Genomic DNA, 58,048 nt, shown 5'->3' on the forward strand with positions numbered 1-58,048 from the left:
CTAATGGTAAAAAGATTGGCTAGCTGTAATTATGACTACATCCCTCAAAATATCTAGTACTGAGTATTAGAGCAATTTTTAATGTGTTTTTGAAAAATGGAAACTTAACTTACACATGAAGGCAGTGGTGAAAGATACATCGTGGCCAGTAACAGTCATGTAGTCATAGACTTGGTTGCTAAATGATTCCAGTGTCGACAATATTGTTAGAATGCCATCAGCACCCTTCGCCTACAAAATACATAAATACTTAATACATACAAAAAACCACATAGCTTAAACCAACAAATTCAGTCTTTCTTTCTGTAGAGGATGATCAGTCATCCCTTCTATTCTGTAAAGATGTGAACTGAGTGTGTGGAAAGATTTGACAATCCACAGTCAGAATTGTTGTACCAAATTTATCCTAATGGCGATATTTTGATAACAAATATATCAGCATCTAAACAGTATGTGTAAGCCTTTTTTTGATACTTTCCATTGACAGTATTACGAACTTTTACATTTGAAAAGACAAAATTGGCATATCACGTCACTTTCATTTGTGAATGCATATGAGCTGTGATGTGATGATATTAAAAAATGTATTTATTCAACTTATAGGAATTGACTGACTTTCTCAACATAGGAAATTAATTCCATGCTTTCTTTGTCAGCATTTTTTCTCAGTCTATTTCTTAGCCTGAAGTAATATTATATATTTACCTATTAAGTTACAAATTGATGTTTGATATCCAGCAATATTGACAATCGTGAATATGAAAATTTATATAATAGTAAATGTCACACCTCATAAATTTGTCTCCATTTCTCCTCCAGCTCAGGTTCAAGAAATTGTGACATGACATCAGTGAAGGCCTGAAATGTACATGATATTTTAAAGAACTGCTTAGAGTTTCTGTTGAAGACACAGTTTATGTGCTGTGAAATTGAAATGCTGAAAAATGTATATCAGTCGGTCGGTAAATTGGTGTCATATGGGGAACTTATCACTAAGGTGTACTAACCTGTATGCTATCACCAACTCACCTTGGCTATCAATGCCATAGGAGAACCTAAGGTATACTAACCTGTATGCTATCACCAACTCACCTTGGCTATCAATGCCATAGGAGAACCTAAGGTATACTAACCTGTATGCTATCACCAACTCACCTTGGCTATCAATGCCATAGGAGAACTGAAGGTATACTAACCTGTATGCTATCACCAACTCACCTTGGCTATCATACCATAGGAGAACTGAAGGTATACTAACCTGTATGCTATCACCAACTCACCTTGGCTATCATACCATAGGAGAACTGAAGGTATACTAACCTGTATGCTATCACCAACTCACCTTGGCTATCATACCATAGGAGAACCTAAGGTATACTAACCTGCATGTTATCACCAACTCACCTTGGCTATCATACCATAGGAGAACCTAAGGTATACTAACCTGTATGCTATCACCAACTCACCTTGGCTGTCATGCCATAGGATAACTGAAGGTATACTAACCAGTGTATGCTATCACCAACTCACCTTGGCTATCATACCATAGGAGAACTTATCACTTTACCTGCATGCTATCACCAACTCACCTTGGCTGTCATGCCATAGGAGAACTTATCACTTTACCTGCATGCTATCACCAACTCACCTTGGCTGTCATACCATAGGAGAACTGAAGGTATACTAACCTGCATGCTATCACCAACCGTTGATAAGTTGGCGTCAGGTGTGATACGTAAATTAGCCATGTTCTGGACTATATCAGCAATAATCAGAATGTCACCTCCAAGTGGGTTTCCGTTATCAATTATGTCCTGGATGTTTTTCAGCATTTCAGTTACTTCACCTGGGTCAGTTACATTTGTCATCTGGTAGAAGAAATAATATATAAAAATATAATATATAAAAAATACTGATGGTAAAATGATAGATAGCTGAATTTAATGAATTAATAGAATTTAACTATCCCTTACAGAAAGGGTCTATACTATTCCTAAAAGATTATTCCTATAAGATCTTATAGTATTTTGGCCCCTTTCTTAAAGGAATACTTTATAATTCCTATAGGAATTATAATTCCTATAAGGAATCTTTTAGGACAGTCCTATAGGAACGATCAGTCCTATAGGAATCCTATAGGAATATTATAGGTCTTATAGGAATCCTATAAGAATACTATAGACCATTTCCGTAAGGGATAGTAATATATGAATGGAATTATTTTGAATTGCTGTATTCTTTTGACAGAGATGAACTCATTACCATCTTCGAGAATTTGATTAAATCTTCTCTCTTACAGTCTGTGGTATCAGCTTGATTCCATTCACCATTGCCATTGCACAGTCTTCTCATGAATCCTGTATTTAAAAATAATAAAATTATCAATTTTATGCATTACAATTGGCATCATTGTTTGTTTTGATATGCAGTATGTAAGTTAGGAATATTGACACTGCAGCATTTCTGTTAGATTAAGTTGAAGAGTGAATTAAACTTGAATCCTTATTTTAAGTATCTGTTTCCATTTTTGTTTTCATTCAGCCAAGGACAAAAAGGATGGAGTGATCAACTACATGTAAATACAATATTGGAAAACTGTTTTCACTGATATTCTGAGTACCAGTGCAGAACTAATGATGTAAGCATGCACACATTGTCATGATGTACAACAACTAGGGTATAAATTCCATATTTTGTGTTTGAATGCATATATCTTCAATATCTTGTTCTGTTAGCATTATAACCAGTTTGGGAGTTGTTTCAGTCACCATTCTAGTTTCTGCCAAATGATATTTAGTCTGTTTTCTGCTTACCGTTACAAAACTGACAAACTGGTAATGATTTTTAGGACTTTATAATTAACCTATACATGTTACACAAAAACAGTTTGCTTGACCCATGCAGGGTTCAACAAGCAAGGTAAACATGTAGGTCACATGAGCTGAATAGCTGGTCAATCTGTTCAAAAGGAGTGATTCAGAATTGTGCAGTTGAAAATTTCAAGTTCGATTTTCAAGTTTTGTGTTTAGAACAAAAGTTCACTTCGATACTACAGATATAGGATAGTAATTTTCAACAATTTGATGATCCAATGTTACCATCTTGAGTCACATCCCTTACCTATAGATCCACTTGGACAATCCATCCATGGTGTGAACTTGAAAGCCGTCGTCTCTTCCCATGTAATGCCAAGGTGTCGGTCGTCACTGCAAATGACGTCACTGTCGACACCTGCTAAAGTAAAGAATTGAACATGAAACATACTCGTATCATGAGTTTCACATATTAATGAAACATAGCATGTACTTCACATGAAACATACTAGTATCATGTGTTTCATATGTTAATGAAACATAGCATGTTACTCAACATGAAACATATGTTTCATATATTAATGAAACAACATGTACTTCACGTGATGAAACCTAAAACTTCTGTCTTGTTTTAATCATTATACTACATGTTTTATATGTTTGTATTCTTTTGTTTGATCTAGTTTTGTTTTGTTTTTCTCTCGTTTTGTTTTAATGTCTCATTTTGTGTCATCTTTTATGTTGTACATTAATTCTTTCACCTCGTTTAGATTTCTCATTATATGCGACTAGTCCGACACCAGTCTACATTCCTTTGGGAGATTATTTTTGTCTCATAATCCTAAAATATTTTGAATTTGTTATTCATTTCAAAATTTGTGAAAGAAAATGTCGTCAACTTTTTTTCTTTTTCCCCCAGTAAGTCTCCCAAGATTTCGCAATCACATCAGGTCACTATTTCACACAACAGCTAGGACACAATTGCGCTTGAGTTATTATTTCTAAAAAATTAACCTGTGGGAGGCTTTATGTTAAGAACGTTGCCGTAAAACAGGCCATGGTTTGCGACGATGATAAACACTTTCCTTCAATAAAGAGTGAAAACAGCCTAGAGACGTGATGATGTGTAATTACTCTGTGAATATACATATCAGGGGTGAACAAATCCACTGGTCCTGGGTCCGGGACTAGCGATTTTTTTTTGGCGGACCACACAAATTTTACCTTGTCTGGTCTGTCGGACCAGTACCTTACTGTTAATAACTATGCTGAAAAGTCGTCTGAATATACAGATTCATAGGTAACTTGAGATTTAATGTTTCACTTGGACCACTAATTCTTTCAGCAGGGCCACTGGATTTTTTTAGGCAAGTGGTCTGGGGACCACCAGTTCACAAATATGATTTGATCACCCCTGCATATAATTCATTTCTTTATAATGTAATGTATTTTTAGAAGACAGCAATAAAGTACAATTTCCTAACCTCCTACATCACCATTTACATTGTCCTCTTCTAGCGATGTAATACTAGGAACACAACGTTGTTGGTCTCTTACATAGTCTGCTGTACATTTACATGTATATCTGTCTTCAGTATAGTCACATTTCTCATTAACACCACAGTTGTCACTTGCAGGGTCACACTCATCGCTGCCTGCAAAATAAAACAATTGATGTGAATTAAGTCACATGAAAAGTGTATGAAAAACACAGTACATCTTAACTCAGACATTTGATTTCACTTCATTTCTTTGTCTACTCCAAGTTCACTACATTGAATTTTTGACTCAGGTTCACTACATTGAATTGTCTTAATTCAGAAGTTAATTCAGATATAGCTGTTGTAGAGTTTTAGTTTCTTTGCATAGTAAGCGTACAAGGTTTTAGTTCCTCTAAAGAAATTGAAGATGTTGAATGTGTTAACAAATCTACTTTATCTGAGAGTGACTGGAAGGATAACACTCCTTCTAGGTCTGGAATACTACACCTATTTTATTTTTTGACACAAACTGATGTACACAATGACACAGATCATGCATAGAATGTTTTTAAATACGTGTATTATTCATAAAAATGATCTTGTTTCTAAACAATATTTATATGAATCAAACTACTCTGACCTTTGACTGTCATAGAGATAGTACAGGTAGCACTATGTCCATCAACACCATATGCCGTACACTTCATATTAGTTCCAGTGGTAGATTTAGAATCTATTGGTAGATCACAGTCTATGTAGGGTTCGCCCTTAGGGTAATCCAAGGTAGTTATTGGAAAATATGTACTAGTATCTGTAGTATCTGTCATTGCATTGCCCAGTGTTGTGACGACTTGAAATTGTTCATACCAGTTAGTGTTGTCACAGGGATACGTTGACAGGGCATGATCTGGCGAAAAAATATGTTTCTTATAATATGGCTTAAGAAAATATGGTAGGTAGGTTGGGATTTTATCTTTTTAATTGTTTTTATTTTTGAAAAATACTGCTTCGACCCAAACCCAAACGAAATATTACTTCAGTGAAAATTTGGTGGAATATGTACATACATCACTGGGGAAAGAAAACAGACCTGCAATGAGGTCAAAAAAATTATCTTTTTGTTTTAAACATTTTTTTTAAAATTAGGGTCGGGTCATCGCAAACAGTTTTTTATTTTGCCTGATGAATTTTGAAAGTGCACATGAAAATGAAATAAACATTGCATTGGACCAGGTATATATTTCCAGGTTATAATCTGCAGTCGATAAGTCTGGATGTTTGCATTCAGCATTATGCTAACTTTAGTTGAAAAACTAATTGAGCGAAAGTTCTGTACAATTTTTGTTCGTGAAATGACTCTATTAATAGCGTGTTGAAATAGGTGATTAGGTTGAACAAATACTTTAATTCATGTTAATTAGAAAGGGTGCAAATCTTGTTAAAGCAACTGCAACATTTTTCAATGTGACGCTACGAATATATTAAATATATCAACATTGATAACATTAATTATTACCTTCAATTGGTGCTAGCAATTGGAAAGTACAACTAGCAATATAGGTATAGCTGTTGGGGTTTGACACTGCTGCGCAAACTAGAGTTCCTGTAGTTCCGAGATTTTCCAAATGGAATGAACAGTATTCTTCCCAACACAGTGTTCTGGTTTTCATGCTATAGACTGTACAGGTTAGGCTGTCATCCGTGTACTGGTCTACTGGCCAATACTCCAGAAATATGTCATTTAGGCTGACATGAACAGCAACTTTATCTTCACACTTGTAAGTTGTCAGATTCTCCGGGCAGGACAACACATTGTCCTGTGTATAATTTTGATCTAATTAAGGACAAACAGATGTTGGTGATTGCATTGAATTGAATTTTATTTCCGACAAAGAGATAAACATACAAATATTGAAATAAGAAGTAAACATTAACATCCAAAAAACAAATGATTCAAAGTTGTTGGTGGTCTAGAAAATTGGAGAAACTAATCGAGCTAGCCACTCGATTACAAAAGTGTCAATTGCATATCAAACTGTGGTGACTGTAGTTGTTCAAATTAAATAACACGCATACTACTTACAAAATGAGAAACATCAAAAGAAAAAAGTAGTACTATAATAATAACGATAAGTTCGTTACTCTGCTCAAAGCTATCCACAATTACTACACATGGCATTAAACATACAACGACACATTGACCCATTTATACATCCTCAACTCCCAGGCGACATATAAAATATTGCTCCTTCTATAAGCGCCATGGCGGTGATTAAACCATTCATATAGAAACCTATATCCTACCAGGTTCCCAATTGGGAATCACCAACTATACAGTTTGGTTGACTGGGACACAATTGTGGTTCGAATCTAGCCTAAGGACTATAGCCATTTAGAAACAAAAGTTTGGACTGACAACTCAGATTCAAAGCTAGCACCTGTAACATTTTACCATCATGACATTTATTAAATTATCTTGAATTGTTCATTGAAATGCGAGATTGAATTGAACCTTTTATTCGCTGCAGTATAATTAATGCCAATGACATTGTATTGCAACTACATAATTTGAGTAAGGATTGCTGTGGTATAAGGTTTATTTGAGAGTTTGATGGGACATCATTTAATCTTGGTTAGTTTCTTGTCATAAATAGTAGTTGCTTCAAAGTCCATAATTTGATAATATACATTTTCTATTCTGATAACCAGATTGACTATTTCAATTGTCAATTCTGCATTATTATTGTACCTTACTACTGTCGTGAGAGCTGTTGGGAGAGTGCATTAAACAGACCTGAGAAATCAATTAGGCATTATTTTACAGGGAGGGAGTTCACCACAAACAAAATACTACACTGTGAAAGGGAATCCTCTGCGTCCCTTTGGTAAATGAAAGTGGAATAGGGTGTTACACATATTTTATTCTCTTAAGGAACGCTTTTTATTAACTACCTTTCATTAAATGTTATCTTTGTAGGAGATGGCGGAATTCGGATGTTGCCATGAGTGTCCTTGGTTGCTTGCTCACTTGCGTTTAAGTGCTTTGTACTAATTCACTTGACGTACCCATCGGATATTTAACTGTGAGCATGTTATTTGTTGCTAGGCATATGCTTTTTGTTGCTAGGCATATGTTATTTGTTGCTAGGCATACTTTGGTTTATTTGTTAAATTGTTATTAACTTGGCTGTCCATCATAGTCGATATAAATACAATGGCATTGGCTATTGATTGCAGCGAATAGTTGTTCCATTATTGATTTGAAATACACAGCTAGACACCTACATAAACACCACAACCAAACGTCAGATCCAGTAATTTTGGATTTGAAATCGCATTTACATATCAACGATACGATCTACTTATGCGCATATGTTCAGACCATTATTCTCTTTAGAATGAATGTATGTATGTATGTATGTATGTATGTATGTATGTATGTATGTATGTATGTATGTATGTATGTATGTATGTATGCACTTGTATACATTGATACATTGTCTACACACCTTCACATATAAACTGAAACATTCCAGTGGGACAGGATTGACCATACCAAGCACACGATGATTTGCTACACCTGTAAACACAGAATGTAATAAATAGAGAATTAAATTGCGACCTAATTCCAGTTTGTAAACATTTAGGTATGTCTAAAATCATCAATCCATGATTTTCAATCTGTAAATTCTTAACAGAACATTGTTTAGTATACATTAATTTTGTAAATTGTGGTAGAGTTTTCATATCAGGCGTACAGAACACACATAATTCAGAATTACTCCTGAAATCGTAAAGACATCATTGGTTTTTGCTAGAGGCGTAGTCACAGTTGCTAGACATGGTGTTTCCAATATGTGTTGATCTATGTCTTTGTCTATATACTTACTGAAATATCCAAACCAAATAACATAGTCACTAATTGACCAAGTTATAGCCTTGCTGCATTCATTTCATCCCCTTAGATTCACTCACAACCCCCCCCCCCAAAAAAAAAAAAAACCCCAAAAACAAACAAACAAAACCCACAACATTGTTTCAATTGGAAAATTTGTGATACAGTACCTAAGAACTCTTAATTAAACGTATGTGTACAATATATTACTTACCTGATAGTCACACAGTCTCGCCCTTTTCTATATTCTTGACCCCTTGCAAATTGTGTATCTGATACGGATAAGCCATTGAGGGTTGTAACAGATATGTTGTCACCCCCACACTCATTTCTTAGGCGGTTTATCTTTGCGTTGATCCAGTAATGGCCGATTTTTGAGACTCCTGTTATCATGTAGGCTTTTATCTCTTGATGTTTTACGTTATCGATATCCTTGACTAAAGTCATTCCCTGGCTCTGACAACTACCAGCTGCATTAGATTGGTTCATTCTTGTATTGATGAGTTGTAGCCTTAACGAATCTATTTGGAACATGAATTGGTACTCAACGTAAATTACATTATATTGTGAGTACAATTCAAACACAATGTATAAAATGAGAGAGAGAGAGAGAGAGAGAGAGAGAGAGAGAGAGAGAGAGAGAGAGAGAGAGAGAGAGAGAGAGAGAAAGAGAGAGAGAGAGAGAGAAAGAGAGAGAGAGAGAGAGTGAGTGACGACGACGACAAGCGAGTGAGTTGGTTGGTTGGTTGGTTGATTGGTAGGTCGGTGGGGCGGTAGGTTAGTACTATAGGTGGATGGATGTATTGATGGATAGATAGATAGATAGATAGATAGATAGATAGATAGATAGATAGATAGATAGATACTAAGATAGATAGATAGATAGATAGATAGATAGATACTAAGATAGATAGATAGATAGATAGATAGATAGATACTAAGATAGATAGATAGATAGATAGATAGATAGATAGATAGATAGATAGATAGATAGATAGATAGATAGATAGATAGATAGATAGATAGATAGATAGATATTGACATGGATTTATTGTTAAGCACAGTCTCAGCGTTGAATCGTCTACTTCATACAATTACGCTACTATTAACAGCGAATGTCAATACTACTGTTACAGGAAAGCAAAACGTCCTGTGACAAATTGTCCGATATTAAAATCCGCCGTTCCCTGCACTAGCACCACGGCAATTGTTTATCATGGAGTTGTTACTTACCTGTTAAAATGAACATACAGAGGTGTAGAATCGGACATATTTTGATTTGAAACTTCATTTTTCAAAATTTCGTCTAGGAATTATTTCTTCCCGATTCGATCACACGGAGACTTGCTTGACCAATTCTGTGAACTAAAAAAAATGTATACGTATATTGCACAGTTCAGTGACGTCATTGGATCTATGCACTATTATAGCAGGTGATGCTGGGTCTGAATACGTTGCAACTACTAAAGTATACGCAGCTCAAGAAACATAAATAATATGTAATACCTTTTTTATAACCATTTTTATTAATTCCTTTATAAAAACGGGACAATTAAATTAGGTCGCCTTTCTGCCAGTGTTGTTACCTTGAGTGACTTTTCAGGTCTGTGCATGTAACTTAAATTTCTCAGTTATTTTCCATTGTCAGAATTAATTCAGTCCTACTCTTAAGACTGTTATCATAAATAAATATGTAAGTTCGTAGCGGTCGAAAGATATAAACTCAGACCGTCATCAGTCTTGAAAAGCACGTCACTTAGTCAAACGACGCCCTCTTCCCTCAAAAAATGAATTACTTCGTCTACGATACTGTACACTTTCTGAAATGAAGATTTGTATCAGAAAAGTATGGTTTCCGTCCTGCGAATAATTTATATGACGCACTCTCTCATCCGTTACCCCTCCCCTACCACACATACACAGAAACACACAGATAATAAAGCACAATGTTTTGTTTGTTTGTTTGTTTGTTTGTTTGTTTGTTTGTTTGTTTGTTTGCTTTTTTAATAATAACTTCAGAGATAAATGCAGCTGTTCAAAAGTGTGACTCGTTGATTTGGAATAATACATGAATATTCAATCTGATTCAAAACCAGTAGTGTTTGGCTAATTACTCATTAAATTCTTGTGTTTTGTCTAAATTGTCCGTTGTTTTATATGTTCACGATTTAGTCTTTATCGTAGTGGTAGCATCAAGGCAGAAAAAACGTCAAAATATAAAATCTACAAGGGTAAAAATAACTTGACAAGTCGAATGTTAGAGATGAAAATTAACAACTCTCCGACCCCGACATCGGATTTTTATCAGACTGGTCAAAACTGGTCATCTCTCTTTACTGGTATTCTAGATATTCTACCGCCTTCTATTCATACACCATATCTATTTATTCTTTAACAAAGGCAATGTGTGTGTGCGTGATTGGAGAGAGATTGGGTCGATTGGGTCATTAGTTTCTTATCCTGTCGTAGAGATCGTCGGTTAGCAGAATGGAGAGATTGGGTCGGGTGACATGATTGCATTGTTTGAGATTTGATAGAACTTCATTCCCTCCATCCAGAAAACAAAATATACTCGGCTTGAGGTTATCCTGACCTAGCAGCCCCATCCCAAGTCCACCTCTTGGCTAAAGTGGCCACATCGTGTACATCGCACACGCATTATGGCAGGTATGATCGGTTCCTGGTATCGGGTCAATTATTCGAAATAGTTCGAAACAGAAACTCGTGATTTTTTTTAGAGGATGCGGGACACTTAATGAACGGTCTCATAGCTGATACGCCCCCAAATCCTAATAACTTTGTTCACGGATACATTTTGATCATGTATTTCACCAGGTTGTAGAATTTGGTGTTGTCGTTATTTACATAAAAATGCCATATTTTCAGACTTGGTCAAACAAATGTTGACTGTTCGAACCAAAATACGCATATCTCGTAGGCAGAGCCCCCAGCGGCGAGAGTCTGGGTAACCGAGACTATACTTACCTGGTCATCAAAACAGTCCATAGTTCATCGTAGAAATTCCATGACAGAGACCGCCAAGTTATGACATTTTCAGCAGCTGGGCTTAATGACAAAATATAGAGGCTGTAGGAGTACTTAAACATAAGAATGGGTCAACAGTACAGTACAGAAGCTGAAGCAAAGTCTACAGGTACGTTAACAACATTATCATCATGGGCATTGCGATTCAAAATCTGTATTTCCGCTCCGCCAAAAATTATTGAAGTTGTTTAAACCTTTCATGACATATTGAATGTATTCAAAAATCATACATTAGAAAATAAAGCATGCGATATGTACTTTCACTTTTAAACAAAGGGATACTCTTCTCGAGAATTCAAAGAAATTGACGTCAGTTCTCGGTTTAGCAAAGCATTTACCCATATAGATGAAAGGTACAGTTCAAGTAATTTGACCTTTGCCAATTGAATACGGCATACATTTGTAATCTAAAATATTTTTGTATTTCGATTCTTTTAAAGTATTTTCTCAATATATTTAATTTTATCGACAACTTGAACACAAACTAATTTGCATATCGCCAAAATCTCAATAGGATGTAAACTTAATGTTTTGAACGCGCTGAACAAGGACAATAGTAGATGAAAGTAAAAGTTAGAAGGCTAAATGACTTACATAATTAGCATTGAGAATGATGCAATATTTGTAGTAGTGTTAACTGTAGATACTGTGTAAGTGATTGCTGAAAGTGGTGTATGATCATTTACAAAACTAAGGTGCGATTAAAATGAAAGCAAATGTTGTGAAGGTGGGTGAAGTTGTACATATACGGGAACAACATTTGTGTTACTTTATTTCTCTGCTTGCCTGCTTTGTTTTTCTGTATCTATGGTGATAAATGTGACTGATAATTTTTTTTAGTTTGATTCAGTACTTGATTGGTTGTAGGATTGTATTACAGAAAACGACGTTGAGCTGACTTTGTCTGAGACGTGTAGTCCCGTATATCACAAACGTACAATAGGACGTTCACAAAAGAAACCGAAACTTACACTTCCGTCTATAAATTGTAATTTGTGCTATAAGCAGTGCTCTAGGATATTTAACAATGGCTGTAAGTCCGAAAACACGAACTGTCTCGCAGTTTTGCTATTTAGAGATACTCTGACTTCAAAGATTAGTACCATAATAAGCATTAGGTAACAGTTTACTGAGTGTAAAAGTAATAACAATAAATACATAATGATATATATGAAAGCCAGTAAGGGACATTTTGTAAAATAAAAAATAAAAAATTATCTTGTGAGCACAACATAATATATTGTGCGCACGACTTACTATCTTGTGAGCACGACATACTATCTTGTGAGCACAACATACTATCTTGTGAGCACAAGATGCTATCTTGTGAGCACAACATACTATCTTGTGAGCACAACATACTAAGTCGTGCTCACAACATAGTTTCTCGTGCGCACGACATAATTTTTGAAACACTTTAACACATCCTAAGGAGTCCTAATTTCTGATTGGACAATACCTTGCATTCAATGGCCACATAATTAATCAATTTTGTTTCTCCTATATTCAAGTGAATGATGACTCAATCATCGAATACCAATGTCCAACTGTTGCCATTTGTCATTTCGCTTAGCTTGTGACTGAAAACAGTAATAGAATAGTGATACTGTGAACCCTGAAATTATTCGCGCATTTTGAATTTCGCGCTTGATCGAGAACACGAAATTAAAACTGCATGGATGTATTTTATTTTGAGACGTAAGTCAGCCTTGTGACATCATTTTCATACGATGTTACTACTGTTACTATGAATATTGTGAGTATGTCAGTCATCTCAAGTAAATTCATCTCAGTGAAAACTTGTCGCCAACAGTTTCGTCAAATCCATTGTTTTGTAGCCAACTCGAGTTTCTATTCTATTCGCATTTGGCGACTTGGCGAATGGGTAGCTGTAACCCTGTTTTGAACTTCATTCCAAAAAGATGCATAACAGAGACACTGACGTGATTTGATTATCGTTTCACCAAACGTGTGACTGTAGCACATTGACGCCTGTTTGTTAACGGCTCCTGCTTTGAGAGTGAGCTTTGACTGCTTCCAGACTTTCGTATTTTTTGATCTGGTAACTTGTCTACTTAATTGTACTATAATTAACACCAACAATACATTTGTCACAAATCACCACTGTTACAGTGTGTTAAATTCGCAGCTGTAACAATAGAGGACTGCAATTGACGGATGCCCACAAAGCCATACTGCCCATCAATCCAAAGGGTGCTCAGGCTCATTTAGTTCTGTTTACAAATATAAACAAAACAAAATAAACATACATGTAAACAAACAAACAAAAACAAACAAAAAACAAACAAACAAAATAAACTGACAAATGAGTAGATACATACATGAGTAAACGACAACAAACCAACGAACAACCAAACACTGCCCCCCCCCCCCCCCCCGAATGGTCACATATGGAAATAACCGGTGGGGTTTTTTTGCTTCACAAGAATTATTTTTTTGCTTCACAAGAATTTTTTTTTTTTTGCTTCACAAGAATTTTTTTTTTTGCTTCACAAGAATTTTTTTTTTTTGCTTCACAAGAATTTTTTTTTTTGCTTCACAAGAATTTTTTTTTTTTTGCTTCACAAGATTTTTTTTTTTTGCTTCACAAGAATTTTTTTTTTTTTGCTTCACAAGAATTTTTTTTTTTTGCTTCACAAGAATTTTTTTTTTTGCTTCACAAGAATTTTTTTTTTGCTTCACAAGATAGTATGTCCTGCGCACGAGAGTGTAGCACCCTCTACAGGTCATACTCGTTTAGGGAGGAAGGACAACCTTCGATCGTCACTATATATCCTCGAGATCTGAGTAAGTTTATACCTTCTTTGTCCTACTTTTAGGAAGTATCATTGTTCGAATATCTTTTTATTGTCACCACACGTTAGTGTGAAGCTAGGGCTGGCCAGATCTAACTTTGTCTACATCAGCTCTTGGTTTGTTCACAATCCGGAAGTGAATCGTGAAAAAACAGCATACGCATTTGCCCCGCTTCGCTTCTGCACCCTGAAACCATGGAAGTATAACCCACTGCTGAAACCAACCGACATTTTCATGTAATTGACAAGTTTATCGTGATTACGTATTTTACTGATTATGCTACAAAAAAAATGGGTATTTGTCAGTATGTACTGTTATTTCCGAATTTCTTACGGATCACCAACATCATTGGGCTGTTGCTGTTTGTCGTACTCAGTACATACGGATGCGTCATCATGCTGCAAAGTTCATAATTGCCCGTAAATACACACACACACACACACACGCATATATATATATATGTATATAACTATAGACTCTGTGAAATATTCAATGAAGCTTCCTGTATGGTATGTTAGAACATTTGAAAGTTGGTGCCATTGAATGGGAAAACCCGCTACTGACATGACCATTGTGATAAACAGTAAACATACATTGCACGAGTTATCTATAAATGCCTGTGACCAGGACGTCGTTTTATCAGTAGATGACAATGAAATTGGCTTTGAAGGTGCCGAAAAAAACTCTAATCAATATCAAACTGGCTAAAATTGATACAAAAACATCACCGGTCCCTCTGATGTAGGTTCATGATCACGCAACTCTCTTGTCTGCATATCACATGTATAAACTTACACTCGAACAGTATGTTAAAACTTGACTTTTGTTACATGTAACAGAGTCGCGCAAACCTACATCAGAGGGACGCGGTCTTGTTTTTATATCAATGTTTGCTGGTTTGATAGAAGTAGACCTTTTTCGGCACCCTCAAAGCCAAACTCATTGTCCACTACTGATAAAACGACGAACTGGTCACAAACATTTCTAAATAACTCCTGCAATGCATGGTAGTATATCCACGCGTCAAGCAACTTCGATGTGAACTGAAAGACACAATTGTATCTTACATGTATTTTACAACAGTAGTAAAGAGAATAGGCCATGAAAACATAATTTTTGTTCATTTGTAAATGAAAGGAGGGTATAAGCGAGTTGGCTGGAAGAAGAAAATTATTTTCCACACCATGCAGATAGATATCACTTTTGTTTCAAATAAGCTGTTTGGTTGAGCTGCTAGACTCATGTAACTCAAAAGTCTCACCGTGGTATACAACAACAGTGAGCATGCGCACCTACAGCTATTGTCTCTTCCTTCGCAGTTACCATGATGCTATGTCTTAGCAACAGCTTGGGTTGTTTTCTTTTGCCTGTTTCTCTCATTATAGTAATGACTTGTCCAACACTTTGCCACAAACCCCATGACACCCTCATTACACATAAATCACCATTATATGTCAAAGTTTAAAAGGGCACACGCTGATTTTAAACATATTTGGGCATAGCCTTTGCGGAATATTTTAAAGGTGCTCACAATAATGTATGAACTGAAGCATATTTAACCACCACTTGCAATCCACTTAATTCAAACCTGATATTCAGATATCATCAATAAACTATCTCATGATGTAATTTATGGTACGTATCAAAAAATGTCAGGATATTCCTGCTATGCTGTCAACTATTTTAACAATGCCAGAAGACAATTGTAATGTTATAGAAGACATGCAGTGACATTAACATTATACTGGAATGGGGTTTTATTTAGCTATTTTCTAAAATCATTAAAAAATGTATGCACATATATCTAACAACATGACCACGCCCATAGCAACAGCCAAATGAGCGCGTATATCGCAAAGATAGCAACATTGTTGGATGGGCAACTGGATAGTCATTCAGCAAATGAACACTATTGTTAGCATGGACTAGCATATGGATAAACATTTTTAAAAACTGTAAAGTTGTGCACTGGCGGTATTTTTTTTTATTTCAGGTTGCCGTGGTTTTGATCGCTTTGGCGGCAGTCTTTTTAGAGTTTCAATTATCACTGTGTTGTCTGAAGTTACAAACTTGTGTTCTGTGTTTCCTCGTCATTACAGGCACTTCTGCAATCGCAACCAAGTCATGGCCGATCGTTTTTATGATTTTTTAAGACGCCGGGGCATGTCTTCCGAACAAATCGATAAGATGGAAAGTGACAAGGTTAGTTTTAAGACAGGTGCTGTGTTCCATGTGGGCTAATGTGTATTACCTCTCTGTTCATGCGTCTGACTGTCCGTCCGTATGTCCGTATGTATGTATGTATGTATGTATGTATGTATGTATGTATGTATGTATGTATGTATGTATGTATGTATGTATGTATGTATGTATGTATGTATGTATGTATGTATGTGTGTGTGTGTGTGTGTGTCTGTCTGTCTGTCTGTCTGTCTGTCTGTCTGTCTGTCTGTATGTCTGTCTGTCTGTATGTATGTATGTATGTATGTATGTATATATGTGTGTCTATATGTGTGTATTTGTTTATTTGTGAATGCGCGCATGTATTTTGCGTGCATCCCAGAACTCGTGACAAGATGGCGCTATTGTGTTTGGCAGCAGCCCATGTTGATACTTTTGCTTGGCATATGCACATCATGTGAACTTTTTTCCGTTTATTAATCTGGTCAAATAGGTGCTATCCAGTATCGACATTTTATTGAAATTGAGACTATTTGGTTTCTTATTTCAGATCGAACCATCAGTTATTGCGCTAATGGGTCCGGAAGAGGAACTGCTTTCGAGGTACATCCCTTCTCCTGGTGATCGAATTGCTGTGATTGACTTTTGTAAACGTACGTTACAATTTAAGACAACGGGCGCAAAAAGAAAAACGGCATTACTCGATAAAATAAGAAGTAGATTTCGTATCCGAAATAGAAATAGACCCGACTCAGAATCATCAGATGATTCAACGGGCAGTCTGAACCAGCGTTCTCGCCATGGGCACTTATTGGGAAATAAACATGCAAGAAAGCTGCGTAGGCGCATCGAATTGGGATGGTTGGATTATGACCAAGCGACCAAATCATACAAGCAAGTGCGTAGCAAAAAGGGAGGCGGCACAAGGAGTTTGTCAGTCAACAAGACATACAGAAAACGTGACCTACTAGAGCTTGGCAAGCCGTTATTTTTCCCAAATGGTAGATCACCTAAGGGAATCATTGATGACTTCGAATTTGATGTAAAAGACATAACAGAAAACAGCCTCGATGAAGTAAGCACAGTTGAGCAGTTTTACGAGAGAACGGGTTTTCGCATGTTGCGTTTTTACCTCACAACAAAGAAACGCATTTGTAGCAATGAAGAGGTAGCCCAGCAGTCCGATGGACAAACGTCCGTTACTCAGGATAATAGAAGCCAAACATCTCCGGAAAATTCAGATGTTCCTGAAGATGGTCGCGAAAATACTAGAGATGGGGAAGGCGACAGTGTCGATACCTCTGGCATGCCAAGAAGTGAAGATGTTGGAAATCCAATAGCAGCGCAAAACTATGAAGACTATGATTCTGCTGTGAATATTCTGTCAACCATGGATGCAAGTATGCAAGAAACTGATTCAAGCGCGTGCATGGTTCAGCTCGGTGCTATGGAAGGCAGTTTTGGGGACTTAGACAACACTATACCACTACCAGGTGATTTTTATCAAATCACTGCACCTGAAGATATCGTGGAGGAACAAGTTACTCGAAAGTTGCTGATACACCGAAGCAACTTTCTGGTGGACATGCTGAATGCATTCAGCGATCAAAGTATTCTGGATGATTACATTGATGCAAAGTTAATATTGCCGAATGGAGACTTGGAGCAGGCTGATGGAAGCGGAGTTTTCCGAGATTGCTTGACGGGCTTTTGGAGTGATTTTTATGAACGATGCACGATGGGAAACACATACAAAGTACCTTTGCTGAGACACGATTACTCCCGTAATAAGTGGGAGGCGGTTGCGCGAATTATTGTAAAGGGTTGGCAGCAAGCCAGTTATTTTCCAATTGCGTTGGCCCCGTCCTTCATCCAAAGTGTGCTTTTCGATGACCCACGCGACCTGCTTGATACATACCTACTTTTTGTATCAGAAAGTGAACGGGAGTTAATAGAAGAAGCCATCGATAGCTTTCAGGGAGTAGACGAAGACGAACTTGTCGATTTCCTTGACAACCATCAATGTAGACAGATACCAAGGGCTGACAACATTCGAGAGATAATCTTGGAAATCGCACATAAAGAGCTCGTGCAGGAGCCGGCGTTTATAGCCGATTCATGGAAACCCATACTCCGATCTGTTGCCAACGGAATGGATGCTGTGGCTATCGCAAGAATCTACGATGAGAAAAAGCCTACGACGAGGAAAGTGATTAAAAAATTACTCTTCCCAGATCCCATGAGTAGCGAGGACAAGACCGTCGCGAACCACCTTCAACGGTATCTCAGAGAAGTAAATGACCAAACCCTGAAGTATTTCCTACGGTTCTGTACGGGGGCCGATATCATGCCCGATGACCCAATAAGAGTTTGCTTCGTAAAGCTTGATGGTATCCAACGTCGTCCAGTCTCACACACTTGCTCAAATTTGTTGGAATTGCCACTGGTGTATGAAAATTACCCAGAATTCCGTGCAGAATTCAATGCTGTACTACATAGTGGAGTGTGGGTTATGGACATTATTTAGAATATTGAAAGTCCGGTTCGTAACCATGTTAGGCCTTGTTTTCAAGAAAATTAAGAATAGCAAGGAAGAAAGAAACTCAGATTATTGTTTCTACCATTCACAACTGCCCACTATTGTTTGTTTCACGTCACTCATTTCAAAGTCACACGTTTTAATAGCACCTGAAAAAAGTTATGCTATGTTAATGTTTTCACAAACCATACGCTGAGAAAACTTTGTTTTTGACGCCAGGATAGAGTTAATTAACAGCAATTTACTTTGTTTTAATGCTTTAGTACGAAGTCATTAGCAGAGATCAAAGAAACCAGACAGTGTATTAACACCATTTTTGTCCAATATTCCCAATAGACCAGACTGCCTTGTCATGTCTTTCTAAAGAATGTGGACACATTTCAGATACCCTGTGATGTGCATATTTAGTTTTTTATGATTGAATTTATGTCCAGACAAATTCAATTATAATCAATAATTAAATTATGCTCATTGTTCATGTGCCACCAGCTGAAAAAATATAGAAATAAACCTTAAACGTTACAGCTACTTGGGGTTTCGAAGACGAATATGCCACACTTTGCCTGTCAAATCGTTTTCTTCTGTATTTGTAAGTACACTTGTACGAAAGTAATATTTATTTGTGTTGATTTGAGTTTGATGTACGCGGTTGAGTTAAATTGCACAGTGGGTTGCTACATCATGTTCACATAACTAGCATTGTATTCTTGATGTTTTCAAGCAGCAAAACAGTGACATGTCGTTAATTGGCTGCATTTTGACTGTCAAATACACAATGTCACTTTGTTATATATTGTGGTTTAATCACCACCGTTTCTGTGAAATTAAACTTCATGTGTTTTAATTGGTTAAGTACTGTAGTGTGTCTGTTTCTTGCCTAGGCCGCACAAATTAAATACTGTGTTTGGCATCACCCTGAGATGGGAAAACCAAAGAGGGAGTTAACAAACTAATTATATATTCTAAAATATGCAAATTAATGAAATCTTGAGTGGTTAACAGTGTCTTACCTACACGCATTAAATGTCTTACCTACATTCATTAAATGCTATAAAAACTAACAAAATGACGTAATCGCACTAATTTATGACTGAATCTCTCTATATGGTATGTCAATCAAGTAGGGTTACAGAATCAACCAGTGTTCAATAAGTGGCGCTGAACTATTAAACGAAATAGTTCCCTTTTCTCAGAGTGAAACCTAACAACTTACAGTCACATTCGCTAAATGTTGACTGCACTCACTACATTAAATGTACAATTCCTGAATGAAGTTAACTTAAGTGTTAGACTAACCAGGTAAATATGGAAAATGAAATGATACACGAAGAACAATTTCATTCAACGAACATTTTTATACAATATTGTCATATCAGCAAAGTTACCTAAATACGTGTATCAGTAGCTATATTGATATCACAGTAAATGGGTGATAACAAATTTGAAGTCATTCTCCAACTAGTTTCCATGACTATCAGTGTAACTGGAAACAACACAGTTTAAATTACAGTCTGCTGAAACAGACTGATGCACGTTGAAAACAACCAGTTAAAGCCTTCTCAGAAATGTATCAAAGTACAGTTACTTGAAGCAGTTTAAAAGTGTTTTGGTCTTGTTCCGGACACGTGTTTTCATGCTATCTCCTTTACAGCTGACACATACTGGATGGACTCTTTGGTAAATAGCTGTAGATTTTTTTTAAATTAAAAAAAGTTCATGTGCGAGTCTCCAGTTCATGTAGTTTAATATGTTTTCCGTTGTTATTGTCCTGTACGTACAATGAAAGCAATCAACGACTGTTAGGTCCCCGGGTATGGGTGATCAAAGCTAACTTACGCATGTTATTTTTGTGTTTGCCTGGTGTGCATCGGGAAAACGTGGTATTGACTGAATTGTCATTGTTCATTTTGTGACCAGCTATGGCCAATGAATTCCGTTTTCTGCAGAAAAGTTAGTGTTGTCTGCCTTCAAAGATTTTTGTTTATTGTTACAAAAATTGACGAATGCGAATCCTTTTGACCCCGCTTGATCTCATTTGCATTTTTGTTTTGTTTTCTCATCGACCAAGGCGCGCAGTGACGTCAAACGGAATATTTTTAAGGTTTAAGTCGTGTAAACACACACACACAGACATAGAGACACACATACACACACACACACACACATACACACACACACACACACACACATACACACAATCAGTCAGTCAAGAAAGAAGGTCAAATCGGCTGACGCCACATGGACCAATAGTTCGCTTCACTCAAAGAAAGATCTCTCCATAAAAGACTGTACAGGAATTCCATGCCACAAAAGTATATTTAAAATTAGAAAAGAGGCATGGGGCATGTATGTACTGATAGAAAATAAAGTTCGTTCTGCTGTGCAAATGATAGGAAATATTACTTTATTGACTCTTGTAACTGTGAGACTCAAATATTTAACACAAAGGAATCTGTTATTAGAACAAGTGTCACAAACAAAAAAGCTATTACAGTTTGCATGAATTACTTTCCAAAAAATCAAAGTAAAGTCATCAAACGTAAAAATGAATTTACTTTGTTTACATTTTACATTTAAAAGTCTTAATTTTGTGTTAGTTTAGATCTTTTGCATCGGGAACAAGGTTGACTGCAAAAATATTTCTTGTGAGCAGAAATTTTTGTTTTTCATTTGCTTTACAAAATGTCCCCCGCTGGCTTTCATGAAATTGTCAATTGTTTAAAAAGGTATTCGATAGCAGAAACTATACGGTTACCCATATTGATAGTCAGCATTGAGCCGAGGTGGTCTAAATTCCGTTACCCTCTTGGTTTATTATTACCATTATTATAAATTCCATTCCACTCTTATTGTTATTATTCTGTACAGGTAGGAAGTCATGTGTTACGGATCTCATTTCTCAGTAACACATACAAATCTACTGCCGCGTAAGGTTCTGATGGAAGAGTAATATTATTTTCTTCAATGTGCAAGCAACAAAATTCGAACACCTCCTTTGCACATGGGTAGCGGCCCTTAAAAGAACATTCCTCCATGCAGACGTTAATCTCCTCCTCAGGAACAGCCGATAGGTAATCTTGACTTCCATAAATCTCTGGCACTGTGAACATGATATGCGGTCGTCCAATTGGTGAAACTGCATTCCTCGATCGACTGATCCTATGGCAGTTCCATTCAATAACAACACTGTCAATTTCATCCTGTATTAAATATAAGTGGTAGACTAAGTACTTTGCGAGTAATGGTTATATGGTATGGCCTGGTTGGATGGAATTCCCGGGGTGGAATTGCCGGAAAGAATAAAATACGGAACCCTTTGGACATTGAAACAGCAGATATAGGGTAACAAAACAAAAACAAGTAGTAGTCTGTACCGACCTGTCAGACATTTTTACTAGTACATCGGCCAAATGTGATTTGCTGCTGCTGTAGCCCTACTATAAACTTCGTGAATAACCGCACAGTGACAATCACAATCCAAGTTGCCATATTGACATCCTCACAACAAGAGGGCGCCATGATTTTGACAAAACACTGCAGCAATGAGCTCAGTCCGGTAATGTGTTTAGGGTTTCAATAATAATAATATTGGAAACCAAGAACCCCGGAACCTCAGAATCCCACAACCACCCGCCTAAAACATGGAAACATGGAAACAGAATATTAAGGTCATCAAAGGAACATTCGGAAATTGTAAAATTATTAGTGCGTATCTCCAATTTATCCTGTAAATCACGATTCGATCTCGTGCGCACAATATAATTAGCCTGTGATCACGAGATAATAAAAAATCATGAAAGTTAGAAAGATGTGTGAAATTATCATCAAAGAAACCTCTGTTTGTCATTGGTGGCGTACCCTCAGATAACAATAAGATTGCCCCTTCTGACAATTGTTGATTGCACTATCATAGCTTTGAACTAAGAGTCGAACGTAAATACGCGGACTCTCATTCGGATGTTTACATTAATTTAAAGGGTTCGATGTCCTCTTCCCGAATCAAAGGGACAAAAAAGCCTGAAAAGCGCAAAGTTCGAATAAAATACATTTTAAGTTGCTAATTATATATCCATAGAATCAGTGAAAGAAACTGCACGAAATTCAAAAGGCTGTAACTTAGCCAGGAGTTGCTTGATTTTGACTCAGTGGTCCGAGGCGTAACAGGACCCTGAATTCAACTCAATGTAGCCCAGAGGCCAAATTAACGAAGTTATGGAAATTTGGGGTAATTTGTAGAGTTTTAGACACGTTTTATGTACAAATACATAAGATTTATCTAAATGACCAAATTTAAACCATAACAATAACACGTAATGATAGCGACTTTCGTCCCCAGGACATACCATGTTCTTTGTGATCACGATCTCATAAACGTCTACTCTTCGATCTCCGGTTTATATCTAATGTATTTGTATTTCTTACCTCATAAAAGACACATTTTGTCGGTACAGGGTTTCCTTACCGAAATAAATAAAAATGCAGTGTATGTTTAAAGTTTTACTGCCACACCACGTAGTTTCTGCATTGCGGAGTATAGACTACAGCCTTGCTTTTCAAATGAGCTTACAAACCTAGGAAATTTTAGTCTAAAAGTTTCTTTCCGAGTCTTTTCTCTATTCTCTTTCTCACACATAAGACCCCGTTCTGACCATTTTTTCTCATTTGCACATAGACACTCTAAAATGCTTTAGACATTCATTGAAGTGTGACGTTTTTTGTCAACGATCTGGGTGCTAATGATTATTTCTACATTTTACTGCACTATCTTGGCGACGACACGTAAGTATGAATTTTTCGTTCCCGAGCTCTGAATCAAATATCATCACAGTAGTACTAGTAGTAGTGACTCTGCGACTTCGGTTGTTTACGCAAGTAATTGATAGTTGCTAGGTAATGACTTAATTACATCTCATTGTGATTGTTGGTTGCTTTCATTCGACCATGACCTAAATTTGAACCCACGGGCAGCGCTTTCAATGACAATAGCATTCAATTTTCACTGCTATAAAGCATCATGCTTCATTGATCCATTTTTTGAGAAGGAGAAAAAGAGAAAGACCTTTCATTACATCATCAAACATACCTCGATTTTTACTCTTGTTAATTGATTGAAAGAGTTGACACGACTAGTCTAGAGCTATGTGGAGAAGGATAAGAAACACTACCTACTCTTATGATGAATTCTTTCGCTACATCAGCTTTGACGTTGACGTGATTTTAGGATATTGACTGTGTGATGTTCTGAACAAATGTGGCTATAACTTAACTACATAAATATATCTTTATCAAGTGAGAAACATTAGAGTCTTTGTGACGATGGCAAAACAGGGTACCTCTTGTTCCTACCACTGTATTTCTTTCCATACTGTCTTATTGAAGTGTATAAGTGGCGTCATGCTACTATACTTTTGTTAATCTTTAATGACTGAATGGTGAGAAATAACGGTTCAGCCATATGTATCAAGAAGTAAATATCACATACTAAGAAATAGGATAATTGAAAATCTACAATTGTGCGTGGCTTCATCTCACAAGACATAGTTACCTGTATCATTTTCAGGAAGCAGAAGCGAATAAGATTTTTATCAAGTTCGTCACCACAAAAGTAACCATCGTTTTTTAGACGATGGAAAAGATCCATCCAAAACTGGCCGCAATGGGTACGAACAATACCCCACCATCGTTCGATTCGCTCATTCATTTGACTTGATCCATAGTAAAAGCAGTTTTCATCATTTTGCAGGAACCGTTGTATTTGTTCAACACCTACGTTTTCAGTGCCCCTGTCAGCACGAATTTTCCGAGGACATCCACCCAAACGATGTACTGCCTGAATATAATATCCTGCAACTATTTTGGGGTCACTGTTGGTGTGATACGCCTCAGCCCAAATGACATTTCTCGAATATCCATCGATACAACCGTTGATTGCGATTCCGTAGGGAGTAAGTTTATCATATCCGTCTAGATGCCACATGAAATTTGGGCCTGGCGACCCGTACTTCCTGCGACGGAGACGGTATCGTTTTCTAGCTGCTACTCCCTCGGGATCTAAGACACGCAGAAGAAACCGGACGCTCTCTCTATCGATCACAATACCATGTTGAACACACTTTAAATGCATCCATCTGTATCCATGTAGTCTGCCTGATCGGTCGACTTGATCTCTCAGGAAGGAGATGACATCATTGATGTCTGATTGACGTTTCCGTCTATACAATCCATTCATGTGTAATATTCTTTTTAGATGACGCAAGCTCAGAATAAAACCGTGATTTTTAGCTAACAAAGCCAAAATTTCACAGTAGTTAAAACCCATGTTAAAGTACAATCGTACAGCTTCCTTTCTTTCCATAATGAAGATAAAAAAAGCAACAAGCTACCACAACAAGGCGTCGAACACTAACAACATAGTTTGTTATGCGCATAACAGGCTATCTTGTGAATTGCGCACAGGATAGTATGTTGTGCTCACAAGATAGTATGTTGTGCTCACAAGATACTATCTTGTGAGCACAAGATAGTATGTTGTGCTCACAAGATAGTATGTTGTGAGCACAACATACTATCTTGTGCTCACAAGATAGTATGTTGTGCTCACAAGATATTATCTTGTGAGCACAAGATAGTATGTTGTGCTCACAACATACTATCTTGTGCTCACAACATACTATCTTGTGCTCACAACATACTATCTTGTGCGCACAACATACTATCTTGTGCTCACAAGATACTATCTTGTGCGCACAACATACTATCTTGTGCTCACAACATACTATCTTGTGCGCACAACATACTATCTTGTGCTCACAACATACTATCTTGTGCTCACAACATACTATCTTGTGCTCACAACATACTATATTGTGCTCACAACATACTATCTTGTGAGCACAACATACTATCTTGTGCTCACAACATACTATCTTGTGCTCACAAGATAATATCTGGTGCTCACAAGAATTTTTTTTTGCTTCACAAGAATTTTTTTTTTTGCTTCACAAGAATTTTTTTTTGCTTCACAAGATAGTATGTCATGCTCACAAGATAGTATCTGGTGCTCACAAGAATAATTTATATAAACCTCAAACCACTATAAGTGACATTATTATCTGAGTATAAACAGAGTGAATTCAGCCTTTCAGTGAGTCTACTTCATGTTTAGTTCATCAAAAGGAAAGTTTAGAATGGAGACTAGACTTTGCGTGGTCTATATCGAATACAAGTTATATCTGAGTGGACAGGAAAAGCAGACTTTGAGTGGTCTGCTTGAGTTATATCTTACATTGACAAGATAGTATCTTGGTTTATACTCAGATAACATTGTCACTTATAGTGTTTATATAGGATTTACCTAATTTGCATATCAATAGCCTTAGTATGAAAATTTTCGAGGAACTACTGAAGTCTCAGACTATAATAAGATTTTATTTTAGTCTGAGCTAAAGTTGACGACATTTTGCTCGGCGGTCAAAATTTGTGGTCAAAAAGAATTGTCAATCATAATTAAAGGTCACTTGACCCATCCATGAAAGTATCACGTACGCGTACGCCGGGCCTGACTTGGACGCTGGCAAAGTTCAGGGACCGTAGCCAATCAAATTACGAAAACCTACGGACATTGCCATAAAGGTCAAGAAACTTCACTACTCTAAATAACTCGAATTTCAAATAGCTATACTAATACATGGAGAGGTGGATTAGATCGCTTAGTCAGGGTCAAATCGAAATAGAAATCTGTGTCTGCTTGTACCTTCACGCTATACTCCACTAAGCTAAATGTATCTAGTCTAAACAGTAACAATAAACATGGCGTGCTATATAAACCGCATAAGCGTGTTCTTTATCAACAGTAATGTAAACAATCTAATTACGTAGAAAACGGTAAACATGGCGTGCTATATGGAATATCATAAGCGTGTACGCTATCAATAGTAATGTAAACAATCTAAGTAAGTGTTAACTACGGGGCGTTTCGGCACACACGCGTAAAGCGTATTGATTTCAAACCCCTGCCCATTAATGACGGGATAATATTTCTCGCGAGCCTCTCTTTATGACCGACGGCTCTCTACGTTCTTTTGTTCATAAATAATAAATTGGGACAAATACAGTCATGACCTTAACTGGCAAGGCATCTGATTGTAATGTCCTATTGTTTTGTATGCATTTTCATACTTAATAAGATTCTTGGAAGAGGGTTAAAATAATGAAATGTCTTTGCATTTAGCAATATTTATTGTAAACATCGCCATGGTGTACATCTTTCAAAATGAAACAAGCAACATTCCTGGTGCATGTGCTAGTTTAAGCAAACTACTGTTATCCCATTATTATCATCATCATCATCATCATCATCATCATCATCATCATCATCATCATCATCATCATCATTTGTTTCAATGTCATATATGCCAAATCATATTTGAAAGAATTGGTCTCATGTAATGGAAACATAGCGAAATCGGTCAAAGTGAAAACAAATCAGAAGGCAGAATTCGGCAAGCTAGAGAATGCCCGGTTGAAAAATTAAGCAAAGTTGAACTTTGGCTTTGAAGCGTGTTCTTGTGAGTGAAAGAAAACATTTGTAAAGCGCAATACAAGTATTACCTCGGAAAAAAATCTTGAATTCTCAACAGATTGTAGACAAATTAAGCATATTGTATTTTTAATGATTTCGAGATGATTGAAAATTGCAAAATGCTCACAATATACTACTTCTTTTGTTCATTACTCAGATAAAAAAAGCGGGTCTTTCTTTATTTCAGACAATTTAAAACTAAATTGAGTACCTCAAAGTCTTATTTTTCGGGAATGGTAAATCATCGAGGGAGATATTTTCCAAACACAATGTTTCACTCATCAAGTCAAACATTTAATCACCATGGCAAAAGCTTTGCCACTATAATTATCCAAATATATGAAATCTCATAACTAATGATTGTATTCAGATTCAATGCGATGATCTCTATAATATAGTAAGGTTCCATTTGTCAAAATTTGGCAAAATACTTGTGTGAGTCACTTAGTATTAACTAATGTTCTAAACCATGCCCATGGCCCACACTTCACTGTGTAGTACAGCATTGAATTCTGCACGGAATTCTGGGTAATTTTCATACACCAGTGGCAATTCCAACAAATTTGAGCAAGTGTGTGAGACTGGACGACGTTGGATACCATCAAGCTTTACGAAGCAAACTCTTATTGGGTCATCGGGCATGATATCGGCCCCCGTACAGAACCGTAGGAAATACTCCAAAGTTTGGCCATTTACTTCTCTGAGATACCGTTGAAGGTGGTTCGCGACGGTCTTGCCCTCCCTACTCATGTGATCAGGGAAGAGTAATTTTTTAATTACTTTCCTCGTCGTAGGCTTTTTCTCATCGTAGATTCTTGCGATAGCCACAGCATCCATTCCGTTGGCAACAGATCGGAGTATGGGTTTCCATGAATCGACTACAAACGCCGGCTCCTGCACGAGCTCTTTATGTGCGATTTCCAAGATTATCTCTCGAATGTTGTCAGCCCTTGGTATCTGTCTACATTGATGGTTGTCAAGGAAATCGACAAGTTCGTCTTCGTCTACTCCCTGAAAGCTATCGATGGCTTCTACTATTAACCCCCGTTCACTTTCTGATACAAAAAGTAGGTATGTATCAAGCAGGTCGCGTGGGTCATCGAAAAGCACACTTTGGATGAAGGATGGGGCCAAAACAATTGGAAAATAACTGGCTTGCTGCCAACCCTTTACAATAATTCGCGCAACCGCCTCCCACATATTACGGGAGTAATCTTTTCGGGGAAATGGCACCTTAACGTCCTGTCCGACTGTACATCGTTCATAAAAATCACTCCAAAAGCCCGTCAAGCAATCTCGGAAAACTCCGCTTCCATCAGCCTCCTCCAAGTCTCCATTTGGCAATATTAACTTTGCATCAATGTAATCATCCAGAATACTTTGATCGCTGAATGCATTCAGCATGTCCACCAGAAAGTTGCTTCGGTGTATCAGCAACTTTCGAGTAGCAGGTTGCCCCATGATATCTTCAGGTGCAACGATTTGATAAAAATCACCTGGTGGAGGTATAGTATCATCTAAATCCTCAAATCTGTCTTCTCTCCTCAAAACAGTTTTTTCAGTGCTATGGGCGATTATTTCTTTTTCACCTGTTTTAGACATATCAGTATTAATACCAGGACAATTGAAAGTGTCCTTCTGTTGATGGTTGGTTGTATCCATGATTCTTTCCTCGTGTGCGGTCGTTGACCCATTAGTGTCTGCTAGTAACGTTGCAGAGTTGAGTTTCTTCTTTGTGGCAACAAAAAATCCCAAAGTCCGAAACCGGCTCCTGTCGTACAGCTGACCAACATCACACTCGTCATCCACCGACTTCCCTTCTCTGTCTCTCAAATCAAAATCAAATTCACTCACTGCACCTTTCTCTGACAAACCCTGCGGGAAAAAATGTTCTTTTCCCAAATGCAGCAGGTCAGACCTCCGACTGGTATTTTTCACAGACAGCCTCTTAGTCACGTCACTTTTCTTGCTCCATACTCGTCGATATGAGTTAGTGGACTGCTCAAAGTTCAGCCATCTCAGTTGCACCCTTTTTCTATCTCTTACGTCGTACAATTGATGAGCCATGAAATATGAAATAACTCTGAAATATGCAAAACATGTGTATAAGTTAAATTTCTACTCAAGCGATATCACTTTCATTTTCAATGTTAACATGTATGGAACAAACATTAATGTCAATGTTTCCATGACTTTTGAAAGCCCAGCAGACTTCCTTGATGTCATTTGGCATTTGTAACTGTTGTTGTGAAAAGGAACGGCATGCTGGGAACATTTTGTAAAGCGGGTAAGCGACATTTTGCATAGCAAATTTAGAATCATATGTGGTGCAAACGACATACTATCTGATACTCATGAGATAATTATTTGTTCTTTTGCTTTACGCTCGGGTACATTTGGCCTGTGACTCAACATTAATTTATTCAAGATGGCGTCGATCATGAATAATTCATATATTGATATATATAACTTCATAATTTCAAAAACGCTGAAAAGTTGATAATCAGATCACATTTACAGACGATTTATTTGGCTACGTAACTTTAAGCAATTTAATGTAAACTTCACTTCACATTATTCTCAACTACACAAGAACTGGGGTCAACGAATTTTTCTCAATTACTGATTTTTGCATTTCAAATTTATTTTCAAGCATAAAATCGAATATTCCCGTCTATTTTTTTGTATCAAGTATTTTGTAACATTCTGTGCTTAAATATTAACGGGAAGGAATAGGTTGCTTTAACCGTTTTCGGCGTATGAACAATTATCTTTATTTTTACCGATATTGGCATAAACCTTAACAATATCTTCCTAGCTAGATATTATAGCATAACAATCGAAAATAATGTATAACGTCTCAAGTCGGCGATTTTTGGAGTCTTTGTCCATGTAATTTCAATAGTTCCAAAACTTGCAATTTTTTATATTTAAATGATGACATCATCACCAGATTTTGCATTCGAAAAAAAATCGCATGAGCAATCAAAAGAACATTATGTGCTGAAGGACTGGTGCTAATTTCATAGTGTTTGGAAGACGTTATCTTGACTTTGAACTATATCATTGATTGTATACACAATCACAGACCATAATGTATCCGAGCAAAGTGTCCCTTTCTGACGTTCATACATGGCCTTCGTACATCAAGTGTCAGCGATCGCCATTTTTATATTTTGTAATACCGATATGTAAATCTCGACTTACTTTCTTGTGCGCACAACTCTTTTGCTTTACAAAATGTCCCTTACTAGCTTTCATATCTACGGATATTTTCTTTGAATTTCTCCTGATAATTAACTATCGGTCAACTGTATATTAAACATTTACAAAAGTATGAGGTTGTACTTAATCACCTAATTCACGGACAGTTTTGCCGGTTATTGAATAGCTGAAATAGCATCAATGCTGTATGCGACCTGTAAGCTGTCCAGTCTTTTAATTACCTGACCCGGGAGTACATATTGTTTACATATGACGTTGTAAATCTCACACTAGAGTAGATATAAGTAGCCAACGGAAACCACCCGAATGGTGCGGGATGTATGTGATGTTTGTACCCATCATCGTCTAGAAATATTTTATCTAGCAGTATATTGATAGATGGCTGGTAAGGGTTACTAGTGTAAGGGAACTATCGGTATGGCGATTGCATGCCATCGAAGACGAACATGCCTAAATTAGAACACATAAGTAAACCTCTAAACAATTATACAGAAACCACAAACACGGGCTTCAATGTTCAACAGGACACTAGCTGATGGTGAAGTAATCATGTCTCTTTTCTGAAATCAGGTAATCTGAGGTCAGAAGTTTCGAGGTCTGGGATTCTGTAGTATAATGTCTGAAGTTCTCAGGCAAGAGATTCTAAATAGGCAACACTACCCTCATATCATGGGTACAAACATGCCTACGATTGAAAGTGAAGGCCAATTCATGCAATTAATGTAATACTCACTTGTTTCCAGGAGACGATTTTAAATACTAATGACTTCACAAAGTCCGCATCCACCACTAAGACCACACTTGAATCAACTGACACAATGACTTGTGACAAGTCCTTGCTTTCATAAAAAAAATGTGACCACAAGACTATCTTGTGCTCACAAGATAGTATGTTGTGAGCACAAGATAGTATCTTGTGAGCACAAGATAGTATGTTGTGAGCACAAGATAGTATGTTGTGCGCACAAGATAGTATCTTGTGAGCACAAGATAATATGTTGTGAGCACAAGATAGTATGTTGTGAGCACAAGATAGTATGTTGTGAGCACAAGATAGTATGTTGTGAGCACAAGATAGTATGTTGTGAGCACAAGATAGTATGTTGTGCTCACAAGATAGTATGTTGTGAGCACAAGATAGTATGTTGTGAGCACAAGATAGTATGTTGTGCTCACAAGATAGTATGTTGTGAGCACAAGATAGTATGTTGTGAGCACAAGATAGTATGTTGTGAGCACAAGATAGTATGTTGTGCGCACAAGATAGTATCTTGTGAGCACAAGATAATATGTTGTGAGCACAAGATAGTATGTTGTGAGCACAAGATAGTATGTTGTGAGCACAAGATAGTATGTTGTGAGCACAAGATAGTATGTTGTGAGCACAAGATAGTATGTTGTGCTCACAACATACTATCTTGTGCGCACAATATCGTATCTTGTGAGCACAAGATAGTATGTTGTGAGCACAAGATAGTATGTTGTGAGCACAAGATATTATGTTGTGAGCACAACATACTATCTTGTGCGCACAAGATAGTATAAAAAAATTCTTGTGAAGCAAAAAAAAAAAATTCTTGTGAAGCAAAAAAAAAAATTCTTGTGAAGCAAAAAAAAAAAATTCTTGTGAAGCAAAAAAAAAAAAATTTCTTGTGAAGCAAAAAAAAAAAATTATTGAGGCAAAAAAAAAAAATTTCTTGTGAAGCAAAAAAAAAAATTCTTGTGAAGCAAAAAAAAAAATTCTTCTGAAGCAAAAAAAAAAATTCTTGTGAAGCAAAAAAAAAAAATTCTTGTGAAGCAAAAAAAAAAACCACCGGTTATTTCCATATGTGACCATTCGGGGGGGGGGCAGTGTTTGGTTGTTCGTTGGTTTGTTGTCGTTTACTCATGTATGTATCTACTCTGTCAGTTTATTTTGTTTGTTTGTTTGTTTGTTTGTTTGTTTGTTTGTTTGTTTGTTTGTTTATTTGTTTGGTTTTGTTTGTTTGTTTGTTTGTTTGTTTGTTTACATGTATGTTTATTTTGTTTTGTTTATATTTGTTAACAGAACTAAATGAGCCTGAGCACCCTGTGGATTGATGGGCAGTATGGCTTTGTGGGCATCCGTCAATTGCAGTCCTCTATTGTTACAGCTGCGAATTTAACACACTGTAACAGTGGTGATTTGTGACAAATGTATTGTTGGTGTTAATTATAGTACAATTAAGTAGACAAGTTACCAGATCAAAAAATACGAAAGTCTGGAAGCAGTCAAAGCTCACTCTCAAAGCAGGAGCCGTCAACAAACAGGCGTCAATGTGCTACAGTCACACGTTTGGTGAAACGATAATCAAATCACGTCAGTGTCTCTGTTATGCATCTTTTTGGAATGAAGTTCAAAACAGGGTTACAGCTACCCATTCGCCAAGTCGCCAAATGCGAATAGAATAGAAACTCGAGTTGGCTACAAAACAATGGATTTGACGAAACTGTTGGCGACAAGTTTTCACTGAGATGAATTTACTTGAGATGACTGACATACTCATAGTAACAGTAGTAACATCGTATGAAAATGATGTCACAAGGCTGACTTACGTCTCAAAATAAAATACATCCATGCAGTTTTAATTTCGTGTTCTCGATCAAGCGCGAAATTCAAAATGCGCGAATAATTTCAGGATTCACAGTATCACTATTCTATTACTGTTTTCAGTCACAAGCTAAGCGAAATGACAAATGGCAACAGTTGGACATTGGTATTCGATGATTGAGTCATCATTCACTTGAATATAGGAGAAACAAAATTGATTAATTATGTGGCCATTGAATGCAAGGTATTGTCCAATCAGAAATTAGGACTCCTTAGGATGTGTTAAAGTGTTTCAAAAATTATGTCGTGCGCACGAGAAACTATGTTGTGAGCACGACTTATAGTATGTTGTGCTCACAAGATAGTATGTTGTGCTCACAAGATAGCATCTTGTGCTCACAAGATAGTATGTTGTGCTCACAAGATAGTATGTCGTGCTCACAAGATAGTAAGTCGTGCGCACAAGATATTATGTTGTGCTCACAAGATTATTTTTTATTTTTTATTTTACAAAATGTCCCTTACTGGCTTTCATAGATATACGTCTACGTACTACACCATTATAGTAAACAGTCAATAAAGACAGTGATTGAAATAATAACAATGAATACAATAGCGGTGGTATTTGTGATGTGGTTGTTGTTGTTGTTGTTGTGGTGGTGGTATATGTTATGTGATGGGGTGGTGGTGGTGGTGGTGGTATTTGTGATGTGGTGGTAGTGGTGGTGGTGGTATTTGTGATGTGGTAGTGGTGGTGGTATTTGTGATATGGTTGTTGTTGTGGTGGTATATGTTATGTGATGGGGTGGTGGTGGTGGTATTTGTGATGTGGTGGTGGTGGTATTTGTGATGTGGTGGTGGTGGTATTTGTGATGTGGTGGTGGTAGTGGTGGTGGTGGTAGTATTTGTGATGTAGTGGTGGTGGTATTTGTGATGTGGTGGTGGTGTGGTGGTGGTATCTGTTATGTGGTGGTGGTGGTATCTGTTATGTGATGGGGTGGCGGTGGTGGTGGTGGTATTTGTGATGTGGTGGTGGTGGTGGTATCTGTTATCTGATGGGGTGGTGGTATCTGTTATGTGATGGGCTGGTGCTGGTGCTGGTGGTGGTGGTATCTGTTATGTGATGGGCTGGTGGTGGTGGTGGTATCTGTTATGTGATGGGGTGGTGGTGGTGGTATCTGTGATGTGGTGGTATCTGTTATGTGATGGGGTGGTGGTGGTATTTGTGATGTGGTGGTGGTATCTGTTATGTGATGGGTGGTGGTGGTGGTGGTGATGGTGGTGGTGGTGGTGGTGGTGGTGGTGGACCAATTATGAATCAGATGGTAGGTGTGATATTTGATGTTATATGCCATGTAGCACCTATCTACTGGTAGCGACATAGCTGTGGTGTTGTACTGGGATCTTCTCACATAGCATTGAATGCATTGAAACTGCAAGCAGGAAAATAACAGGAAAGAATCGAATTACCACCTTTTGTGCAATCTCGCCCAGATCATTGACACAAGTAACACACAATGTCATACAGATAAAAAATATCATGGATCTTTTTTTCGGAAGGGGAATGCAAATTTGTGAATAGAACTAACATGGCATGGTCGAAAAACATTATATACAAGATACAATAAAACTGTATTGTCTCTCGTAAGGGGATTATGGCAATGGTGTTCACATTAAATACTTACATATAAAGAAATGTAAAAGTATACATAGGATTAATATTTTAAAAACAAATAACAATCCACAAAACTCTAAAATACACAGTTATAATGCATACAGTATAAACTCTAAAATACACAGTTATAATGCATACAGTATCAACTCTAAAATACACAGTTATAATGCATACAGTATAAACTCTAAAATACACAGTTATAATGCATACAGTATCAACTCTAAAATACACAGTTATAATGCATACAGTATCAACTCTAAAATACACAGTTATGATGCATACAGTATAAACTCTAAAATACACAGTTATAATGCATACAGTATAAACTCTAAAATACACAGTTATAATGCATACAGTATAAACTCTAAAATACACAGTTATAATGCATACAGTATAAACTCTAAAATACACAGTTATAATGCATACAGTATAAACTCTAAAATACACAGTTATAATGCATACAGTATAAACTCTAAAATACACAGTTATGATGCATACAGTATCAACTCTAAAATACACAGTTATAATGCATACAGTATAAACTCTAAAATACACAGTTATAATGCATACAGTATCAACTCTAAAATACACAGTTATAATGCATACAGTATAAACTCTAAAATACACAGTTATAATGCATACAGTATCAACTCTAAAATACACAGTTATAATGCATACAGTATCAACTCTAAAATACACAGTTATGATGCATACAGTATAAACTCTAAAATACACAGTTATAATGCATACAGTATAAACTCTAAAATACACAGTTATAATGCATACAGTATAAACTCTAAAATACACAGTTATAATGCATACAGTATAAACTCTAAAATACACAGTTATAATGCATACAGTATAAACTCTAAAATACACAGTTATAATGCATACAGTATAAACTCTAAAATACACAGTTATGATGCATACAGTATAAACTCTAAAATACACAGTTATAATGCATACAGTATAAACTCTAAAATACACAGTTATAATGCATACAGTATAAACTCTAAAATACACAGTTATAATGCATACAGTATAAACTCTAAAATACACAGTTATAATGCATACAGTATAAACTCTAAAATACACAGTTATAATGCATACAGTATAAACTCTAAAATACACAGTTATAATGCATACAGTATAAACTTTGAAGACAAAAGAGTGCCACTGAAATCTGATAAAAATTGCATTTCTGAAAACTACAAAGATGCATAAAATGAATGACCAATGTTTCTAATTGGAGTGGATTTTATAATACAAGTTATACCAATTTGACTCAGTGTACATGGTCTACACACCACTTTAAGTGTACATGCTGCTGTAGTCACGATATGCATAGATCAATGTGACATGTTTATAACTAATAATGATACATTCCTCATGATAGGGGTCATAGCGTGACAACTACCACTAAGCTTTGTCAGCCATTGTGTTCGCACACCTAAACGTAGTCAAAACTTTGGATAAAACGGACGAGGGATTTGTTATCAAACGAAGATAAAATATTACAGACGAGAGCGTCAGTCTGAGGTACGTAAGAAGTAGTGGGCGACCCAGTTCGGTCGGACCCCGTCAGATCACCCTGTGTTGGCGACATACACACACACACACAATGAACCCGGATATGTCGCAATGATCCCGGATATATCATATATTAGAAGTTATAAAATGTCACTACAGGTTGTTTTTCTTTTTGTTTATGTTTTTTCTTTATTAAAGTACAAATTATTCTTTGTCAATTTCTATGACTTTGTCAGCCTTTAGATATATACATTATGAGATATGGCATCATATACGTGTATACATGACATTGAAATGTCAAAGTTGCTCAACCCAATAATTAACAACAACAGCAAAGATATCATTGTGCACACACCTACATTTGTACCCATATATCTAGTTACATACTTACACACCACCCAACAACACATACATACATATACATACATACATACATACATACATACATACATACATACATACATACATACATACATACATACATACATACATACATACATACATACATACACACATACACACATACACACATACACACATACATACATACATACATACATACATACATACATACATACATACATACATACATACATACATACATACATACATACATACATACATACGCACACATGAGAAAAATTTCAATTACATTATAAAGCGTTAAATGAATTTTTTATCACGTCATGGGGGGGGGGATATATTCATGACTTTTCCATTTTCATCTCATGACCGGATTTCGACAAACAAATTTGAACAGCCAATCACCATGAATGGATGCTGTTGAATATGTAACGAGTTCTTGGAAGGAGACACGATAATAACAGTGTACAACAAGATGGAGTTATACGTGACGTCACTGCTGTTAAAATGAAACTTTTCAAAACAACACTGAGACGTTCCTAGTACCGAAAACTTTATTTTTACTTTGATTCCATTTCAATTCAATTTCTACCCAACGATGTACTTGATCGCTGAGACATTCGATTTAAGGTCGCAAGAATGTTTTGATTGCCAGTGTTAGATCACGTGATTGCTTAACATATAAATATCCAAAACGGGGATTCCCCTCTTGGTAACATTTCAGGTATTAAGATTACGTGTTTGGTGGAAACGACTGTCAAATTCATGAATTTTGAGGACTGTAATGCTTCTTGATTGTTGTCGATAAAAGCCTGGCAATGTAAGGTAACACAAATCTTATTTATATATGAAAGTTCAGGGTTAAAATTTACATATATAAGTGATTGGGTAGGTGGGTGGTGGTGGTGTTGTGTTATACCTATCTAGTGTTGTACATAGGCTTAATTTTGGTCGGTCAAAATAGCAGTCGATGTGCCTAGGCCTGATAGACACCATAATTCAACATACGACATACCCGGACCATACATAACAAGATTGCCATGACATAGCAAGACAGGGAAGAAAGCCTCAAATGCTTATACATATATAATCTTTTGCAGTTTTCGGTTCCGTCTAATTAGTCAATTACGATATCGAAAGTTTCATCGAGTGCACGATGTGTCCTCTTGTTCCTTTGATTTGGTGCCCGGGGGTGGGGCATTAATTGGGTATACGTATACGTGCCGCCCTTTGGGGTAGGGTTTTTTGCCCTTTGGTCTAAAATGGGTACTGTCATTTTAGAGCTAATTAGTCTAAAATGGGGTCCCCATTTTCACATTTGTTGGGTCTAGTCTAAAATGGGGTATTGGTTTTGGGTCAAAATCGGTCTAAAATGGGGTCTGGGGTTGACAGCATTGGCCACACACCCCTACCAGATCTGACCAGTGGTACCCCCCCCCCCCGGGGATTTGGTGTTGAGTGAATAGCAATCCTTGGTTCACATTGTCACTCTTTCTTTGCATGTCTTGATATTCATCTTTCATGTTTCTTTCCTTTGGTCGCTAATTCAACGGATTCTTAATTCAACAGGTTCTTAATTCAACAGGTGGTTCTTTCACGTCATTCTTGTTGATATCGCTGTATACAATATTCAAAATCAAACCTGGCCATGAATTCATAACGATGACATAAAATAAAGCACAGCAATAGTAAATTTGTATTGTGTCGGATAAGATGATAACACGTTACGTATTAAGAAACAACTTTCTTTACAGAGGAACCCACAAGTAGATCACTGCCTACCATTTCATCTACAATGTCCTTCAAGACACCAGAAGGAAAGGTCATCAAACTAATAAAAGGTGATCTTTCGAAAGAAAAGGTTGGTTTTCTACTTCACTGTGTGTTTGTGTGTTGTTCTATATATGTATGTATGTATGTATGTATGTATGTATGTATGTATGTATGTATGTATGTATGTATGTATGTGTATGTATGTATGTATGTATGTATGTATGTATGTATGTATGTACGTACGTACGTATGTATGTATTTATGTATGTATGTATGTATGTATGTATGTATGTATGTATGCATGTATGTATGTATGTATGTATGTATGTATGTATGTATGTATGTATACATTTATTTTATTTATTTATTTATTTATTTATTCATTTATTTATTTATTTATTTATTTATTTATTTATTTATTTATTTATTCAGCTTATTTGTTTTACACTACAGGTTGACGTGATTGTAAATACTACAGGCGATGCTTGCAATTTAACTGAGGGTGTAGTGTCCACATCAGTACAAACTGTTGCAGGTAAAGCCCTCCAAGAAGAAATTGATGAGAAGAAACCTTCATCTATAACAGCTGGACTCGTTATCGTCACAAGTGGTGCAAACCTTAGCTGTAAACACGTTTACCATGTGTGTATCCTTGGAACTAGATGGGATGGTGGTAAAACTGTTGAACCAGTGAGTTGACAGATATTTCACAAATATGGACTTTTCAGGACTATGTGATTTAGCATACACAATTACGAATATTTTCTCTTCGTGGTATTTTTTGCCTTTAATACCAGATCTAACAGTTGAATTATGTTGAATAGCAGTACTTCATAGATATTTAGAATCTTGAATATTGTCAAAAAAAATATGTGATGGGCATTTAGGCCTAAAGACAAATGTGTCAATCGTTGTAGGAAAAAGATGTTAGGTATTTGTAACTTGTACTGAGCTCAGAAAGCAACTGTTTCTCCCTTACAGGTCAAACTTAAAGAGTAATTTTCCTCTTTCTCAATTAATACAGCTTTTACGGAAAGTGGTTCAGACGTGTTTTCAGAATGCCCACCAATCAGGTATGACATCTATATCCATCCCTGCTATCGGTACTGGTCAACTAAACTATCCAAGAGATATTGTCGCCAAAGTTTTCTACGAAGAAGCTATCTCATTTAGCAGTAAGAACCCAGGCAGTAGTCTAAATGACATCAGAGTTGTGGTATATGATAAGGATACAAAGACAAGCACAGTAAGGATTCTACTAATATCAAATTTATGATTTTTGTGTGACAAAATACAATAATATAGTTTTATTTATTCTTAGAACAAGTTAGAATACTTCTTAAGTAAGTGACTAAAATAAGGAGAGTTAAACTGTAACATTTTTCCACTATTAATCGTACATTATCATTAATAATGTAATTATCATACGTTTTTCCCCTAGAGTTTTGAAGAGGAGATGAAACGGTTCCAGGGGACATCAACAACATCACTAGGTAATTTGCATGATACAATGTACAACTTTCTAGACAGTTACTTTACATACAAATTTTACTTTTTACTTCCCTACCTCTACAGAAAATAGACCTCGTATTGACATGTATACTTATTGATAATACACAATTTTCAGTAAAGATATTGCTGGTTGTCTGATTTAAAAATATACACAGTAACAGCCAGTGTGGGTTTTAAAAGTATAGCTTTTGTTTACAGTTTTTGGTTATTTATGGATCTTTAATTTTCATATCATAAACAGAAAGGTGTAGATAGATTATTTGACACGAAATCTAATACATGTGATAAACATTTTGTACAGTTACTGTGGCTGTAAAGAGTATTACATGTAGATATTTGGAATATTGATTTCTTTCACGTCTTCTCACTATAGGGTCGACAACATCGTTGAAGGAAGAGGAGAGCAGTGTTAGTGGGAAATACAACACTGCAGAGGGGAAGATAGTAGAACTAGTAAAAGGAAACATAGTAGATGAAAAGGTTGGTTTACAACTTAGACGATACGGTTAAAAAGTAACCTGAATACCTAGAAGGAATAAGAACACATTCTGGAAAGGTTTGAAAAGGGACCAGTGTGCTTTGTAAAGCGCATTGTGATAGTTTTATGGAATGCGCTATATAAGAAGATTATATTAGATTAGATTAGATTAGATTAGATTAGATTAGATTAGATTGGATTAGATTAGACCAGATTAGATTAGATTAGATTGCATTAGACTAGATTAGATTAGATTAGATTAAATTAGATTAGACCAAATTAGATTAGATTAGATTGCATTAGACTATATTAGATTAGATTAGACCAGATTAGATTAGATTGTATTAGACTAGATTAGATTAGATTAGATTAGATTAGATTAGATTAGACCAGATTAGATCATATTAGATTAGATTAGATCATATTAGATTAGATTAGATTAGATTGCATTAGACTAGACTAGATTAGATTAGATTAGATTAGACCAGATAGTTTTAGCATCAATTCCTAAGCATACACACTTATACTAATTTCGTTTGTTATGCCAAAAGAGACTGCATAACATATTACTATAACTTTCTTTTAATTATCAGTAACTTGCTTTAGTACTATCGCCGTTTCAAACTACAACCATGCCAAAATTGATGCACATCACGACCATGTAGACATTTATTTTGTAATTTATTTTGTAAACCTAAAATTTATTTTAATGTTGGTATGTACATAAATGCTTTTTTAATTAGGGAATTTTAAATCTTATTCTTTCTTTTTTTGAATAGACTGACGTCATCGTTAATGCAATCCAAGCGTCTAGTTCTTGGAACTATGGTGCAATTTCTTCTGCCATCGTGTCTTCAGGGGGTCAAGCAATTATTGATGAATTCAACAAAGTCAGCAAGGGAGACGAATTAAAAGGTAGTGATGTTGTCGTCACCAGTCCTGGCAATATGAAATGTGGTTATGTTTATCACGTATGTGTCATGGGAACTGACTGGGACGGTGATGGTGCTAATTGCGAACAGGTGAGTATTCGTTGATCATGTGAAACCCTAGGTGCTGTAATTATTATTAATATAGAACTGGTTACAGACACTTATTCATCTTTTACGGAACATATTTCCAATATGATATTTATCGTATTTTTGTATCCTTATCATATCTCAGGTTTTCCGCAATGGTGTGAAAAATTGTTTGGAAAAAGCTGATCAAAACAAGATAACATCTATCGCTATTCCTGCAATGTGTACTGGAGGACATAGCTATCCATTAGCCAGTGCTGCCAAGTTTCTGTTTGAAGAAATTATTAAATTTAGTGCCAACAACCCCAGCAGTAGTGTAGATCATATAAGGATTGTTGTATACCACCAAAACACGAATGTCAGTACGGTAAGTGTGTCATTCATGGTTTCCAGCTATCTTTCCAGCTGTTTCAAACTTAGCACATAAACTCCATTTAATATATACTGTTGTACATTCCATTGTCTGTTTAGATTTTCTGTACATCAAAATGGTTTCGTCCAATTGCCTTCATGATCAGTGGTCGATTGTATGTTGTATGTTGTCGTCGAGACACCTGAGATTATTATATGTTTTAACACAACGATACTACATATAGACAAAGCGAGAATACTAAGTCATAAATGGTGATTAGTAAATAAATATTTCCATATTGCAAATCCGTAAAGTTATTACGTTAAAATGCTGTGTTCTTTTCTAGGTATTTGATCAAGAAATGACAAAGATGTTTTCAACTCCTGACGGGTCCCTATTTGCCTCACACTCGGAAAATCCCAAAAAGCTAATCCTTGGAGTCGGAGGAAAAAGTAAATTGATAGTTTTGTTTTTGTTTTGTTTTGGTTTGGTTTGTTTTGGTTTGTTTTTGTTTTGTTTTGTTTTGTTTTGTTTTGTTTTTTGGGGGTTTTTTTGTTCGCTTCGTTTAGTTTGGTTTGGTTTGTTTTGGTTCGCTTCGTTTAGTTTGGTTTGGTTTTGGAATAAACTCCAAACTGTCAGACTTTCCCCCATCTGCATCTCACCAATTCGTTGGCGGCTGATTGTAAACCAGTCTGGTTGTTCATTTTTTTTCCAGTATGTTAATTTATATTATAATGATTTGTTGCTGTTGAAATATATTAGATTACAAATATGGTGAATAGAGATTTTAACCTATAGATAATTAGCACTATGGACGTCTGATTTCGTCAGTGGCTTGTAAATATAATTAATATAAATTCTTTAACACAATACTTGCATGTATAACTATCTTGATGTTACTACATTTTATGTTTACAGAGCAGTCATCCCCACACACATCGACAAAAGAAAAGAAGACGTCACGTACAAGGCTGTCGGAGGAGTCGGCACACACACCACGTAGAAACGATAGAAATACTTACAAAATGGCTGGAAAAACAATAAAACTCAGAAAAGGCAACATAATCAATGAGAAGGTAAATTTATTCTATGGTTTCCCGTCAATTCGGTATTAATACATCAAAAACTAGTCTAACCATAAATGTAAACTAATTCTAGTTTGACGTTCGTTTATCTTTTTATGTATGTATGTATGTATGTATGTATGTATGTATGTATGTATGTATGTATGTATGTATGTATGTATGTATGTATGTATGTATGTATGTATGTATGTGTGTATGTATGTATGTATGTATGTATGTGTGTGTGTGTGTATGTATGTATGTATGTATGTATGTATGTATGTATGTATGTAGTATAATTTATGATATTCTAAGCCTACCTACCTACGAACGTAATTTATTTCTGCAGAGCAATGTTGTCATCAATGCAATCAGAGCCTCGGCTCCTTGTTTCTACGGTGCAATCTCAAGTGTGATCGTTGGTGCAGCTGGAGGTACACTGTCCTCTGACTTCGACTCTAAGAAACCTGCACAACTGAATGATGGTGATGTCGTCATCACTGAAGCTGGTAACCTGAAATGTCAAAATGTCTATCATGTCTGTGTGATGGGAACTGATTGGGATAGTAGTACTAGTACGAAATGTGAACAGGTAATTTCTGACAGCGTCGTTTCTTTTCAAGTGGGTGTTCTTTCCTTCTGTGAAATTCAGAATTCTCACTTTTGTCATTTCTTTAACATATGCTTGTCACTTCCGTATATATATATAATGATATATATATATATATATATATATATATATATATATATATATATATATATATATATATATATATATATATATATATATATATATATATATATATATATGTTGAGGGTAGAAGAAAATCAAGTCGGGTTTTTCGTCTCTACAAGCCTGTTTCGTGAGTAAATCACTCGTCAGGAGATGTTGATGTATATATATATATATATATATATATATATAATCAAAGCGGTAACAAATATACATGATTCCTGTTTGTCAAATTTGTGTGTTTTTGTCAGTGTGTCACAAGTATATGAAATGAAATGATGTCTGTACCCAAATGCATGTATTCTCCTAGAGTTTGTGGTTTCAATAGCATGACATGTATATTAAAGTATATGTTGTGTCTTTTGGATTTCCTCAGAGCAGAAATTTAAAGTACGGATGGTTATAGGGATGATACAATTACAACCATACACAATGTTTGAACAATCACGTTTGTTTTTCCAAATTATGCAGGTTTTTCGAAGTGGTATCAGAAAGTGTTTGGAAACAGCAGACCAAAACAAGATGAAATCTATCTCCATCCCTCCTATGTGTACTGGTGGCCATAAATACCCATTACATTCTGTCGCCAAGTTTATGTTTGAGGAGATTAATAAGTTTTCTACCAGTAAACCTACTAGCAGTGTCAAAGAAATACGAATTGTAGTATATGACGAAAGCACGGGTGTTTTTAAGGTAAGGTCAAATAAATAAAATAGTGTGTTTCCGACGACCCGACCGACCCAACTTTAAGCCCCCGACCATAACAATTTTTTGCGTGCAAAAATATAAAATGGTAACAAGTTGGTCTTTTTAGATTATAACTGTACAGTCTACAAAACGTGTAACTGTCTTCATTTAGTTCTTCTAATTTACACCACATCAAACTCTCACGGAAGTATTGTGACCAATGAGTGCCATATCTTGGGTTCGAAGGCATTAAAAAAATTTAAAGTAAAGTAATATAAAATTCCCACCTACCTAACCTATATTGTGAAGTCATGTTATCGGAACAAACATATTTTTTTTTTATTTTGCCTAAGTAAATACACTTACGAATGTGCACATTTTATCTTAAAAAATGAGCACATGCACATATAAAAGAACGCATTACTCAATTTGTTATATGGTGTTATATGGTTATATGGTGTATACATTGTGTGTTCATGAACTGACTGCATTTGTAATTTCTTTGATAAACAAGCGATGCCACTTCCTACCATAACACCAATATATTTAACAATATGATTTTAGACATTTTATCAACTTGTTGAATTTCGTCGTTATCCAAATATAATATTATGATAAATCATATTGAATAAAATTGTCTACATTTTAGGCCTTTGAAAGCGAAGTTCAAAAGTTTTCCAAAACTGGCTCACCACAACTTAAAACACCATCAGGTAAGTAAGTAAGTGTGTATGTATGTATGTATGTATGTATGTATGTATGTATGTATGTATGTATGTATGTATGTATGTATGTGTATGTGTGTATGTATGTGTGTATGTATGTCTGTATGTATGTATGTATGTATGTATGTATGTATGTATGTATGTATGTATGTATGTATGTATGTATGTATGTATGTGTGTATGCGTGTGTGTAGGTAGGTAGGTATATATCTATGTGTGTGTGTGTGTGTGTGTGTGTAGTTGTCCATATATACGAACCTAGACGTGTCATTCCTATGTTTTGTACATGTGCAAATATTGCTAAGTATACTGCACTGTATATATCTCTTACTCCCACCACTACGTTTGACTTGGGTGATCATGCATTAACACCGAGAGAAGTGCAGGGAATTCTGGCAATATGACACTGACAGTTTCCTTTTTTTACTTTTATTTTGAAGTGTCGGCAGTTTCTGAAAAGGAGGAAGGGTTCTTTTCCAGTACTTCTAATGGTGTTATAGTGAAACTCATCAGAGGAAATATTGTTGATCAACAGGTTCGTACGTAAAATACTTAAATTGCATTTATCCTTTATTTGTTTAAATTAATTTATTTTTTTATTTGTGAATTTTTGTTTACTTGTTTGTTTGTTTGTTTGTCTGTTTGTCTGTCTGTCTGTCTGTCTGTCTGTCTGTCTGTCTGTTTGTTTGTTTGTTTGTTTATGCCGTTGCGCCTTTCAGGTCTCTGCGAGCATTATAAAAACTGCGCATATAGCAAAACCCAGCCTGTTACTCATCCATTTGTTTTCCTTGTTTTTTTTCAGACAACAGCCATTGTAAACGCTATTCAAGCATCATCAACATCTTGGAACTATGGAGTGATATCTGGTAGTATTGTGGGGGCAGCTGGCCAAACGTTAGTAGAAGATTTCAAGTCAAAGAATCCGGGGACATTGACTCAAGGTTCTGTTGTCAAGACACTACCTGGTAATTTAAAATGTCAACACGTGTATCACGTCTGTGTAATGGGAACTGATTGGGAGAAAAGTACGAACTGTGAGCAGGTAAGAGGGTCGCTTCATTTTAATATATACATTTTACCTTTTTTATTTGATGAAATAAATACAATGGAAGCTAGGTGAATAGAAACAAGTCGTTGTCTTGATCATCAAAACTCTTACAAAATTGCTACATTTTAGGGTTTAAAAAATTCTTACCAATGTTGCTACGCCTTATCGTCTGCCTCCACAAATTCTTATTTTTTAAACAATGCTACATCTTATCGTCTGCATGGGATAGTGATGAAGTACGTTGTAGTACGTAATACGGTCCCTGTCAGGACCTAGACTAATCGTCTGCCTCCACAAATTCTTCTTTTTTAGACATTGGCTACATCTTATCGTCTGCCCCCACAGCAACATATATTTTTAATAAAATACAATAACTAATATTTCTATAGTAAATCATAGTTTCAATGAATACCTTAAATTTTTAATATCAAGAAAATGTTCACAGTAAAGTTTCAATGGCAACATCAACTCCAAGAGAAACTGTGCAAAATCATTATATTATATTATATTATATTACATTATATTATATTATATTATATTATATTATATTAGCATTATTGGATTAGAACAAATACTACTTTGTGATTATAATGTTGACATTTCTATCACAGGTATTTCGTACCGCCATCAAAACGTGCTTGGAGACTGCTGAACAAGATCAAATTGACTCGATCTCAATCCCAGCAATGTGTACCGGAGGACATGGCTTTCCCTTAGACAGTGCTGCAAGGTTTATGTTTGAAGAAGTGATAAACTACAGTGAACGAAAACCCAATTCTCATATACGCGAAATACACATCATAGTATACGATAAAAATACCAGTGTATGTGAAGTAAGTGGCCGTTCAGGGATTGGGAATAATGTTGTAACTTATTTTATACAGAACTACTGTGTATTTGGTTTGTAGGGACGGAATAAGACTGCATTTGAAAAGACAATATTAATGACTTGAAAGTATTGTTGGCAATTAATATTTCTAGTAGATGTGTTGCATCATATTTCGATGTTCTATTTTGCTATCATAATACAATATCTCCCGATTCTTTCATTCTTGGTACATTCATAAATATTATGTAATTATTTATTCTATTATTATATAATTCTCAGATATTCATTTAAACATCATTTAAACAAATCACTGAAACAGTTTCTCAAATATACTAAGTTCGCTTAAAATGTATGTTGCCTGGGTTCACCATCTCTTATCAATAACGTAACTAAGTATGATCGAAAAAGATACAAACTATCCACGTGCACTGCAAACAGTCTTCTTCTCCACATACATACATACATACATACATACATACATACATACATACATACATACATACACGCGCACACTCACTCACTCACTCACTCACTCACTCACTCACCCACCCACCCACCCACCCACTCACTCACTCACTCACTCACTCACTCACTCACTCACTCACTCACTCACTAGGTATAACACATGTAACCGATATATCTTTTTAATGTGGCCAACTTTTTGTTAGGCTTTTGAAGAGGAAATGAAAAAGATGGCATTTTACAAGGATCAACTGATGAGCTCGGTCTATGGTAAGTGGCTGTCATTTAACCTGTCGATGTACAGTAAGTTGCTGACGTCACTAACAAATGTGAAATGAGATTCATAATATGTATTTGACATTCATAAATAAAACAATTAAAAGCAGACTATACAAGCGGTGTCCAAAATTTAGAATAAATACTACAATTTAATGCAGCAAATTTTAGCTCAACGTTCTCTTTCATTTTGAGACAGTGTTTCTGATACTGATAGTATCTAAGCATCATAGAGGACCTGATCTATTCAAACTTTATTTTGAAAGGGCATAAACTGTCATCAAGGATTTTATTATATATTGTACTTGTAAAATGCTAAAAATGTAATAATGAATGCAATCTATTTTATACCTGTAGATACAAAACAACTCCCTACTAACTGGTCACCAATGGCTCCAAAAGAGCGGTGTAAAAGTGTCCCCCTCGATTCACAATCACCCGAATACCAAGATGTAGTGAAACGTTTTCAAGCAACTTGTCCTAATACAATTGTAAAGGTGAGTTGACATCAAAGTCGTTTCGTCTTGGAAATCATTAGAACATTTACATGCAAAGAGTGAAAATACTAGTAACAATTGGATATTTACTGAACGTACAAGATTAAATTTACAAGAACCCATTGAAGCATCATAGACTTGTGTACTGAAGATTATCAATGCTGCTGGTATGTTTGTATTCACTTCCTTAAATGTATCAACAAACCATAACATAACCAAAATTATATACTTTGAGTAGAGACATGTTAAAGATGTCAAGATCACAGCTCTTATAATTTTTTATCATTAGTTTGTCTCTTAAAAAATCGAAGATCTTTGGCCCAGTATATAGTAGTCCAGTATCGCCTTCTAATACATTACTTCTAATATTTGTTTAGATCGAACGCATACAGAATCCAGCACTTTACTACAAATATGACATTTCGAAACAAGATATGGTAATCAAGAACCCTACCGAACAGCAAAATGAACAGTTATTATACCACGGCACGAAAGAAGAGACCATAGAAAAGATAAATAGCCACGGTTTTAATAGAAGCTTCGCAGGAGATGTTGCAGGTAATGATTATTACTTTATATAGCTGGTCTTATAGGTAGATGGATACCGGCATAAGCCGAATGACTGTCAAATAAGTTGCTGGGTTGGCAGAGAGAGAGAGAGAGAGAGAGAGAGAGAGAGAGAGAGAGAGAGAGAGAGAGAGAGAGAGAGAGAGAGAGAGAGAGAGAGAGAGAGAGAGAGAGAGAGAGAGAGAGAGAGAGAGAGAGAGAGAGAGAGAGAGAGAGAGAGAGAGAGAGAGAGAGAGAGAGAGAGAGAGAGAGAGAGAGAGAGAGAGAGAGAGAGAGAGAGAGAGAGAGAGAGAGAGAGAGAGGGGGGGGGGGGGGCAGGCAGACAGATTAACAAATTTCCCATTTTTATCAATGTTTGTGCTGCAGGCGCTAGGTTTGGTAAAGGTGTTTACTTCGCGAAGACAGCTCTCTTTTCAAGCGGATACACCCACATAGACAAGAATGGTAATTGCCACATGTACCAAGCCAGGGTACTGACTGGAGTTTACACGACTGGTAATTCATCATTGAAAGAACCACCTGCTATTGATAAAAGTAAACCAACTGATCTCTACGATAGCGTTGTTGATAATGAAAGAAATCCAGAACAATTTGTTGTCTTTAACGATGCTGTCGCATATCCTGAGTATCACATCATTTTAAAGTGATCTGCTGTGTTAAATAAACCATACAACCTGTGTTGCTATGTTAACAAGTCATATAACCTGTGATGCTATGTTAACAAGTCACATGACCTGTGATGCTATGTTAACAAGTCATATGACCTATGTTGCTATGTTAACAAGTCATATGACCTGTGTTGCTATGTTAACAAGTCACATGACCTGTGATGCTATGTTAACAAGTCATATGACCTATGTTGCTATGTTAACAAGTCATATGACCTGTGATGCTATGTTAACAAGTTACATGACCTATGTTGCTATGTTAATAAGTCATATGACCTGTGTTGCTATGTTAACAAGTCATATGACATGTTTTGCTATGTTAACAAGTTATATGACCTGTGTTGCTATGTTAACAAGTTATATGACCTGTGTTGCTATGTTAACAAGTCATATGACCTGTGTTGCTATGTTAACAAGTCATCTGACCTGCGTTGTTAAGTTAACAAGTCACATGACTTGTGTTGCTATGTTAACAAGTCATCTGACCTGCGTTGTTAAGTTAACAAGTCATATGACCTGTGTTGCTATGTTAACAAGTCATATGACATGTTTTGCTATGTTAACATTACAAGTTATATGACCTGTGTTGCTATGTTAACAAGTCATATGACCTCTGTTGTCTTGTTAACACGTCATCTTTGCAAACATATGTACATACCCACCATGTATAGTTGTCAGCAACTTTCAGAATATCGAGTTCAATTACTTGGTGAGAAATCTGTCACCATCATGTACACCCTTTTGTCATTTCAAATATTGTCCTTATCCAATGATCGAGATTGACCACATTTGAACAGGTTCAATATTCCATTAAGTTATAGTTGGATAGCAAAAAACAAAGATCAAGTTGAATCATTGTATCCTAAGAATGATGGATATTTGATCTTTTTTATAAAGTTTAATTGAAATTATGACTTTAAAAGGGCAAGGGGATACGAAAAAGACATAGAACATATGTTAGTATTTTTCCATTCCGTCCGAATCAATAACTTAGCACAAAAATCATGAATCACAAGTCAGTACTTATTGTGTGTGTGTATGTATGTATGTATGTATGTATGTATGTATGTATGTATGTATGTATGTATGTATGTATGTGTGTATGTATGCATGTGTGTATGTATGTATGTATGTATGTATGTATGTATGTATGTATGTATGTATGTATGTACATGTTGGGGATTTTATGTTGTGTATAGCAATTCATTGAGTAAGAGAGAAGGACTTTGTCTGTTTACACATTGTTTTACAAGTAGAAAAACTTACATTTTCATGAAAGTCTCAATCAATGTTTTATCCATGTGGCCGATGGAAATGTGTTTTCCTTTTATGACACCACATATCTTCAAGAATTGTATTTGATTTTGTTTGTAGTCATATTGAACACATATTGCCTGGCCATGAGGGCTATAGCACCCGTTTATTACACCCAAGGGACTGTGAGTTACCAGAATCACATGCTATTTCCCGAGGCCAAAGGCCAAGAAAAGTATATTATATTATAATTACAGATAACCAGGGTAGAATGTATAGCTGGCTTATATATCATAAATCATTGTTTCATAAAGAAATTCCTGTGAATTATTTTTATTTTATTTTATTTTATTTTATTTTATATTCTTCACCTCAAAAGCATGTGTACTTAAACTTTGAAATATAATAGATTCATTCGCATTCAAGCAGCATATAACACAAATGAACTGTTATTCCGTGGTACTTGTATGTTATAATTGTACTCAGTTTTATTTGGGGTTTATTAACATGATGACAGCTTATTTTCATAAATATTACAGTAAATCATGTATTAAACATTCTTGCAAACCAGAGCACATATTATTTCGTTTGAAGTAACAACAAATGTACCTCTCACTGAGTCTCAGCGGTGCGTCTTGGATGGTGCCGTAAAAGAGGCTGTAGTTTACGACGATGGTATTAAATCATTATAAATATACTAGAAATTATGTGCTGTTTCATTCAATGGTCAAGAGATCTACAACACATATACTTAAAGTTTGCTAATTTATTGAGGAAGCTGGAAAACGAACGTTTTTATTGTCTCACCTCGTCCTTCAACACCAGATGGCGATGTCATAGATATATCAATGCATAATGTACTATTATTACAAGAAGGACAGGTAGGAAAGATATTTTTTTATCTTCGGATCTGTTCAAATGTTCTCTTCATATTTACAGAGGTCAATAGAGACTTCTCATCGATATAATTGTACTTTCTCTACTATACGCAGAAGACATCGTTTAGAACGCTGTATTCGATAAATTCCACCATGTTGTTTTGATCACACGAGGCATTGACGTCTTCAAATCTCACTATTTCTTACACGACAAGATATTATGATTTTTGACTGACGTCATCACACACACCTGTATGTGGTCACACATTGACCAATCAGGTTTGAGGTTGTGTCCACGAATTAGCAAGTCATTGCGTGCAACAGGTCAGTGATTGGCCAATCTATTTTAACCATGTTTCACTTCCGGAACACGTGTTTTTGTCATCATATGAGATTTGGTTTGGATGGAAGGACATGAAGTTGAGGGGAGTATGGCTTTTTCCATGATTTCAAGAACAGACTGGTGAGTGAAACTGAATCCCTGTGACTTCTACATTTTTACATCGCCTTCTAAAAAATTTGTTTTCGTTCACAAGTCTTGCTCGGTAGGCCTCAAAATCCCACGCGATTTCACTGACCACTGAATTATCACTATGATATCGCCACTCAGTAAGTCTAATTATTAGCCATGATCTGTTCTAATTGCACATTCTACACCATTCCACGTAGTTATAGAACATATGATATGTCAAGTGTGGTACGTTTTCCAAAATATGTACCGCACTCGCATTTTGTCTGATGGAATTTTCTCTCCGTTTAGTAACATCTTAATATTGTCAAAACCTACGAAAATTATCAGTAAGTTAGAGACACCGTTTACCACAATTCTGACTGCTGTGTGGGTGTACAGCAATATCGTATGATTGTCAAATCGAATAATATATTGACCCCACACTGTAGTGTTAAAAAAATATATTTTCGACCCGCAAAAAGCCCTCGAATTTGATCACCATAAATTATGTTCTTTGTGGCTCTGGTTTAAGCAAGGCGTAGGCACTGACCTTAATTAACAATTATACAGTTTGATACTAGTTGTAATAGTTGTAACTTTGTTTTTGTTTTGTTTTAAAGTTAGTTTTTCAGTGCAAAGTTGAGTTGAATGAAATAGGTGATCCTTATAATGTATTACTATTATACGTATGTCTTGACTACTTAGTAGTAAAGGAATTCATTGAATCACCCCCACCCTCACTGAGCTGTGGCGGAGTATCTCAGTCACACATACTCATACTTGAGCTGCGGGCAAGTATGAGGCAACTATTCCCTACTGAGTGTGTTACATTCTATTTTAAATCATTGATGTGTGAGATTTAACTTTCTTATGTCTTCTTTACTCTTGCAAAATTGACATTTAACCGGTATAACTCACATGTTGCATTCTGTATGATCATACTTTAACTTTAACTACTAGTTTATATCCCTGTGTACGGTATTCTATCCATCGTCAAAAAATAAATGTTTGGTTCCGGTAACCCGACCCAATCTAGGTTTTTACTGCCAACCCTAAATATTTTTGTAGGTAATTCGAACAAATATTGAAAAATCGAAAGAAGAGAAATAGTGACATTTGATGACATTATCGTCTTGTGATCAAAACAATATGACAGAATACAGTGTAGCACACAATGTCGTCTGCATATCATATGAAAAGTGCGAACACATCGCATTATCGCAAACCAGAGTTATTATTTATACCACTACATTTCGAAATAAATATAAATGTGGGAGGCTCGATTAAGAACGTTGCCGTAAAACAGGCCGTGGTTTGCGACGATGACACATCGATCAGAAATGTCTTTTGACCTCTTTATATACGTACGTATACATTGTATGACAACCTGAACCAGACAAAAAAGAGTCCTACCTACCCACCACGCACCCTGTTTTGAAATTGGGCGTTATCGGAACCACACAAGTGTTTTTGGTTACAAGTAATTGTTGCTAGACTACTAGCACTTACGGAATCATTTTCTTAGGAACTATTCTGAGGCTTACCGTCCGACATGCGTTCATGGGCAAAGCATAGGTTAAATCATGTTTACTTTAATATGCAAATGCACTCTGAAACTTATTTAAAAAGCACACCAGAGTCGACACAAGTGACATGGAGATGATGAAATACGTATTCGTGTATTCTAAAAACGAAAGGGATGATTTTCTCAAAACTCGTCGTAGGGGGATAGCAACGCGCGTACTTTTGACTGAGAAACTGAAGAACGTGAAGAAAAGCACAGTCATACTGATAGGTCACTGGTGATCGACAATAAATAACAACACAGTGGTCATTGATAATTTCAAAATGTCTTCTTTTTGTCACTTCAATATATTTCTATAACTTTATGTAGAATACATAGAGATGAGACAATGACAATCATTGCATCAGTAATAAGTACAGGTTTCGAGGCAAGCTTTCACGTGACAACGTAGATATATCTAAGACTGTGACAAAGTCATGTCAAATCAGTGTACTAGTGCTCGCTAATAAAATTTAGCTTCGTTCGCACTTCACATAGCTTACAACATGCTGATAAAATACATGGAATTTGTCGTATGTATACATTTAACAGAGGTCAAAGGTTACATGAGCAGTAAAGATGAATCAGACTATCTTGATCTGGTTAAAGAAATGCACACTCTAAAGTTATCATAGAACTTAAATCAGAGACTACCGAAATCTATTTTCTTTTAAAATCTGTTCATGAAATATCGGCTAAAATGATTCAAAATAACAAAATTGCCTCCACTTCATAGAAAAAAATAGAAGCATCGCTGAACGCCCCAAATTATTCTATTATTTCAAAAGAACCAGAAATATGATTTCGTTTGAGAAAGTTTGGAGAGATTTGGTAAACTTTGATTTTCAGGGAATTTGTTCACCAACTTAGGCATCTACTACCTTTAATGATTAAAAAGAATATGTGTGTTCTTCTAGAATTGTTTCTCTTTTTGTCATCATCCAAACTAAGTGTCCAAGGGTCAAGCCCATGTTCAGTGACCTGCTCAGATCAACCCATTTCAACTGGTGGTGCTGAAGGGGCTGCTGACTGTTGATTATATTCCGTTGCAGTTGGTGCTTCGTAGGAGGTGGGGTATGTACTCTCTTTGGGTGGTGGTGGTACTTGGTATCCTGCTGGAGGGGGTGGAGGAGGTGGATACGGAGCTTGAACAGCTGGATATCCTGCCTGAGGTGGATAAGGCGGATATTGTCCCCCTTGTGGCGGTGGATACGTACCCTGAGGTGGGGGGTATGCAGGTCCTTGTGGATAAGTCACATTTCCGTGTTGGGAATATTGTCCTGGTTGTGTACTTTGATACTGTTGTGGAGGAGAGTCCTGGTATTGATATTTCTGTGCTGTCCCTCCTGGCATTGGTTGTTGATGTGTTGTCACGACAACGGTGGTTGACATGGTAGTGGTAGAAGGGACGTGACGAAGTCGCAGTTCCTCATTGACGCTTCCAACAAGACATGGCATTCTGATAATGTCAATCACCCATCCTATACCAAACAATCCTAACGTTAGAGTGTATATGATACCCCAACACGGACGCTCTAGGTAGTAATGATGCAATCCTGAGAGTGAGAGAGAGAGAGAGTCAGTCAGACAGACAGACAGACAGACAGACAGACAGACAGACAGACAGACAGACAGACAGACAGATTAACATGTTACTATATTTATCACTTCTGATATGACGTAGACTTTTCGTACTACTTGGCTTACGGTAAATTATAGGTAACGTTATGTAAGCCCGAAGTTCTTTTTCTAATGTGAACTTGGTCCTAAAATTTAACTTGTGGTGTTATCTCGTCATTCTGTTTGTTTATAAACACATCCAAAGCCACGATCACTATGTAATACCCACCTCAAATTTACAACACCTTGTTGGACTTGACTTATTTGTACGACGCCAAAGTTCATTTGGGGTAAATTCTTTCGTGAATCGTGAACATTTCATTTCAAAGATACTCTCTAGGTTTGCATGACATGGGACCCCAAGGCGTGGGATCCCGTAGTGTGTGACCTAAGGCAAAGGTGTGCCCTTTTAAGTTCAAGAGACATGGAATGTATGGAACCCACTGGAAACATGTATTTGGGTTATCCAAGTAATTCAACAAATTTGTACTAGTTTTAATTTGTATAGCTGTTACGTCCATTTTGTTGGTATTCTGAAATAAATAAATTAATCTAATCTAAATTAAGCTAATCTAATCTAATCTAACCCAATCTAATCTTCTATGCTGGTCTATTCTACAATTTATAGTCTCACGTATTATCATAAGGACGACGACAAATATGTCGCTATGAATAAATTATTCTAGTTCGAGGATATTACTGTATTAATGTAGTGAAATATGAAACACTTGATAGGACCTTTTGTCTTTTCATACTCGGGTAGAGAATAAACCATTCCAAAGATTTTAGTACAGTGGTAATATAAATAAGCTGTAGAAACGTGAGATGTTTTCAACTCTTTTGGACCAAGGACATTTCATCTTAACTTGTTTTATGTTTACCCACTGTAAGATATCTATTTCAACATCAAACAAGGAATTGGAAGTTAATAAATAATAACCATGTGATGTGTATGTACTAATCGATGTGAACATATCATACATTCCAAACTCTGGACTCGTTGGGAGGTCATGCAAGGAAAAAAAGGTCACAGTGAGGTCACGACAGATCAGTGTTTGATTACTATTTATCAGTGTGTTTGCAGCTTTACTTCCTTCGTATCATAGTTTTATACTTTAGTACATTTCAGAATGGTTTTAATTGAGGGGCAAGTAAATCTTAGTGGATTTCATGAGGCAATACACAAACGGAAATGTAAGTGAAAACTCGTGATCAGTTGTAGATGGGTGGGTGAATAATGTATGTATGAATGGACAAACAAACAGATGGCCGGCAGGTTGGCAAGCTGGCTGGCTGGCTACTTGAATGGATGAGTGGACGGACGAACAACCAACCACCATTGATGCATGGATGGGTGGATGGATGGATGGATGGATGGATGGATGGATCGATGGATGGATCGATCGATCGATCGATCGATCGATACAAATATTGATACAATTATTGAGTACTGTTATAAATATTCAGTTTCAAATTATTAGACTATCGAGCGATCTGTTCGATGTTTGATTGAACGAACGATCGATCTATTTATTGATTGATTAATTAATTAATTAATTAATTAACTAACTAATCGATCGATCGGTCTATATTTGGATATAGTATAGTTGGATGTACAGGAAATGTATTCCACACTGCAGCATAGGAAAAGAAATACCCACACACGTAGTATCTTCAAATGTATATCTCTAGACTCCACACTAAGTAGAATTTTATGAAATGAAATGTACTAGCATGGATTCCAGGCCAGATTTACGATATACCCCTGGCAATATAATAACACTAGTATCTGAGTATATGAACTGTGATAATGGTGACAGTTTTAAACCAAAACTAACAAAATACCTACCTAGCCATCCATACGGTATAACCAGTATGTACGCATCGTCCAATCGTTTTTGTGGTGGACGATAACGACCCTGAACCTGGTCATCTATTTCGTCGTTGATATCGGAGACGAGGCACGGCATTCGTATCATGTCCCACAGCCAGCCCCATCCTAATAAACCCAATGAAAACAAATAGAGAAGCCCCCATCCAACACGACCAAGATAAAAATGATGGAGTCCTAGCCACCCAAATGGTATTCCGAACAGGTAGGCCACACAAACGTTTTTATGCGCCATATTGGTAACTGTAGCACGGTGCCGTACAGCCAGAGGGTGAAATCTTCAGTTGTCCGTAGTTAGTCAACTTTAATGATTAACTCGGTGACGTCATAATATTATCATTAATTTGTATTCATGCGAGTATGACTAATCCACAACAACACAGATTACCAGTGTTAAAAACTATTATTTAAAACCGTCACTATCCATATGTACTTCGAGTGAGATACTTTTGTAAAAAATTAAACAAAAATAAGCTGTACAGGGTCCAAACTTCAACCTCTTTCAGTTCAAAGATTTTTCCAACAAAACGGAACAGCGCCATAACCCCAGCTCGCCCAGAGATCTATAGCTCACGTAATTATAAACACTGCAGACTCGTTAACATACATGCAATATCATAAATATTGGTTGTTTCGATCGTTGGCCATGGGCGCTGTATAGATCTCAGACCATCACAGTTTGGTGATCAGATACAGAATAGATATGCTCATATTAACTGTGAACACGGCCATCTACAAATACCATACTAGAACTTATAAGGGATTAATTCCCATGACTTTTGAAGGTTAGATTTTATTTTACTCGAGGATTGGAGATATTTCTTAAGCGTGAAATAGGTACAAATCTCTATCATATCTATGTTTAGGGAATATTCAGACGGAAATGTTAACCCATGCTTAAAGACTTTTCGTAAAAAAGTGAGCCACGCCATTTAGGCTGCACTTCTCCGTTCACCTTCCTATTGAAGAACCCCACCCCACCCCAC

The 58,048-nt window shown here is 36.2% G+C and overlaps 1 protein-coding gene across 4 annotated transcripts; it reads left to right on the forward strand.

Moving 5' to 3' along the window:
- The first annotated feature begins 11,187 nt into the window (after nt 1-11,187).
- LOC144450706 (protein mono-ADP-ribosyltransferase PARP15-like) lies at nt 11,188-50,429 on the forward strand. 4 transcript variants are annotated; one of them, XM_078141369.1, is made up of 20 exons: nt 11,188-11,343; nt 38,469-38,575; nt 38,941-39,177; nt 39,512-39,733; nt 39,929-39,980; nt 40,373-40,479; nt 41,257-41,499; nt 41,642-41,863; nt 42,195-42,300; nt 42,767-42,924; nt 43,262-43,504; nt 44,117-44,338; nt 44,982-45,045; nt 45,498-45,592; nt 45,860-46,099; nt 46,717-46,938; nt 47,603-47,666; nt 48,030-48,169; nt 48,547-48,727; nt 49,103-50,429. In XM_078141369.1, exons 1-20 carry the CDS (start codon nt 11,301-11,303, stop codon nt 49,381-49,383), a joined length of 3,249 nt encoding a protein of 1,082 aa, XP_077997495.1. In that variant the 5' UTR covers nt 11,188-11,300; the 3' UTR covers nt 49,384-50,429. The 4 variants fall into 4 exon arrangements, with proteins under 4 accessions (XP_077997495.1, XP_077997497.1, XP_077997496.1 ...); XM_078141371.1 differs by lacking the exon at nt 11,188-11,343 and adding an exon at nt 37,410-37,534; XM_078141370.1 differs by lacking the exon at nt 11,188-11,343 and adding an exon at nt 37,443-37,539.
- Nucleotides 50,430-58,048: the final 7,619 nt, after the last annotated feature.

Source organism: Glandiceps talaboti, chromosome 20 (assembly GCF_964340395.1).
Source record: "Glandiceps talaboti chromosome 20, keGlaTala1.1, whole genome shotgun sequence".
In the NCBI taxonomy this organism is placed as follows: domain Eukaryota; kingdom Metazoa; phylum Hemichordata; class Enteropneusta; family Spengelidae; genus Glandiceps; species Glandiceps talaboti.

Bases quoted from the DNA above. Each gene is read 5' to 3' on its own strand.
- LOC144450706 (XM_078141369.1), top strand. From the start codon at position 11,301: ATGGGTCAACAGTACAGTACAGAAGCTGAAGCAAAGTCTACAG. The intron at 38,576-38,940 runs GTTGGTTTTCTA...TTTACACTACAG, and splicing joins GTGATCTTTCGAAAGAAAAG to GTTGACGTGATTGTAAATAC. The intron at 39,734-39,928 runs GTAAGGATTCTA...TTTTTCCCCTAG, and splicing joins AGGATACAAAGACAAGCACA to AGTTTTGAAGAGGAGATGAA.